Source organism: Erpetoichthys calabaricus, chromosome 17 (assembly GCF_900747795.2).
Source record: "Erpetoichthys calabaricus chromosome 17, fErpCal1.3, whole genome shotgun sequence".
NCBI lineage: Eukaryota > Metazoa > Chordata > Cladistia > Polypteriformes > Polypteridae > Erpetoichthys > Erpetoichthys calabaricus.
In genome coordinates, this window is record NC_041410.2 from 55,546 (window position 1) to 120,000 (window position 64,455).

At 42.9% G+C, this 64,455-nt stretch overlaps 2 protein-coding genes across 3 annotated transcripts in view; both read left to right on the forward strand.

Annotated features, from left to right (window-relative positions):
- Positions 1–7,585, forward strand: part of LOC114667951 (urokinase plasminogen activator surface receptor-like) — a 19,669-nt gene extending 12,084 nt beyond the window's left edge. The window contains exons 5-6 of the mRNA XM_051920393.1: positions 1,025–1,132; positions 7,095–7,585. Coding sequence (XP_051776353.1) covers positions 1,025–1,132; positions 7,095–7,294 — 308 coding nt within the window. The 3' untranslated portion in view covers positions 7,295–7,585. The remainder of the gene's footprint in view (positions 1–1,024; positions 1,133–7,094) is intronic.
- A 27,345-nt stretch (positions 7,586–34,930) lies between these two features.
- Positions 34,931–55,182, forward strand: LOC114667686 (keratin-associated protein 10-4-like). Of its 2 annotated transcripts, XM_028823082.2 has the most exons (13): positions 34,931–35,109; positions 38,172–38,291; positions 40,303–40,455; positions 42,047–42,145; positions 42,484–42,621; positions 45,473–45,601; positions 45,724–45,870; positions 46,367–46,459; positions 46,878–47,009; positions 48,951–49,055; positions 50,037–50,177; positions 52,405–52,512; positions 54,616–55,182. In XM_028823082.2, exons 1-13 carry the CDS (start codon positions 34,974–34,976, stop codon positions 54,828–54,830), a joined length of 1,716 nt encoding a protein of 571 aa, XP_028678915.2. In that variant the 5' UTR covers positions 34,931–34,973; the 3' UTR covers positions 54,831–55,182. The 2 variants fall into 2 exon arrangements, with proteins under 2 accessions (XP_028678915.2, XP_051776370.1); XM_051920410.1 differs by lacking the exon at positions 40,303–40,455.
- Positions 55,183–64,455: the final 9,273 nt, after the last annotated feature.

Here is a 64,455-nt window from a genome sequence, read left to right on the forward strand (position 1 = left end):
AATGTGTGAGTGCATACTTTAGATCCACCAAAGGATGAATTCTAAGGAAAATTTAATGAAATTGAATAGGAGACGGACAATGACCAAAATCAGGGGCACGGAGGACTAGAGCCAATCCCAGCAGTGCTGGGTACAAGGCTGAAAACAGCCTCAGCCAAGGTACCATTGAGTGCCCAGCCAAACTCCCATACTCACACACACACATACCCCATAGTGAACATGACAAATGGACCAGTTGGCCCTGCCAAGCTTCATTGACTACTGTACTTCGGCCTACAAATGAATTGGGTCCTGGTCTTTGTACAAACGAAAGGCGTATGCCACGCCAAGTCAGCTCTAGACATAACGTTCATCACATGTGCCAGACGCACTGGGCATTGCTGGTGAAGAGGAACAGTCCGATCCAATAATACAAAAAGAGCAAAGCGAAAAGAATGCAGACACTCATTCATTGAGGTTTTTTCTCTTTCTCTGACCCAAAGTGGCACACCATCTTTGCCAATTCCCTCACCTGACTCAATATCAAATATGAATTTTATATTGCGAGTAGATAAGGCTGTGGATGCCACCACCTACTTCTCTGTCTTATCATCTTTCTGAGAGCCTGAGCAGGCTGATCACATCAACTCCAAACCCCAGCAGCACTCTTCAGAAATGACCAGGTCATCCCATATTGGGGTTCAAGCCTCCCAAATCTGTTTCAGTCTGCTCCCAATGGGCCGTGTCCATCATCAAACCATTGTCAGTGACAGAGCTCCACAGCACTTCATTTAGACATTGTGACCCCAAACGGCATTCTGACTTCTTCAGTGACATCCTAGAGCACATGACCACATGTGACAGTAAGAACAGAAATGTCCACACGTGGGACTTTGATGAAGTCTTCAGGGGGCTAAATGATTTGGCCATTTTTCTGCCATTTGCTTTTTTGTCGTACAGTTTGGCACATTGGCAGAATTTGACTGCGGAAGGCTAGCGTGCTTCTTTATTGCATTTCTCTGATTTTGTCATTCTTATATTTTAGTGTCTCCACAAACTCTGAATTCTTTGACGTGCTATTTTGGAGTAAACGGCAACATCAAGGGGACTATCCAGTGCAAAGGAAGTGAAACCCTCTGCTTCACAATTGGACGTAAGTAGAGTATAATGTGTGGGTGGTGACCATGAATACTAACAACCACATGGGAAAGTCCACATGTCCATCACACGTTTATCACATGTGCTTCATTAACTAATCCTGTTTACATCGTTACAAGGAGAGAGTAGAAGTAAAAGCAAGGCAGAGCACATCGTCACAGTTTAGGGCAGCAAATAAAACAACTTGCCATTCAGGGTCGCTTAGGACAAGATGTGGACCATAGCAGACCTCTCCATGTCAAGGTGGAGGAGGTAGGTCTCTGAGTGTTGGACATGTCAACAGACGTCCAACTCTTGGAGACTCCGCACTACTTTATCCTCAAATACCCAAGGAGGAAAACCTTAAAGTGGATTTTTGAAAATTCTGGAGGCTGGCAAATGATATCCTATGTGAAAAAAAGCATGTTCAGCATGCCCAGTTTCTCAAGGATGACGTTAAGAATTACCTGCCACCATTTTTTAGACTGTTACTCATAATTCTTTTCTTAAATTAAATGAAGGCACCATCATGCTATTCTCTTATTGTGAGTCAGTTAGGATATTTCAGGTTAAGAGTTAGGGTGATGACAGGACATTGCCCTGACACAGCTTAGATTGTCACTCGTTATGATGTCATTAACGTGGCGCTTTATAAGCCAGAACCACCTGTGGAGTACTGTAACGGTTACTACATATTCTATGTGCTGTGTCTGTTTCTGCCCCTTGTTCTCTTTAGAATATATGTCCTTGGGATTAAGTGTTTTAAGGATATCTCTTTAAGGGAGCAGGGGGCCAAACCACGCCTGTGGGTCCTTGAATAAATGCAATGGTGAGTATTGCAAGAGGCTGGACCAACTTCAAAAAGAAAAGGAGGCGCATTTTGAAAAGGAGAGGAGAAGGAGCTGGGAGAGAGGAATAGAAAGAGAGTGATCTGAAAGGCATGAAATGCTCCTTATCTACATTAGTTTGGATACACGCAAAAATGAGTACTGGCTGACCAGGGGAGGACATTGGTGTGCATGGTGCTGCCTTTTATTTGTGACGCTTGCGTCTTCCATTGAGGGTCGTTAACACCATCACACCCGGGTGAGGCAGACTTTGGCATCCAGGATAATACTTGTCTCCAAGCCGGTGAGAATGCTCCTTTAAACCGTAGAGGGCAAAAGTGTCATTGGGATATTTTACCAGTGCACTGGATTTAACAGTGAAATACCCAGCCCAGTTGGATCCAAAGCCAAAAGGTACAATCTAAAAGGGACTGGGGAATGTGGATGGGGTGTATGTTTGATTTGTATTTGTATACTATCTATATGAATATATATGTACAGTATGTGCTGTGAATATTCTTGTGCTGTCTGTGAATAGTCATATTTCTTTTTTTTTTTTGTTTGTCTCATTTCCTTTTATGCTACACATTTTTCTGTGTAGTTCATTAATAAAGGGTTTGTTCAGGTGTGTGGTCATATTAATTAATATCTGGTTACTTTGTGGAGATCTCATACCCGGACATAGACAGGCAGACACAGAATGTCCCAAAACACAAACGTTTATTTTACAACTCCTTTTCCCAACACAACACACAGTGCATTAATCACCACTAAGAGTCCTTTAGACTTCCATCTCTCTCTTCTGCCACCTTCAACTCCTCACTCGCAAGCTCTGTCCTCTTCCACCCGACTCCGGCTTCCCGAATGGAGTGAGGCAGCCCTTTTTATAGCGCACCCGAAAGTACTTCATGTGCTCCAAAATTAACATCTCCCAGCACTTCCGGGTGTGGTGGAATTGCCGCCTGGGCATCCAGCTCCTCTTCTGGGTGTGGCGGAAGTGCTGTGGACCACAGTCCCAGAGCTGTCCAGGCACCCCATGGTGGTGGCCACGTCCCTCCATAGGGTTGAGCTTCCAAGCTCTGTGGCCCCCATGTAATCCAGGGAGGTCACCCTCTTGGGGTCCAGGAAAGATAGTGCCCTTTTCCCAGTCCTTCCCTTCTCCTGTTATTCCGGTGGGGCAAGGTTCCTGGACGTTTATTACAACTTGTTCAGTTTTCTTTTGTGTAGGATTTTCTAATGTGGAATATGTTTATAGTTCTGTTTGGGTTTTCAAAATATGTACTCTTTTTGTTTAATTGACTTAATTGGTCTGGTGGTTACTTCTGCAGATCATAAAGGACACCTCCATCAAAGGGGATCAAATTAAGGCTAATTAGTCTCTGACTAGGAGTAGGAGGTTCTCGTGTGTGTCGAGCTTTTCATATTGCGTTTGTAGGAACTCGATACAGTATGGTCCAAGTTTTTGAAAATACTCTCAGAAAGAAAGAAAGAAAGAAAGAAAGAAAGAAAGAAAGAAAGAAAGAAAGAAAGAAAGAAAGAAAGAAAGAGAAAGAAAGAAAGAAAGAGAGAGAGTATAAGTGTGAATTTCTCTCTCTCTGGCTGCAACATTACAATCTGTTCAAAACTGAAGACCTCCTTCTGGCAGCTGGGGGCTTTATAGACAAGGAACTAGAAGGGACGGAGTCAGTCGCCCTTACTGGCCACCAGTACTGGTTGGTACTGTGGAGGGAAGAAAAGAGGAGAATGTTAGCACGAGCGCCCCCTCTCAGCCTGTCTCAGATGGGCTTGGAGGGTGAATCACAGACGCACCTGTATGACAACAGGAAAACAACATGTACCTTGTTTCTGCTGAGGTTCCCACCTTACTCTTTAGGTTTACTAATTTGATTCTTGCTTTCCAGTTTGGACTCCTGTTGGTTTTTTGTGTATTTTACTTGGTCCTCTGATGTTGCTAGTTGCACCTTTGGCAGAAGAAATTAGGCAGAGCACAAATCAAGGGAGGCTCGTGAAAGCTGAGTGGCCTCCATTTTACAAAACGACAGAGGAATAGAAGTAACAAGCTGGCTAAGTGTATAGATGATACCAAGATAGGTGGATTAGCAGAGGACTTGGGCAGCAGACAGGCTTGGGCAGATTTGTGGCAGATTAATATTTAATGTCAGTAAACGTAAAGAATTACAGATAGGAAGTAAAAATGTGAGGTTTGAATACACAATAGGCGGTCAGAAAATCGCGAGTCCACCTAATGAGAAGGAAATAGGAGTCATAGTGGACTCTAAGCTACTGACTGCCAGACAGTGTTGAGAAGCCATTAAGAGGCAAACAGAATGTCAGGTTATATAGCGCCTTGATGTTTGGAGTACAAGTCACAGGAGGTTCTGCTCAAGCTTTATAACACACTGGTGAGGCCTCACCTGGAGTCCTGGGTGCAGTTTGGGTCTCCAGGCTACAAAAAAGGACAAAGTAGCACTAGACCCGGCTAATTAAGGGCTACTGCGGATGAATTGTGAGGAAAGATTAAAAGAGCTGAACCTTTACAGTTTAAGGAAAAGAAGATTAAGAGGAGACCTGACTGAAGTGTTTAAAATTATGAAGGGAATTAGTGCATTGGATCGAGACTGTTATTTTAAAATGAGTTCTTCAAGAACACGGGAACACAGTTGAAAACTTGTGGAAAGGAAATTTCGTACAAACATTAGGAAGTTTTTCTTTACACAAAGAACGATAGACACTTGGAATAAGCAACCAAGTAGTGTGGTAGACAGTAAGACTTTAGGGACTTTCAAAACTTGACTTCATGTTTTGTTAAGAGGGGACAGGACTGAAGTAATCCATTGGACCCCAGCTGTGATCCTAAAATGAGTTCTTCAACAGAAACACGTGGACACAGTTTGCAACTTCCATCCATCCATCCTCCAACCCGCTATATCCAAACTACAGGGTCACGGGGGTCTGCTGGAGCCAATCCCAGCCAACACAGGGTGCAAGGCAGGAAACAAATCCCGGGCAGGGCGCCAGCCCACCGCAGTCTTTGAAAATGCAAATCAATATAAATAGCCCTTAAGCTCAGCGTTCTGTGAAAAAAGCACAGGGGGAAAATAGAAGAATTTCAGCAAATATCAAGTGGTTTAAACAGTGATATAAACAACAAAAGGAAGTTGATCGAGTGATATAGAGTGTCAGAGAAACTCGAAAGCTCAAGTTCACAAAGTCGCACAGTGCTCCTAAATCAAAAAGAAGTGGTCAGATATCAAAGTCGCATTGAAAAAGTGAGTCGCAGCCCACCGTCTGAGTGTCATATGAAAGCTTATTAGGGTACAGAGAAAAAAAAATAGGCACACAGTGGGGAAAAAAGCTCGAAATGTCAACTTTAATCTCGAAATTTCCACTTTAATCACGTATTTTATTTTGTCATTAAAGTAGAACATCATAAACTTCATCTTAAAATCGTTTAATTTACTAGCTTCTCAAATCCCATTGTAACTAAAGTAGCACGTTAAATGCTTTGTTTTGTACTTGATCTTCTATGTGCTCTATGTGTGTGAATCACTTCGTGCTTCCGGGCTTTCTCTTCCTCTGACAGGACACAGAATCCATGACAATCGTGATATTACAGCTCTCTGAATAATTAAAATACTGAGATGTATACTTGATATCATTTTTATGATGATAAGAATTAAAACATTTATTAAACATGGGAACATGGTGGCTCAGTGATAGTGAGGAGCTGGCACCCCATCCAGACATTGTTCCTGCCTCATGCAAGATGCTTGCTGCACCATGCATGACCTTCGATGAAATACTTTATTGTAGCAGTACTGCCTATTTCAAACGTACTAACCTCCAATTCTTTTTCTTCCTTTTCTTTCTCCAAATACCCAATCGCCAAACAATCAGCTCTGTAATAGACATTAAGCCCTCTGCAAGCTTAGAACGCTGATTCTTCAGAACTTTTAAGGAACATTGAAATATCTTCGCAGTACATGTTTAATTATTCTATCCATCTATCCTTCCAGTGTCGCGTCAGCCACAGCAAGAATACAGCGCGAGGCAGGAACCTGAACTAGTTAGCACTGCAACACCGTGTCCTCACATGTTTAATTATTAACAATACAGATTATTTAAATGATGTTAACATTTTATCTGTATAATGTAATAAACATATTTTGCTGCATTTCATCTTTAAAATGATATTGTCATCATATGTAAATACGCACTTTATAAAGTGGCTCAGGTTGTGTAATATTATAACTATCGCAAGTTTACAGTGAGGTGATTGTACTTATAAGTACAGACAGTTGTACAAGGAGCACTTGATGGACTGATTGAGTATGTTTAGAGTTCTTGGGATGGAACTGTTTGTGAACCACGAGGTCCGTTCAGGATAGGCTTTGAAGCGTTTGCCATATGAGAGCAGTTCAATAGACAGCATGGCTGATGCAGCGTGTGCTTGATGCTGTATCCCAATATTTCTCTTTGTGATCAGCTGCTGTAGAGCTGTGATTCCCCACTCAGGATACAATGATATAAATACTCTGAGTGGTGCATTGTGAGGAACAACGCTTAAGCAGCTGTGAGATTTGGAATACTTTGGCCATTCCGTGAACCATTATATTGTTACAGGTTAATTACAATCTGATGCCTTAAACTAATAAACAATATGCGGTTCATTTCAGTGTATATGATAAAGCCACGTCAGGGATGTGGATCTAAAAAAGAAAGGGAAATGACACTGGAACAAAAGCACTGCTTTGATGCTGGGTACTGCCAGTTTGCAAAACCGAATGGAGAACTTGCGTACGGCAGGGTTTGAGCTGGCATGAAAATGTGCATGGCTTTACGGCAAGTTTAGGTTTTATACATCGTGATGTGAGCGTGGAAATGGGAGGATGCAACATTTTTGTGCGTACGCACCATTTATACATGAGGCCCTAGGACTTTCAGAACCTTCAAAATCTGATTCTGCTCTATGTTGAAGAAATGAGATGAATACGATCGGTGAGGGTTGCTGGTCTGACTGGCATCTTCTAGTCCAAATTGCTTGAATGGTTTTAATGGGGGCTTTAGTTCAAACAGTATGGTGAATATTCAAGAGAGGTTGGTAACATCACTAGTTTTCTTGGCTACATGACTCTTCTCCATCTTTTTCAGTGAAGAATGCAGGAACAGTCAGAGGATGCACTTCGCAGGGCGTCTGTGACAACTATGAAATAGTCATCAGCTTTTTTGGTGACACCCCAACAACAAAACCCATGTGCTGCAGTGGAAACTTATGCAATAGCAGCTGGAGGCCAAGATGGAGTCTCATTTTGTATCTGCTTGTGCTGACAGCGGTGACCTTCTTCTACTAAATTTCTGCAGACCTAAGATGGTCATGGAAGGCTGGCCTCTGTCACTTGGCACCCCATTGATTCTGCATGCTGTACTTTTTCCTTTGACTTGTCATGTGTAATTAATTGTTTTTAAAATTAGAGATTTTCTGTCCTTGAGTAGTCTGTAAAAGGCACTATGTTAAATAAACATTAACACTATATGCGGATTAAAAAACAAAAGGAAGCTGTGACTTGATTGGAAATCCTCTGGGGACTAACAGGCCATGTAATGTTAGTAGAAGATGGTGTGCGCATTACATGTGAGTGTGTCGTATGTGTGCCCTGATCAGGGCAAGAAGATTGCGGAGTAGATAACCTACAAGACACCGTTGCATCAGCTGAGATGGGAAGGCCTTTGTCCCTCAGTATCCATATGCTGGGCTTGGAATGTCCCTATCAGCCTCACTGTCACTGTATGGGCAGGATCAAACATCTTTGGCATCTTCTGGGCAGCTTGTTGTCAGCTAGCACAAGTCCGATAGCTCCTGAACACGAGAGAAGACCTTCTGGAATCTGCAACTACAGGAAGCACCACGTAATCTGCTTGAAGCAGCAGTCGGTCCCCAAATCAAGCTTCACCCCTTTCTGATTCCCAGAGCCTTTGGCTTTTTAGTGCTTCTGCTGCCATGAGTCTCTCATGTCATTTCAACTCTTTCTCAAGTTAGATAAGTTCTGAAAGGAACAGAATGTTGCTGACTCCACGTCAGTCCATCATTAGACTAAACTTTAAGAAGGTATCCATGGATTAAGTCTCATTCGGAGCCTTTAGAATGTCCTTCAGGTTCCTACTGGAGTAGTTTATTCCTTATGTAACCCCCTTGCAACACCCTTCCGTTATCGGTATGCAAGGTCCTGAGCTCTTTTATAATGGTGTCGCCACCTCTATGCTGGGAAGGTACACTATCACCCACCTTCACCCTTATAATCAATAATCAAATCAGTTACTCAAATATATAAACAAAACTCTCTTTACTAAATTGAAAGTGAAACAGTTTTTTTAAATTGATCATTTACAATATATACACTATACATAAAACACAAGCAGTAACTTATTTATAACCCGATATATATACAGTATATTGGTCCCGACACTATTGGTGAGCTCACCCGGACATATTTCCACAGTCAATGAATATTACTCAATCCGTTGGGGGCCCCAAACGTAGCTCGAGTGCGTAGTGGCCAAACAAACAACACAGAAACTGGCCCCTTCACTTGAAAATTTACTCAAGCCACTTTAAAACAAATAAACAAAAAAAAAAAACACCGACCTTGTTTTGTATATTCTCCCTTCTCCCTTTTTCTCAACCACTCTCTTTACTCACTGATCACCCTTTCTGCACTTGTGTCCTGCCTGCTGTCTTTCTCTTTATCCAACAACTCTTCTTTTTGTTTTATCCGCTTGCTACATTTAGTCCTTCTTTCTTTCTCTGTCTTGCATCGGCGTTTTGCTTCAACTGCGACTCTCTTTTCCTCTTTCTGTCCGTCTTGCTTCGGCGTGCTGCCTCAATTCCAACTTTCTCTTTCGTTCTGTCAGTCTTGCTTCGGCATTTTGCCTGAACAGTCACTCCTTCTCGTTCTTTCTCCGTCTTGCTTCGGCGTGCTGCCTAAAACTCTCTTTCTTCTGGTCTCGGCGTTTTGCCTGAAACTTTCTTTCTTCTGGCCTCGGCGTTTTGCCTGAAGCTCTCTCTTTCTTCTCGCTTCGGCGTTTTGCCTGAAACTCTCTCTTTCTTCTCGCTTCGGCGTTTTGCCTGAAGCTCTCTTTTCTTTTTCTTTCTCTCTCACCACTCCCGTTTTCTCCTCTTCATACCGCAACTCTTCCGAACTATCTTACATCTCTTGTTTAACTATCTTACATGGCGTCTCCCCCCCAACCAATCCGAGGACACCTACATAAATACTCAACTTCAATAAACTTTATTTACACAAAACTCGCAGTTATATATATTCCTTTTGAAACCTGACCCAGGTTACACCTCATACCACAACTCTTCCGAACTATCTTACATCTCTTGTTTAACTATCTTACATGGCGTCTCCCCCCCAACCAATCCGAGGACACCTACATAAATACTCAACTTCAATAAACTTTATTTACACAAAACTCGCAGTTATATATATTCCTTTTGAAACCTGACCCAGGTTACACTTATTCCCACGAATGTTCATGCGGTGAAGTGCTTTCTCATCTTAAATACACATACAGTTGACTCTGGCCATCACTGTAACCCTTAGCAGAGGTTTCCGGTGTCTTTGTGTTCATCTTAACCGTCTCCCACCCCAGTGAAGCCTAGCGAGATCCTCAGCCAAGCTAGAAATCAAAGAATTCATGCAACTTGGACTCAAAAATGTGGGTTTAAAGCCATAAACACTCAAAGGGAGATATCTTAAGTGAAACAAACAACACATGATTCACAGATTCAACAAAAGGCAATACGTTTTCCAATCATTCTGAAGAACATTAACAGTACAATGAAAATATTTCTCCAAATGCCAATTGATTATTTCAGTCTGTCCATTGGTTGCTGGATGATATCCAGAAGGGAGTTTCAAATTGCAGCCCAGTTTGTCACAGAAAAAAAAAGCCACGAACTTGACCTAAATGAAGATCCTCTATTAGAAAAGACAGAAGAAGGAAAGGCGCAAAAATTGAAAACTTCAGAAAATGAAAATAAACGTTAGGACATTGTATCAAAGGTAGGAAATGAGTGCACTTAGAGAAACAGTCCACAACCACCAAAATCATACTGCAGAGATGATGGACTGGCAGACGCCCATGGTCTCGAGGCAATAGGAGGACCCTGGAGCAGGCCTACAGGAAGACCCTGAGGAATTTTAGCATTGCAGCCTTAATTTAATTGTGCATATCTTCTAGTGTACCAACAAATCTACCCACATGTTCTGTTGTTTAAGAAACACCCAGATGTCCAAAAAGTTTACGATTATGGTTTAATCCAGGAATTCTAAATGGGAGCAACATGTAATCTTCCCTTGGAACGAACAAACAGTCCGGATAATCAGGACATGTTGTCATATTGGTGAATCCCAAAAATCTTTCTGGGGATGAATTTTTTCAGGTGTTCTTAGAGGTCCGTCTAGATTAAACATACACAAAAGAGCTTCAGCTTTTCCATTTTTATCCCCAGGTTTGTAGGAAACAACAAAATCAAACCTGATAATAAAATATATATAAAAAATACTTTTTAAAAACCACACTTATATTAAGTTAAAAAGTGTACTAAAAAGTAAAAAATAAGTCTCTCATACATCACTTGTAAAATAAAAGGTGCACGTTTTTTCTAAGATTTTATTGATAAAAAGCACCCACACTTTTATTTTTTTTTTACAAGTGATGTATGAGAGACTTATTTTTTACTTTTCAGTACACTTTTTAACTTAATATAAACGTTTTTAAAAGTATTTTTTAAATATATTATTTTCAACTTTTTAGTCTTGGGCTTGTTTTAGTATAATTTTGTAATCGATATTTTAACACTCCCTTTGATGTTTATATGCCACACATCTTCATACAAGATGCAAAAAGGGAAGACCCTATGGTCTATCAGTGGACACCATCTACTGGTGAAATCTTGAACAATTATTCATATGAAAATTTCATTTCTTAATTAACATGGATTAATTGATCAATTAGTTAAACTGATTATTGATTCATGTATTGTCATCGGAAGTGAGTAAGTGTGCAAAATTTCAAGTCATTTGGACAATAGGAAGTGAGTTAAATACCGATTACAAGATTTGTACCAGAAAACAAACAGGTGAAATTAATAGAAGCGTGGTAATAATAATAATACTAATAATCATAATAATAATAATAAAAATGAAGCCCAACCAATATGTCTGGAATTAAATTTCTTTGTCATCTTCAAAGACACTAAATTCATTTGATCCACAAAAATCATGAATTGACATTTTGTACATTCCAGGTGAATAAACATGCAGCTCTTCCCAGGCCAATCTAATGGATAACAATTTATGACATCAAATAATGTACTTTTGCTCCACTGAAGTTAATTTTCTCAAAAAAACATGAAAAGGATGGAATTTACAAAAATTTGGAATTTATTTTAAATAAAAGAGTTCCAACTCTAAAATTTAATGCTTCAATTTAGATTAAAAAATTATAGATTAGAATCTGGAAGTCAAAGTTTGGAAGCTTCGGTGAACAGGTTGATCAAATGCATTTCTTATTTGACTTTTTCTGGTTAAAGAAGGGTTAGGTGAAATAATGGAAAAGTTACAATGGACTATATAATAATAAATCAAATTTGTAATCTTCTTGAATGTATTCATCTAACCTCAACTTCTAGTTAGAAAACTGCAAACATTTTCCCTTTGGGTAATGGAAGCCCAGGCAGTAGGTCAATAACACAATTCTAATCTCAACATGGAGAAAATATGAATGCCTGTCGTTAACTTCATGGAGATGCGACAAAGTCTAAAAGACACAAACTGGGATAAGAGTTTAAGTATGGAGACAGTCAAGGAGCAATGGAACAGGTTTAACAATGTTATGCATTGTTAAACCTGTTCCATTGCTCCTTGACTGTCTCCATATTTAATGCAGGTTGATCTCGTCCGTTATAGGAGATGGACGTCTGAAGCAGAGCTCCACTAGCAGCGGCTTTATTTTCCCACGTATTTCATATTATTTAGAGGTATCCTGTATTTAATCCGACCAAGGAACTTCCACTACAATATGCAAGCATGAGTAACAAGAAGAAATGTCAGAAAGAACCGGAAAAGAAACTTAAAGCTTCATCAAAGTCTGGACAGACATCCGGCCCGAGTGTGAGGTATGGCTTCTCGGAGACTGACCTGGAACAGGCAGATGAATGCGCAGATTTCCTGGGACCCCGCTCCATTGTATCGTCTCCAGTCGAGAGTGAAAATGGGAGCGAAGGTGCAAGTAATACAGGTCGCGATGGAGCACCGATTTCTGAGGATCATCCGAGACTAGAGAAGGCCCTGCAGGATGTGCTCTCATCTACTCATCATGAGCCCGCAGCACCTGCTGTAACAGGAGCTGCATTTCCACTCGTGGAGCACAAAATCTGAAACGAACTGTCCGAACTGAAAACTGAAATGAAAGAGATGATCGCTACACTGGCCTCTGCCATGGCTACGGCTATAAATGAGCTTAAGAAGGATAACAAGAATGAGCTTAAGAAGGCGAACATTGAGCTTAAGAACGAGCTTAAGAAGGATAACAAAGACCGGGAAACGCGTGTATTTAAACGTTTTGACGTGAACTTTAAAGGCATGTTGGAGAAATTAGAGGAACACATCGAAGAAAATAGATCCAAACTGAAAATGCTTGCCGACCAGATTAATGACGTTACAGATCAGCTGGATGACGTTAAGCAGGCATTCACGGCTCGAGTTGAAACAGCGGAACAATTGGCGTCTAACGCCGATAAAAAAGCTACAGCTGCGAATTCCGAATGCAAAAAACTCGGAGACAGACTTGTGGCCCTGGAAGATGGGTGCAGAAGAAACAATATAAAAATTGAGGGTATACCTGAGAAACGATAAAGCCCAAACCCAGTGAAATTTGCAGTAGAATTACTTTCTAAAATAATTGGAGATGATTTTAAACTTGACATTGAGATAGCAGCTACTTATCTCATACTCAGATTAAACACCTTTAAACCTAGGTCTTTTATTGTCTGCTTCAAGCGATTACGATGTAAGCTTGATGTGATGGCACTTCTCAGACACAAGCAAGAAATTATATTTGAAAATAATCTTATTTGTATTTTCCACAACTTCTCACCATCAACAGCTGCAAAACGCGCAGCCTACTTTAACATTAAAAAGTTTCTACAGAAAGCCGATATCAAATACAGCCTCTTGTATCCCACCAAACTGAAAGTGGAAGTTCAAGACCAATATTATGTATTTCCAAGTAAGGAGGAAGCTAAAAAGGAACTAAAGAAACTGTTTCCGACACTTTTTTGAAAGTTAATAAGGAGCCATATTCTGTCAAGACATGGGAAGGACCTATCATCTGCTCTCGGATCCACTTTTAAAGAGACTGGTATTATAATTATACATCCTTTTCTTTACTTGGAAATTATATGTTTACGTCTTAATTATATTTATAGACGTGAGTGTGGAAGTGTGGAAGTAATTAAAGTAGGATTTGTTTTTTTTTTTCTTTTGTTTTTTACTACCTTAAAGTAGACTGTTTAACATCATACACTTGGTTTATTGCTATTTCTACTACTTCTACTATTACATTATACTATTACATTAGGATTTACTATGTTTATCCTACACTACTTTTTAAAATCATTCCCAAGGTTCTTTTTTTTATTATCTTAATATCTTAATATTTTAAAATTGCTGAAGATTATTTTAAGCTTAAAGACTGTTAATGATTATATTTTCGGCAGATAGTATTTAGAATTCAGCTGCAATAGATATCTCTTTGTTTTAATTCTCTAACGTCGCTGCGGGGTGGGGTTTGTTTTGTTTTGGACATGCTTTGTCTCTTCGTATGTCAGAGGACTGGGACATCGCGAAGTGGGGTCAAGCCTCATGTGGGGAGGCAAAATGGGGGGGATAAAGGGGATAGAGAAGGAAAGCAGGTTATATCTAATCTATTCTTCTAATCCTTATAACTATAAATATCAATGTAACAATAGGCTAAAATGCAATAAGTCATGGGGAATTTTGAAATTAAGATTAAAACTGGTAGTGACCAGTTAAGACTATAAAATGACATTAAAAACTCAGAATCAATGTCTCCATGATGGGACAGTTAACTTTGTGAGCTGGAATGTTAAAGGCCTGAATCAGAAATTAAAGAGAAAGAAAGTATTCACTCACCTAACAGGCTTAAACGCTAAAATAGTATTTCTACAGGAGACCCACTTACTAAGCAAGGATCAGTTCAGACTACACAAAGACTGGACTGGCCAAATGTTCCATTCTAGCTTTACAAAGAAAACTAGAGGGGTAGGAATTCTCATACACACAACAGTTCCATTTGTAGCATCAGAGGTAGTGTCGGACCCTGAAGGGAGATATGTGATGGTCATGGGCAACTTATTTAACAGTAAAATGATTTTGATAAATGTTTATGCACCCAATGTCGATGATAAGGAATTCATGCAAAATCTATTTGCATCCATTCCCAATGTGAACACTCATAAAATTATAATGGCTGGGGACTTTAATTGTGTGTTTAATCCACTCTTAGATAGGACTCCTGTGACAGGGGGGACAACATCTAACCCTGCAAAGACAATTACACAGTTTGTAACTGACCACAACTTATCAGACTCCTGGAGGTTTCTTAACCCAAACTCAAGAACATATTCGTTCTACTCACCAGTGCATTATAGCTACTCAAGAATTGATTATTTTTTTATAGATAATAATTCCCTGCCTACGATTAAATCGTGCAAATACGACACAATTGTTATCTCCGACCATGCCCCTCTAGTCTTGGAGCTAAAATCATTAAGCCCCTCACACTCACCTCGCAGATGGCGTCTTAACCCTCTTCTATTGGCAGACGAGAACTGCACATAATTTATATCCAAACAAATCATCTTCTTCCTAGAGACAAACACGCCCACAGAGGTTTCTGCAGGAACACTCTGGGAAACTCTAAAGGCCTTCTTAAGAGGACAGATTATTTCATATCTTTTCCACAGAAAAAAATTAGAAACCAAGAAAGTGTCAGAGCTAAGAAGTGAAATTACTAGAATAGACGAAGAACAAGCCAGGCATCCAAGTGAAGCTCTTCATAGGAAAAGGCAGGCCCTGCATACAGAACTTAACATCTTAACAACTAAAGAAACTGAACAACTTATTTATAAGTCAAGACATCATTACTATGAACACGGAGAAAAAGCTAATAAGCTTTTAGGTCAACAAATTCACAAACAAGAAGTTCGCAATGCAATACCAGTAATCACCAACACAAATGGAGAAGAAATCATTGACCATAAAAATATAATGCACGCATTTAGAGATTATTATAAATCCTTATATTCTACTGAGTTCAAAGAAGACAACACACAATCTAATGCATTTCTGGATACATTACAAACACCACAAATAGATGCTTTAAGTGCTGAGGAACTGGATAAAACTCTGACGCTAACAGAATTACTAGATGCTATAAAGTCACTACAAAGCAGGAAATCAGCAGGCCCTGATGGTTACCCTGTTGAATTTTATAAGAAATTCTCCACTCAGCTAGCTCCCCTCTTATTGGCAACATTTACAGAAGTTAGAGACAACCAAATGCTACCTCAAACATTTCATCAAGCATTAATTACTGTCTTTCCTAAACAAAATAAGGACTTGTTACAATGTACATCATACAGACCAATTTCACTCCTGAATAATGATGTTAAGATACTCTCAAAAATTCTAGCTAGAAGGATGGAGAAAGTGCTGCCCTCGGTAATATCACAGGATCAAACTGGATTTATTAAAGGCCGACACCTATCTTCCAATCTCCGATGCTTGTTTAATGTTATATATTCACCAGCAAAGTCAAACACCCCAGAGATATTACTATCATTAGACGCAGAAAAAGCATTTGATATGATTGAATGGAACTACCTTTTCACTGCATTGGAGAAATTTGGGTTTGGCCCGAATATTTGTGCATGGATCAAACTACTGTATACCAATCCAGAAACTTCAGTTTGTATTAACAACATTTGCTCAGACTACTTTAAGCTAGAACGTGGTACCAGACAATGATGTCCCTTGTCACCACTGTTGTTTGCAATCACCATTGAACCACTGGCGGTTCACTGCCGAAATTCTTATCAGATAAAGGGGATTGTCAAAGAAGGACTGGAACAGAAAATTTCTCTATATGCAGATGATATGGTTTTATATATATCAGACCCAGAAAACACTGTGCCTGCAGTTCTAACAGCACTAACAGAATTTCAAAAGATATCCAGTCTCAGAATTAATCTGAATAAAAGTATACTCTTTCCAGTGAATTCACAAGCATATAATATTAGATTGGACACTCTACCTTTTACCATAGCAGATCAGTTTAAATACCTAGGGGTAAATATCACAAGTAAACATAAAGCTCTTTATCAACAAAATTTTTTCGTCTGTATGGAAAAAATTAAGCAAGACCTGCATAGATGGTCAACCCTTCATCTCACTCTAGCCGGAAGAATTAACGTTGTTAAGATGAATATCCTTCCTAACACTTCTTTTTTTATTTCAAAACATTCCAATATATATCAATAAATCATTTTTTAAGCAATTAGATTCAACAATACCCTCATTTATTTGGAACTCAAAACATCCATGTATCCGAAGAGCGACTCTACAAAGACCTCAGGCAGAAGGTGGCATGGCTTTACCTAATTTTCAGTTTTATTACTGGGCAGCAAACATACAAGCCATAAAAACATGAACACAAAAATATGAACATACAGAGGCTTGGCCCGCAATAGAATTAAAATCCTGTAGTACCTCTTTATACTCCCTGCTCTGCGCTCCAATAAATTCAAGTTATCGCAAATATACTAATAACCCAATTGTGCTTTACTCACTCAGAATATGGAAACAACTTAGAAAGCATTTTAAGATGGAAAATCTTTTATCGGTGGCACCTCTTTCAACCCTCGCAAACATATCCAGTTTTTAATACCTGGAAAAGTTTTGGGATTAAAATGCTCAGAGATCTATATATAGACATTTCTTTCACTATCTTCAAATTAGAAATTTTGTTAAACAAAAACTGCCCGATTTTCCTCACCTCGTACCCTCCACCATGCTGGAAAAAATACTGCTCAATTTCGAGGAATTAAACACCATTTCCGCATTATATAAAATCTTATTAGAGTCCCTACCTTTCAAAGACCCAAGAGGACATTGGGAAAAAGATCTCTTAATCGATATATAAGAAAAGGAATGGAAGGTAGCAAAGCAGAGAATTCACTCGAGCTCCATATGCGCAAAGCATAGAATTATTTAACTAAAAATTTTATATCGAGGTCATCTGTCTCGCTTAAAACTGTCCAAAATGTTTCCAGGGCAAGATCCAACCTGCGAACGCTGCAACCAAGCTCCTGCCTCACTGGGCCACATGTTTTGGGCCTGCACCAAACTAACATCATTTTGGACCAAAATTTGTAAGTGCCTTTCAGACAGCCTTGGGGTCACAATCCCTCCCAACCCATTAACTGCTGTGTTCGGTGTTCTTCCAGACGGACTTGAAGTGGAGAAGGACAAGCAAACGGTGATTGCATTCACTACACTTTTGGCACGCAGACTTATTTTGTTAAATTGGAAGAATCCTAACTCTCCTCTGATAAGTCAGTGGGAAACCGATGTTTTATATTATTTGAAATTGGAAAAAATCAAATTCTCAGTTAGAGGATCTGTACGGAACTTTTTCAAAACCTGGCAGGATCTAATCAGTATTATTTTAGAATAAGAGAAATAACTATTACTGCATTTATTTTCCTTCTCCATTTTTTATATACCTGTACAGTGGAACCTCAGTTCACGACCATAATTCTTTCCAAAACTCTGGTCATAAACCGAATTGGTCGTGAACTGAAGCAATTTCCCCCATAGGATTGTATGTAAATAGAATTAATCCGTTCCAAACCGTACGAACTGTATGTAAATATACTTTTTAAAATATTTTTTAGCACAAATATAGTTAATTACACCATAGACTGCACAGTGTAATAGTAAACTAATGTAAAAACATTGAATAAGACTGACAAACACCCAGGCTCCCTGCTCAGCTGCACGTACAGGCTCGCTCTCAGCTCCATGCGCTCTCTCTCTCTAGCACGCAAGCCTGCCTGCTCTCTCTCTCTCTCTTTCTCTCTTACATTGCAGCAGTTCATGTCTGACCGAGAACAATGCAACACGTGCGGAAATCATCAGCGCGCACAAACCGAAAGGGAAACTGGCTTGTTCGTATACCGAGTGTGTGGTCGTGAACCGAGGCAAAAGTTTGGCAAACTTTTTGGTCGTAAACCGAGTTGTATGTGTACCGAGGCGTTTGTGCACCGAGGTTCCACTGTATATATTTCTACCTTTCTTTTGTTTATTGTTGCCTTATTAAAAAGCCCTAAGCAATTCTCCTTTGGCTAAGCTCTCCTTCTCAGGGGTGGGGTTTGATTTGTTTTCAATTTATTTTTTTTTTAGTTATAAATTGATCTATTTGTATGGAATGATTACAATAAAATTAATAAAAATTAAAAAAAAAAAAAAAAAAAAAAAAACAATGTTATGCAAAAAATGCAGGAGACATACATCCCAAAGTTTGGAATTAGTAGGAGATTTTAAATAAACTTCACAATGGAGTTAAAAAAAGAAGCTGCAAAGGAGAATACAGATGAGTAAGGTGAATAAGACCAATAAATCCAATGTGAATCGTAGGGAAAATATAAACATGATGGCAACTATTAAAAGCGACATAAGGGAGGTTAAAAGGGAGTTAGAGAGGAATACAGCAGATAAGGCGAAGGACGACCCAAAGAGTTTGTTTTAGTATTTTAGTAGTAAAGGAACAGTCAAGGAGGAGGTGAAGTGCATCGGGAATAGTAAAGGGGAATTACAAGATACAGACAGTGAAATAGCGGATTCCCTAAACTTGCATTTTTCTGAGGTCTTCACAAGTGAGGAAGCAGATAACCTCCCAGAAGTAACAGGGACTACTAAGGAGGTACTGAGGGATTTAGAAATTGCAGAGGGAGAACAGCTACTGAAATGAAATTGGCTGAAATCAAACAAATCCCTAGGACCAGATAATATTTATGCTTGAGTTCTTAAGGAGGCTAGCGAGTACAGATATAAACATTAGAACACTCTAGACGAGAGCAGGCCATTCAGCCCAACAAAGCTCGCCAGTCCTGTCCACTTATTTCTTCCAAAAAACCATCAAGTTGAGTTTTGATAGTCCCCAGTGTTTTACTGTCTACCACACTACTTGGTAGCTTATTCCAAGTGTCTATCGTTCTTTGTGTAAAGAAAAACTTCCTAATGTTTGTACGAAATTTACCCTTCACAAGTTTCCAACTGTGTCCCCATGTTCTTGATGAACTCATTTTAAAATAACCGTCTCGATCCACTGGACTAATTTCCTTCAAAATTTTAAACACTTCAATCATGTCACCTCTTAATCTTCTTTTGCTTAAACTGTAAAGGCTCAGCTCTTTTAATTTTTCATCATAACTCATCCCCTGCCTAGTTGCTCTTCTCTGGACATTTTCTAGTGCTGCTATGTCCTTTTTGTAGCCTGGAGACCAAAACTGCACCCAGGACTCCAGATGAGGCCTCACCAGTGTGTTATAAAGCTTGAGCAGAACCTCCTGTGACTTGTACTCCATACATCAGGGAGCTATATAACCTGACATTCTGTTAGCCTTCTTAATGGCTTCTGAACATACGGGAAGTCGATAGCTTAAGAGTCCACTATGACTTCTAAATCCTTCTCATAAGGTGGACTCTCGATTTTCCGACCTCCCATTGTGTATTCAAACCTTACATTTTTACTTCCTATGTGTAATTCTTTACATTTACTGACATTAAATTACACCTGCCACAAATCTGCCCAAGTCTGTCTGCTATCCAAGTCCTTCTGTGATGATAGAACGGATTACAAATTACCTGCTAATCCACTTATCTTGGTATCATCTGCAAACTTCACCAGCTTGTTACTGATATTCCTATCTAAATAATTTATATTTATTAAAAATAGCAGTGGCCCCTGCACTGACCCCTGCTGGTCACCACTCTTAACATTGGCCTAATCTGATGAGGTTCCTCACATCATCACCCTCTGCTTCCTGTGTCTGAGCCAATTCTGCACCCATCTAAAAACATCACCCTGCACTGCCACTTCTTTTAGTTTGATGCCCACCTCTCATGTGGCACCTTATCAAATGCTTTCTGAAAGTCCACATCAATAATATCATCTGCTCCACTTTGATCGTACCCTTTTGTTTCCTCCTCATAGAATTCCAGCATGTTAGTAAAACACAACCTACCTCTTCTGAACCTACGCTGACTGTTCAGTTAAACTCCTGTCCTTGCCAGGTGTTGCTCAATCTTATCCTTAATAATTCCTTTCATTAATTTTCCTGTGACGTTTCATGTTAAGCTTACTGGCCTGTAGTTGCTCTGATCTGCCCTGTTACCCTTTTTATATAATGGGATGATATTTGCTATTTTCCAGTCCTTCTCAATCTCTCCAGTGCGCAGTGACTTCCTAAAAATATGTGCCAAGGGTTTCTATCTGCACTTGCTAGCCTCCTTAAGAACTCGAGGGTCAGTATGATCTGCTCCTGGTGATTTGTTTGATTTCAGCCTATTTAATCTGAGCAGCTCTTCTGTCTCTTTACAATTTCCAAATCCCTCAGCACCTCCTTAGTAGTCCCTGTTACCTCTGGGAGGTTATCCACTTGCTCACTTGTGAACACCTCAGAAAAATGTAAGTTTAGGGCATCCGATATTTCACTGTCTGTATCTTTTAATTCCCCTTTACTATTCCTGATGCACTTCACCTACTCCTTGACTGTTCTTTTACTACTAAAATACTGAAAGAATCTCTTAGGGTCGTCTTTCGCCTTATCTGTTATATTCCTCTCCAACTGTCTTTTAGCCTCCTTGATATCCTTCTTGATGGTTGCCCTCATGTTCTCATACACGCTACAGTTCACTTTGCAGTCATTATTCTTATATGCCTTATAAAGCAGTTTTTTCCTTTGCAACTTCTTTTTTAAATCTTTATTAATCCATCATGGAGTTTTTTTAGTTTCCTATTAACTCCAAATTTAGGTCTGTATCTGTCCTGCATTACATTTTTAAATCTGTTCCACTGCTCCTCAGCTGTCTCCACACTTAAAAACTTATCCCAGTGTATCCTACTTAAACTTTGTCACATCTGCTCAAAATTAGCCCTACCAAACTTCAACTTAACAATTTTAGTCTTTGCATCTGCACTTTTACAAAATATATTATATTATGGTCACCTAGTGGTTCAATCACCTCTACACTCTCAATTCTATCCTGAATACCCTTGACTCACATTTTTAGGAAGTCACTGGGTACTGGGGAAATTCCAACTGGAGGACTGGAAAATGACAAATGTCATCACGTTACATAAAAAGGGTGACAGGGCAGATCCACACAACTATAGGCTAGTAAGCAATTATTAAAGAAAAGCTTCAGTAGCAAATATCAGGACCCATCGTTTTTTGTTTTTTTTTTTTTAATTTTATTTGTTAATTTTATTGTAATCATTCCATACAAATAGGTCAATTAATACAAAAAAGAACTGAAGACAAATCAAACCCCACCCTTAAGAAGGAGAGCATGGCCAAAGGAGAATTGCTTAGGGCTTTTTAATAGGGCAAAAATAAACAAAAAAAAGGAAAATATATATGTATATATATAAATATAAATAAATAAATGAAGAAGGAAAAGAAATGCGGAAATAATTATTTCTTCATATTCTAAAATATTATTGATTTGATCCTGCCAGGTTTTCAAAAAATTTTGTACAGATTCTCTAACGGAGAAACTGATTTTTTCGAATTTCAAATAATATAAAACATCGGTTTCCCACTGACTTATCAGAGGAGAGTTAGGATTCTTCCAATTTAACAATTTAAGTCTGCGTGCCAAAAATGTAGTGAATGCAATCACCGTTTGCTTGTCCTTCTCCATTTCAAGTCCTGTCTGGAAGAACACCGAACACAGCAGTTAATGGGTTAGGAGGGATTGTGACCTCAAGGCTGTCTGAAAGGCACTTACAAATTTTGGTCCAAAATGATGTTAGTTGGGTGCAGGCCCAGAACATGTGACCCAGTGAGGCAGGAGCTTGGTTGCAGCATTCGCAGGTTGGATCTTGCCCTGGAAACATTTTGGACAGTTTTAAGCGAGACAGATGAGCTCAATATATAATTTTTAGTTGAATAATTCTATGCTTTGCGCATATGGAGCTCGAGTGAATTCTCTGCTTTGCTACCTTCTACTCCTTTTCTGATATATTGATTAAGAGATCTTCTTCCCAATGTCCTCTTGGGTCTTTGAAAGGTAGGGACTCTAATAAAATTTTATATACAGTATTGCAAAAATGGTTTCTAGGTCCTCGAAATTGAGCAGTATTGTTTCCAGCTTGTTGGAGGGTACGAGATGAGGAAAATCAGGCAGTTTTTGTTTAACAAAGTTTCTAATTTGAAGATAGTGAAAGAAATGTGTAGCTGGGAGGTTGAATTTGGAACGTAATTGTTCAAAGGATGCAAAGATATTGTCTATATAAAGATCTCTGAGCAATTTAATCCCAAATCTTTTCCAGGTATTAAAAACTGGATATGTTTGCGAAGGTTGAAAGAGGTGGTTCTCCTGCAGGGGTGCCACAGATAAAAGATTTTCCATCTTAAAATGCTTTCTAAGTTGGTTCCATATTCTGAGTGAGTAAAGCACAATTAGGTTATTAGTATATTTGCGATAACTTTCATTTATTGGAGAGCAGAGCAGGGAATATAAAGAAGTACTACAGGATTTTACTTCTATTGCGGACCAAGCCTGCGTATGTTCATTTATTTGTATCCAGGTTTTTATGGCTTGTATGTTTGCTGCCCATTAATAAAACTGAAAATTAGGTAGAGCCATGCCACCTTCTGCCTGAGGTCTCTGTTGGGTCGCTCTTTGGAAACGCGAGTGTTATGAGTTCCAAATAAATGAGGTTATAGTTGAATCTAATTGCTTAAAAAATGATTTACAGTGGAACCTTGGTTCACGACCATAATTTGTTCCAAACCTCTGGTCGTAAACCGATTTTGTCGTGAACCGAAGCAATTTCCCCCATAGGATTGCATGTAAATACAATTAATCCGTTCCGGACCGTACAAACTGTATGTAAATATATTTTTTTAAAGATTTTTAAGCACAAATATAGTTAATTACATCATAGAATGCACAGTGTAATAGTAAACTAATGTAAAAACATTGAATAACACTGACACAAACACCCAGGCTCCCTGCTCAGCTGCATGTGCCCTTTCTCTCTCTCTCTCTCCCTGTAACATTTACAGGAGTTCACGCTATAGCCTTGCAACCCATCGCTGTATAAACACTTTTTTTTAATGAGTTTTAAGCACAGGGGAAAAAAAGGAACATTTGAAAAACGAGAAAAGTAGCACTGCAACAATTCACACTACAAACCGAAAAATGAACTTTTGAAAAATCCGTAATACAAAAACTAACCATAAACCACCAAGAAAACTAACCTTGCATGAGTCGAGGTCTGGCATGAAGTGAGGAGAAAATGGGTGGACAGGAGGTAACAGTTTTGAGGGAGAGTCTGGCTCTGCGATGGAGGGATATTTTCCTTCAGGTGTTTTCTCTCTTGTGATTTCTTGGGTTTCTGGTGTTTTTAGCTGTTTAGCTGGTGGGAGCGAAAGCCTTGTGCAGCCATTCCAAAAACAAAGTCCTTGTGACCCAACCCTTCGTGTTTGCCCTCCACATCACTGGCAGTCTGGCTTTGTTTACATTGTGCTGCTTGAAAGCACGAGGGTTCTCAAATTGATAAATGAGTAAACTGGTAAACAGTTTTTCCACCTCTTCCAGCACTTGAGGCCTCTGCCTGGTTAATGCTGTAAGTCCTTTTGCAACATCAGCTGCTTTAATAGATTCTTTCTGGTTTAGAATAGTCGAAATCGTAGGTTTTGATTTCTTGTACTCGGCGGCAAGATCAGTAACACGAACTCCACGCTCATACTTTTCAATAATTTCTTTCTTTACTTCGATTTCAATTTTCTGCAAATCTTTCTTCTCACCACACTTCACTTGCTTAGAAGCCATGGTTACAAACTGTGTAATTTTCTTTGCAGTGTTAGATCTGTGGCAGAGTGACAGGCACTCAGCAGGCTCCTATCAATTATGGAGAATCCACTGCATCCACTAAACAGGATCATCTCCAGACAGAGGAGCAGCTTCAGCGACAGACTGCTGTCACCGTCCTGCTCCACTGACACACTGAGGAGATCGTTCCTCCACCACACTATGCGACTCTTCAATTCCACCAGGATGTTTGATGTTTGAATAATTAACATTATTCAAAGTTATTGTCTGTTTTTACCTGCATTTTTATTACTCATTAAGTTAATATTGTTTTTGTATCAGTATGCTGCTGTTGGAGTATGTGAATTTTTTCTTGGGATTAATAAAGTATCTATCTATCTATCTATCTATCTATCTATCTATCTATCTATCTATCTATCTATCTATCTATCTATCTGTCTGTCTGTCTTATCTTGATTTTCAGAAAGCATTTGATAAGGTGGCGCATGAGAGATTGGGCATCAAACTAAAAAAAGTGGGAGTTCAGGGTGATTTTTTAGATGAGTGCAGAATTGGCTCAGACACAGGAAGCAGAGGCTGGTAGGGCAGGGAACCTTATCAGAATTGGCTGAGTTTAAGAATGGTGTCCAGCAGGGTTCAGTGCACTGCTATTTTTATTACATATAAATGATTTTGAAGGAAATGTAAAGAACAAGCTGGGTGAGTTTATAGATGATACCAAGACAGGTGGATTGCCAGATCATTGAGAATCTGTTGAATCATCACAGAGGGACTTTGACAACAGACAGGCTTGGGCAGATTTGTGGACAATGAAATTTAATGTCAGCAATGTAAAGTATGACATGTAGGAAGGTTGGAGGTTGGAATACACAATAGGAGGTCTGAAAATGAAAAGTACAGCTTATGAGAAGGACCTGGTAGGAGTGGTCACCATCCACATCCAGAAAGTGGACAGAAATGACCAAGAAGGCTAACAGGGTGTTTGGTTATATAACGCCCTGATGCGCTTAAGCTTTATAATACACAGCAAGGCCTCACCGGAAGTATTACACGCAATTTTGATCTCCACATTATAAAAGGACAAAGCAGTGCTAGAGAAGTTCAGCGGAGAGCAACTGGGCTGACGCAGGACATAAGAGGAATGAGCTATGAGGAGGGATTGAAGGAGTTGAGCCCTTTCTGCTTAAGCAAGTAGAGATTAGGAAGGGAAATGACTGAAGTGCTTGAAATCATGAAGGGAATTAGGATTGTGGCTGGAGCTGTCACCTTAAAATGAGATTTTCAAAAACAATACGGGAATACAGACGGAAAAGCTACAAAGTCATTTTTCACTCAGAGAACCAGAGATGCAATAGAAATGACCAAGTAGGGTGGGCAGCAGGACAGTGAGGAAATTCAGTTCAAAAATTGACTTTTTGAAGTTATTGAGTCAAATAGCCATTCCTTGTCTAAAATATTTGAATGCTCTTATCTTTTAAGCGTCATTCTTCACTAACACTTTGAGGTGTGCATGTGTGGTGCGCATTTGGCCAGCAAGATAAAGCACATGTTTTCATGGTGTGTGTCCCCTTTGCACATTAACTCACCACAGCCTCTCAGCTCCTTTAAAATATCGAAGACGAGAGTAAAGCTCATTTTCAGCAAACAGACATTTGCAAAGGGTTTATGGAGGAATGCAGAGAAGGAATCGCCTGATGTTGCCAAAGTTCCGCTTGTATTTCACACAGTCTCATGTGTGTCCGGCTCGTGATTGGCAGATCTTTCATTCCAAACACTTGTTGCCCTGCTGGCTCACATTCTTCTTGTTTCCAGTAACACTCGGTCCAACCAGATTCTTCAGCTTTCACTCACCTTCCTTGTGTCTCACCTTGGCCTGCAGGCATTCACATTCTCCATATGTGTCAGACTCTCTGGTGTGTTGAGTTAATCTCTTTATTATAAAGCATTAAATGGCCAAGGTCCGAACTTATCATGACTTACAAACCTGAGTGCACATTAAGATCTCAAGATGCCGGTCTGCCTAGGGTTCCAAGGATTAACAAAATAACAGTGGGAGGTCGAGCTTTTAGTTACAGGACCCCTAAACTGTGGAATGGTCTGCCTTCTACTATAAGAGATGCCCCTTCGGTCTCTGCTTTTAAATCCCGGCTGAAGACTCACTACTTCAGTTTAGCACACCCTGACTAGAGCTGCTGATTAACTGTAAAGACAGCATCTCTGTTGTTAGTCATTAGCACTAAAACATAAGTAACATGAGAGTTATAATTGGATACTAACCCTCACCTATTCTGTTTCTCTTCTCGGTACTCAAATGTGGCACTTGGTGCCACGGCCCACCTGCCAAGTTGTTTTGCCTGACTAAGGTAAAGTCATCCCTGATGGAGGATTGCAGGAATCATGGGATGGAGGGGTCCTTTCATTGGATTGGCTGGCCCAGCGCTGTTTCAGCCATGGAATGGCCAAATGGAGGAGGCAGCTTGATGGATGAGGTCTTCAGAACTCTAAACAAATCCACATCCTATTATGGGATATCATCTACTGTTGCATTCTGCTCCGTACTTCTAAAATTTTTATTTTCATACTGCATTGAGGATTTGTTCTGTTCTGTGTATTGTATTGTATTGACCCCCTTCTTTTTGACACCCACTGCACACCCAACCTACCTGGAAAGGGGTCTCTCTTTGAACTGCCTTTCCCGAGATTTCTTCCATTTTTCCCTACAAGGTGTTTTTTTGGGGAGTTTTTCCTTGTTTTCTTAGAGAGTCAAGGCTGGGGGGCTGTCAAGAGGCAGGGCTTGTTAAAGCCCATTGCGGCACTTCTTGTGTGATTTTGGGCTATACAAAAATAAATTGTATTGTATTGTATTGTATTGTTCTCTTAGGTTCCTTTTTCAACCCCTAACTTCACAATTTTCTTTTAATCTCTGGGCATGTGCTGGATAGTTGTCTCCAGTCCATTCCTAATTTTGACTTCACCCCTTAAGATCTAAGGTGCTCTCTTGTTCTCCAGACTGGAGTCATTCATTTTATATGTTGGGTTCCTGCCATTGATCTGTGCCCGCTTTTGTGTATCCCTTAGGCCATTGTCCAGTTTGTTGGTTTTGGGTGAATTAGATGGCATACAGGGCACAAGACGTGCCAGCTGCTCAGTACATTTTCTCAGGTCTTCTCTTATACCTTGTGAGATGAGCACTCCAAAGTTTCACCACTGACTCCAGTGTAATTTTGCTCTTGTTGAGATGTTCCCGTCCATGCAGTGATGACCCACAAGACAGACTTGGAAAGCATCCTTAGTGTTAAATAAGTAGATAGCAGCGATGACAAAAATGACAAGACAGGCAGCAGAGAACAAAATGGAAGAGCACTCAAGAAATTTGTAAGGAGGTGAGGGGAAATTTCACACAATCCTTGGAATGTTCTTCACGCAGAGAGCCATCGATGCCTGGGATCATGTGTCAAGAAATGTGGAGAGTAGGAATGTCCAGGGAACTTGAAATGTCAACTCCATGGCCTGCAATGAGCACAACTGCCCTTAAGTTTTTGTGCTCTGGTGCTTGCTGTGTTTCCTCCACTAGTTTATTGCTCTGCCTGACGCCTTGATGTTGCTTGTGTGTTAAAATGAACCACAATGGAGCCTGACTATCCCATGCCAGACGGTTTTGGTCACTATTGTTATAATATGTTTTGTTATTAAGTTTAATGTCACTGTTCTCTGTGCCCACTGTTATGGACTCATTCATACAGTCAGACCAAGTATGGTACACAGGGGCTCAGCATCAGCATTTAGAATTGCCGAGCCAAGCACAGGACTAGAGAGCCAAAGACAAGTGGAGAATTGAATAGTCAGCCTAAAGACAGACTAGTATATTTCTGTCCTCTGTCAGTACACCATCCTCTTTCCTTGTTGAGAGAATGAGAACTGCATGTAGGCATTGTGCTATTCCTGTATTTTTGAAGGTGGGGTTTGAGTCCTTTCCTGTCCTTGTTTGGATCCAGAGAAAGAGCCTGCACATGGAGCAACCAGAATATAAGGATGGACCTACGGCCAACACTTTGAAGCTGCCGGGCAGAAGATTATGTCTTCCATTCGGTGAAAATCCTTTCAGCGTGGCGACGAAAGATGGCAGACTGCGTAGGTCAAGACACCCACATGCTTGGTAGAGTCTGTCATAAGTTTCCCGTCTGTAATACCGCGTGAACCCGTCAGTAAAGTTAGCTAGATTATCCTTTATACTTCTTGTGTAATCTTGTTACCGTCATATTGCATGCTGGGTGGGGATAATACCTTTTTTTTATTTATAATTATTTAAATTCAGGTTAATTAAAACGCTGCAATTGAAAAGAACACATTTCCAGAGAGCAAATCGCCTCTTAAGGAAACAACTATCTCAAAGCTTCAAATTAAGATTTTGTCATTTTCAATCCACTTTGGAATGAGACTATGAAAGTAAAAGTGTGCCTTTGTGAACCCTAAATGAAACTTCGACACATTTTAGCTCCCTATGAAGGATGGACAGACATTTACTTTGAATAAAGTGCTATGGCTGAGTCAGTGGAGATGCCACACTACTGACTGGCAGGTGTGGGCAGGAGGCTCAACTGTTTGGTTCTCACTCAGATTATGGAAATGTAGGCTATGACTGGGAATTGTTGGAAAAGTCATGGAGCTTTACACCATCCTTTAATGGATGATGCCACTCACCATGCACTGGAAAAATGTGCCAAGATCATCGTCTCTTCCCTCTTATCTTGTATTTACCCAGCACAGCAATAACCAGTAGGACAATGAATGGAAAGTGCCAGAACTTAAAAAGATAAGTAAAGATTAGATGATAATAGGCCACTTGGCACAGCCCAGCCAGTCAGACCTTCCAACGTCAAGTTGAGGTCCTACAGCCAATCACATTGCTTGATGCTTTACTCCGTGTATGTCTGGTCCTCGGTGTGAAGACAAACCTTGTGCAGTCGGTCATTTAGTGTGTATCCTGGCATGTGAATTCCCCAGCTGCCTTCCTCATCATTTAACGCAAGTGAGGCTTTTCAAGTCCATGTGGTGAGTCATTACCACCAGCAAAGGAACATCTGGACCTGCACTGAAGACACGAAGGAAGTTGCACTGGAGTCAGGTGACACTTAAATCAAGTGTCGATAATCTGCAATGCTCACTTACAAGAAATAAAGATGTGACCAAAAAAAAAATGAGCAGCAGGCACTTTTGTCACCATGTACATACATCTTCTGAAAATGTACCCAAAACTAGCAATGTGAATCCTAAGGCAAACAAAACAACGGGCACACCGGCAGGAAGCCAACATATGGACAGAACGCCCCCCCATCTGGAAAAATGGAAAGCAATGAGAGAATTGAAGGGGTGAAGTCGGATGTCACAGTTAAAGAAAGAGTTCAGAGACCTGCTGGTGGCATCTGGCCACCTGAATAAAACAGGAAGGAGTGCCATCTGGACACAAATCTAACAACTGAAGCAAGTGCATCCCATCAGCACCTGCAGGCAGATATTTTACAATAGACATTGAGAAATGAGGAAGGCAAGTGCAAACTGGAAATACAGGACGGGCAGGATACTACAGGAAAAGAGAAGCAACTAGCAGTAAATGAGACAAGCCCGTCAGGGATCAAGTGTTTGTGATTGAACATGAGCTTGTGGGAAACAAGATAAGGAGTCTGGTGACTATGACCATTTTTTCCCCAGTGCACAGCATGATGGGAAAACTATGGAAACATTTTGAAGAATTATTTCATTTCATCTATTGAAGAATTCAGTGCTAACTTTGATGTTTCGTTTACATTTTCAGTTTCTTTAAAAGTAGCATCTCACTCATTCGCCTTATTGAAATGATTTTTTGGATATATTGAGTTTTCAGTGAATTCTTATTCTTGTGATAAATTATAAAAGATGAAAAGAAGACAGAAAAACAGATAGGAAGTCCCATTTAATATCTGATAGTGGAAACAAAAGAAGTGATCAAAAAATTAGGTGGACAGGAGGTCTACATAATGTGACAGTTTATGGGTCCCCGTGACCCCTTGAACCCTCAGACCAAACGTCAGACACCAGATAAAAATCCAAAATGTTATTTATTATAATAATAAATGTGCACAAAGCACCCTCCACTCCACAATACTTAATAAATCAATAATCACTAATCACAATCCTACACTCCCAGACACGTTGCCACCCTTCCACCCAGCTCAGCTCGTCCGTCTGGGATTTCCCAGAGTCCTTTATAGTCTGTGACCCGGAAGTGTTTCTGTCCCTCAGTCCATGTGACTTTCTATCACTTCTGGGTCAAGTAAAAACTTCTTTTCTTCATCACCCTGGAAGCACTTTATTTGTTTCAACCATGTGACTAGGATTTACTTGATTTACTTGACACTTGTCTGTGTCTCCCTGCAGCATCCCCTGGTGACCCTGATGTTATCCAGCAGGGCTGTGTATTAAAACTCCATAGTCCATGATGCCCTGCTGGAATTCGGGGCATCTCCACGTTGCAAGGAGGGCTCCATCTAGCGGCCTGGGGGTATTGGCCGGGATGAATGGCTGGCTATATCCCACAATAGATAATATGGCCTTCTGCTGTCACAAACCTCCTTCTCAATGTGGGTATCCATGTTCTTCAGAGACTTACTAGCTGGCATGGTTTTAAGTATGGGAGGAAAACGGAGAGGCGGAGCTACTGAGGTCATGACCGGATGTGATGTCACTTATCTTTGGGGTATTCTCCTCCATTCTGAAGGAAACAGAGACTGGGACAGTGCTGGCGTCCCATTCTTACCTCGCCTCCCCACATGTTTCCTCCCCACACCAATACCCCCCTGTTGTGTTATCAGTCTCGGGGATTTCCTTTGTCTCATTTAATGAACTGCAGAACAGGAAAGCCATCAGTAGTCAGCTGAGCCAGGCCAGTAGAACTGTTATTTTTTTGTAGTGTTACTTTTAACTATTCCTGTGTAAATAAAATACTTAAAAAATAAAACCCACTGTGCTGGAGCTGACAGGAGGAGATTGGCACTTTAAATCAGTCACTGTGCAAAGTCTTCAGTCTCCTACGCATCATCAGAGGACACAGAAGAAAGGACAGCAGGAAAATAAATGCAGGGATTGCCTCGAGAAGGCTGTGAATCAGAAGGGGCCATTTTTGGTCACATGGTGGCCGAGGGCTTCTGGTGCTGATAGACATGACACACCTCAGGGCTGTCCATTGTGCCATCACTGATGAAGTGTCCAAGTGCATCATTTTAAATACAATGAAATACAAAAAAGAAATGACCCTTCTTGTGTTAACCCAGAGGTCCGCTGAGGTTGCCCCACTTGTCCTTGCATTTCAGACTAGCAGTGTCTCCTTTCACTTCTCCATGTTGTATTTGATGAGCTCTCCAGGCTTTGGCTTTGCTGTGGACTCATGTGACAGCACCCTACCTCAGTAGTGAAGGTCCTGTCTGCCCCAAAGCCCCATGTAACCTTCTGATCTCCTTATTCTGGCCTGAGTAAGTGCAGACTTTGTTTCTCAAAAGGCAATCCTTCCATTTTGTCCTCTAAGTAGAGCTCTTCATTTGCAGGCTTGACTGTCTGTGCCCATTAAGTAAGAATGGAAAGTTACTCAACAGTCTGGGTGTGTTGTGTTTTTACACTTAAACCAACAGTATAATAGTAAGTTAATAAAGAAAGACACAAATACGGCAATTACCAAACTTCCACCATTTTATGTATATAAACAAGTTCCGGTTATAACGTGCACCTTAATACCAGGGTGCAGGCACATAACACATTCAATGCAATTATTTGAAACATTAAATAGAACTTATATTTAGTATTAAATTTTTACATATACATAACAGGGTGGCACGCTACCTGACGACTCCCAATATCCCCACTGCACAACTTTGCCTTAATGCCCCCCAATAGTAGTCAGCCCTCTAACTTTTCGACTCTTTTATTTCATCATGGGTTCAGCGGTGCCTGTCCTGCCAGTCCTGCCTATGAATTCACTAAGAGGAGACATGTCATGTCAAGGTGGCAGATGTCCAGTTTCAATTTAGCTTGTGGCCTATTTGATTTAAGCATTTTACCTTTGACAAGTGTTCATTTTCCTTTTTGGGCCAATGAGAGTGAAGTATGGATGTGAAGCTCAATCCCTGACTCAGTGTGGCGTGGAGCAGAGAGCTTTGTGCCATGAGTAAGACTCAAAGTGAAGTACACTACATGTCCCCTCATCTATCAGCCATCTGCTAAGCCCACTTATGTCAACTCAGGGCCACAGGGGACTGGAGCCTATGGTGACAACATCCTGGATATGGGTGACAGACAGCAGTGGGGCCAGGATTTGAACCCAGTCTACCAGAGTTAGGAGATGGCAGTGCTAACCACTGCGCCACCTTGCATCACAATGTTATATTCTTAGATCCACTTGATCCAAATGAGGGGGCCAGAGGGACTGGAATCCATCCCAGCAGAAGGGAGAATGTCGCTTACTGCTGCAATGGTGTGGCCATTTCACCCTGAAGCACAGTAGGTGGGTTTGTAAAACTAAAGACACTCACAGATCCCCTTAATGTTTCACTTTTTCAATTCCACCACCCTGACAATAAATAATGACAATGGTGCTTTGTGACAGGTGGCTTCTTGTGCTGCCGAATGTTGTACTTGTTCTTGAACCTTCATCACATGAAGAGATCTCTGTAGGTTTATTAAAGTACACTGAATTACGCTAAGTTGCTCCTGGTGTTAAATTCCTACCTAATGATTCTGTAAATGGAAATTTCTGAAATTTCTGAAATTCTGAGAAATGACAAAGAGCCAGAATTGTGACATTTCATCAGGTCACATTCTTCTGGAAACATGGAAGCGTGACAGTCTCGTTGGCATCATGCCATGGGCTCTGTGACAGGCTGCGTGCTGCGTTCCTGCTGCTTTCCTGGTGACACTGCTCCCTCAGTGTCCAACTGACGGTAATGATGGCATCTCTGAAGCTCGGTTTTTATAAAGGCAGTGCAGTGATTTGGCTCAGCCATCTGAGGCCATGAAGGAGGACAAACTGAATACATCATTCCATCTTTTAATGTGGATGCTGACAAGGCAAAAATGGCTGTGACAGTGTCGAGGAGATCAAACATGCAGATCACAAGCCATCTTTACCTTGGACTGGCACCGCATCCACAAGTGGCTCCAGCCTGGCTCCTGATGCTGCTGGGATAGGCTTCAGCCACCAGTGACTCTGAACTGGATTTAACACATAAGAAGACGTGTGTACAGATGGACCACTTTGAAGCCTCACTTTAAAAGCAGAGCTGTAGCAGAACACAGGGCACAAGGCCCAAGACATGGGTAACAAATGCAAACTGGGATTTACTTCAAGCCAAGCCAAGCTGCAGCTCCGCACCCAGAAAATACCAATGCCTTCTTGGCCTCTGCCAGACACCAGGAGATAGATAGATAGATAGATAGATAGATAGATAGATAGATAGATAGATAGATAGATAGATAGATAGATAGATAGATAGATAGATAGATAGATAGATACTTTATCTATATACTTTATATACTTTATACTTCATTTAGGAGTGAGAGACTGTACAAAACCAATCATATTCCCAGGGCAGGAGGGGCACTGCCAGTCCAGTAAAGAGAAACACTGGGCCCAAGGGTCTCACTGTCTTGTTGCTCGCCAACTTAGCCCCTGCTGCTGAGTTTTGTGCTTCTTCGGCACCACCTCTTGTTATCCTTGATGGTTGCCACTCCTTCTCCTCCACCCCGGCCTGACTACCTGCCCTCATGTCTTTCTCTCTGGCAGACAGCACAGGCCCTCCGGCCTCACTCTCACTGCGGGTTTAGATTTTGCCTTGAGGCAACTCTCAGTACTTACACGGTGTGTCCTCCATCAATGCTCTTTTGTTAATGTTTCCAATCTCATTTAAAGCTGATCCATCAAGCAGATAAATTGCTCAGTTCTCACTGCGTCTCCCAGGTCCAATGCCCTTGAGGAGTTAGCCGCTGCCAGGAAATGAATTATTATGTGCATTATTTGATGTTGTCTGCTGTAATACTACAGTGTCTCCTCGGGGTCAATGAAGTCTTTTTAATGTCTTTCATATTCATCTGTCGTTCACATTGATCCAATGTATGTAGTGCCTTTTCACAACTATCCCTTGTATAAAATGTTAAAATCCATTGTCATGATGCCAGCGAGTGGCGACACGTTGAGTGTTAGGTTGACCCGCGTGCCCACCTGCTGCTGTCAGGTGAGGTGAGTGTCATGGTGAGAGCTGTCACTGTGATGTTGGTCTTCTTTGTTTCCAGACAGTAAATCTCTGGAGTTCCACGTTCTGGAAATCCTTGGAGTGTTGATCTTTGTTTTGGCCGGCTGTACCTTTGAGGTGCCTGTCACATGAATATGTTTACATGTTGGGTGACATTTTGCTGAAATGCAAGACCAGAGCAGATCTGTGCTGCCCTTGGCCTCTCCTTCTCTGAACGATGCATTTGTTCTCATTTTGGGCGGCACTGCTCTTCTTGTTCATCACACCGTTGTCTGCACCAGTTCAGTAGACGTCCATACAAGACCACCACTCGGCTTCATTATCGGTGTTGCAGTGGATGGCATCTTCAGAAAATAAGTGTTTATGTGAACCTGTACTTTAAAAAAAATCCAGCCTTGGCACTCAGTGAAGGCCTCACCCCCTGCTGATCAGCAGCTGTGTGACGTTGGCTCTAATGTGAAACACTTTCATTTTAGGCCAGCAGAACTTGTGCTTCCACATCGGGAAAGTACAAATGAGGAGCTCCATAGATAGAAATGTGGTCACCTGACACGGCAGGCTTCGCCAATCAGGCAGTCAAAGCAGGAGAGCTCAGCTGTCATTGGGCAGAGGCGAGTGCCACCATGAAGATGAAGTGGAGCCTGCTGATTAAAGTCCTGTGTGTCATGACAGGTAGGGGAAACTGGGAGCACTGGGGGCCAGCAAACGTGGAATGAGCAGGGACAATTAAAGGAGTGAAAGGCACTATATAATGGGTATGATGTGATAAGTGTTTCATAAATAGATTTTAACAGATGGAGGGATGTGAAAGGCACTCTGTAACAGAGACTGAGATGCGAGTTATGACATATGTAGCTGTGTAATGGACGGATCGGACAAGAAGCAGGGCAGCCTCGTCCTTCAGTTCGGCTCATCAGGCGCCAGCCGTTCTCAGTCAGGGCGCTCAACCCAGAAACATCTCTTCAGGTCCATTTGTGGAGCCCAGGAGCACAAGCCTGTCAGCCTCTCAAAGTTTCTTTCCAGGTTATCTCTGAGAGGCACGTCATGTAGAAAGGCCATGAGCAGAAATAATCATAATAATAATAATAGTGAATGTGAGCAGTTAAAGCATTCACAGAATCGTTACGTGTAAAACTAAATAGGCATAAAAACGAATAAAGATAATAAATACAAATGTAAATCGGAGACACAGATGGGCACAGAAATGTTCAAAAGTCTTTCTTCTTTAGCAGAGTGAAAATCAAACTACTGACTTATGGAGGTGCTGCAGAAACCCTGAAAAGCTTTAGGAAGGCTCTGGGTGAGATGTTGGGACAGATGAGCTATTAGCTTGAGGGATGGAGTGGCCTCCTCTCATTTGTCAAATTTCTTATGTTCTTACGGTATAAATGTGACGCTTTCTGGCAAACGAGGAGAGTGGAAGTCACGCAGCTGTTTAGGAGCCAGTGGTCCATGACATGTCTGCTGCATTAATCTCCTGTACTTTGGCTCTCGGTTTTGCCTTTGTTCTTGGATTCCTTGGGTTTCCCACTTATGGTTTTCATCCCAGGGTGCTCTTATTTGCATTTTCACTTGGCACCATGGTTCTTTGCTGTCCATAATGTGTACTTCGTTTATACTTTGGTTACAACCTTTGGCTCTGTTTTTGGGTTTGCTTTTTGTTTCTTGTCTTATGGGTTTTGACAGTCCAGTAATGATCTTGGCACCACACCGCCTCATTGTGTCACAGGGCCTGACGTACAGCATACAGTATAATTATTATATATCTGGAGATATCCGTGAGTGGATTTGGTTCATATGTACAGCAGGTGGGGTGAAGTAGACGCTTCACTGAGTGTGACATTTCTGTATCAATCCAACACCCCACGAAGGTGATTCAAGCGGCAAATAGCAGATGTGCCCATGTCAATGCCATCCAACCAATGACAAGCCTGTGGTTACGCTGATGAAATGGTCTGTGGCTGAAAAGTCTGTGAGTTGTGTGCACGGGGAACAAAAAAACAAAAAATAAGGTCTATTTAGTGATTAATCTTGAAATTTCCACTTTAATTTCCTAGTTTATGTTGTCATTAAAGCAGAACGTCGTAACTAAAGTGGCGTGTTATTCCAGGTGCTCCCCAACCCATCCGTTAGTCACTTCAGGCTTCTTAAACAGACAGAAAGGCAGCCGCCATTTACATGACGAACTGCATTAAAGCGTTACATTTTACAGATGAATTGTTAACTTCATTTAAGTCATTTGCACTGTTTATAATTAACACTGCTGCCACGCGCTAAGGGGGTCCGATGCCTGGAGTTTGGTGAGCTGGCACCTCGCCCCTTGACTGTTCCTGCCTTGCACCCAATGCTTGCACACAAATACACTCGCGTCAATTTAGCATCACCAAATCCCTTAACCTGCATGTCTTTGGAAGGAAACCCACCAGGAAAACATGCAAACTCCAGGCAGGGGACGTGACCCCCTTACTGTTAGGCAGCAGCGCTACTACTACACCACTCTGCCCCTCATGTTTCATTAATAACAGTATACATTATTTAAACAAAGTTAACAATTTATCACTTCATCACGTAAATGACATCAAGCATAAATCTCAGCATCACAGAGCGAATGTATTCTGTGTGGCACTCGCCACCCGCGGGCACAAGAGGAAGCCCATTTAAGAAGCCCACAGCGAGTTGGGAACACTCAGAATACGAGGCATGTAACATGCTGCTTTAGTTACGATCGAGTTTGAGAAGCTGGAGTAACATTAATCATCGATTTTAAGATGATGTTTACGGAGTTCTACTTTAATGACAAAATAAACAACGAGATTAAAATTGAAATTTTGGCTTTTATCCTGAAGTAGACCTTTTTTTCTTCACTGTGTCCTTATTTTTTTAATCCTGTGGCCCTTATACGCTTCTGTAGAGAATACGTCAACTGCCAGTGCTGAAAGTAAACCAGAAGAGAAGCATTCTGGAAAAGCAGATCGCTCTCCGAATCTGGCATCGCTGATCAGTGTGCTGCCACCCGCTGAGTGTCGCTCATAGACTGAGAGAATCAACAGCTATGCTCTGAGAAAATGAACTCTAGAGTAAGCATTCATGCTAAATAGTGGGCCACAAACCCAGTTAAAAGGAAATAAAAAGCGACACAGGAGATGCCAACTGCTGTAACCACAGAAGGGACGGCACAGCATCCAAGTCCTGACTGCACACTAAAATGGAGAACTAAAATACAGTAAGTTGACATAACTGGCTTGACTGTAAAAGCCAAACTCGCCAACAAGATGCTGCTTTGCTTGTATTTTTATTGTGCCCTGAGCATTTGCAGGGCACAGACTTGAGGGTCCGGTTTTTACAAAGAAGCCCCTGTGAGCCGAGCCTTCTCCAGCAGCAGATTTCGCCATTAGTCACTAGCAGGAGACTTGTACCCAGACATTTACCCCTGTTCCAATAATCGCTCCTGTGGGTCTTGCTGCCTTTTGACAGCACGTCCATTTTAACTCCTGTAGACCATTTGCAGAGTGACGCTGATTAGAGATGTTAAATAATAATTCAATAAACTACTGGAGAGTCTTGCAGAGACCATTTCTTTATTCAGTTAGTTAAAATGGCACCCATCAAAGTGGTAAATAGGGAGCAGGACTACACACCGAGTCCAGTAGTCGAGCCAGTCCTTGTCGTGGGCTGCACTGCTGCAGTTTTCTGTCTCAATTGTGAGTCTTGTGTGTCTGCTTTTTCATTGCCAGGCTCAGCCTCCCCCTTGATGTGCTTCACGTGTCCCACATCTGAGCCGTGTTCTGTCAACCCTTTGGTCTGCTCAGATCCATCGATGAAGTGTGGAATCCTGGCTGCCCAAATTACTCTTGGTAAGAAGAGCAGGGAAAGCTCTGCAATTATTGGCCTCTCATACATGTTTTAAAACCAACCAGTCTGTTCTGGTCATGTTAGGTGGCAATGGGTACAACACAGAAATAGGAAGGAATGAGACAAGAGGTCAAAGTCATATGGAATACGTGCCAGCCATAGTGCCAGTTATGTTTGGTTTATGGGATGTCACCAGAGCCAGTATGGGAAGCCAACCATCTGGTACCTGAACTGTGGGTTCCAGCAGTCACTGCTGTGCTCTGCCACCCTAAATATCCTTTAGGAGACCATTTGAAGAGCTAAGTCACATGACGTATGACAAGCCAGAGATGTTTTTTACCACCCAAGTAAGTCTGTGTCCTAGGGTATGATGCTTGCTACTCCCCATATTCGTGCGATGCCAGGCCTCATCAGTGTGGACCCACTGCCATGCTAATTAACCAGTTACACTAACTAACCTGAATTCACTGAAACTCTGAATGGGAAGAAATGAACCCCAGAAAGTGGACAAGAGGATATTTTATGGTTGTAGTAGTTGGGTGTGTCGTCTTGGAGTTGCCATGATGATTTAATGCCAGGACTTGTGACATCTTGTATGATGAGGTGCAGCTGAACACAGCGCTTAGCACACAGCGCTGCATTTGATTGGCTGCTCCAAATCTGGCCATGTGGCTCAGGTGCCATTCAGGGTGCATTTCAGTGACCGTTAGTCCTGGTGCCCATCTGCTGTTTTTGGAGACACTTCCAGCAGAACTTGTCCCTTAATAAGACACCTTGACCCCATGATGAGGAATGCTGGGCAATGAACAGAAAGCAAGGTGGGTGGCATGGCTTCAAGGACCAGATGGACTATGGCCCAGAACATTTTGCTTTCTTATTTGTACTTAAAACATTTTATTCAGATTGTTAAATGAAGGTGAAACCACACACATGTGAAGAAGTTGATGCCCCCACTTTTGGCTTCAACAGATGCGTAAAAGAAGCCATTGAGACACAGCAGTCTTTCCAAAGAGGTGAGCTAAATGAATTTCTGAAAGCTACAAGACATGGCGTCTTTCTGAAGCTTCTATACAGTTAAAAACAGTTGTGGACATTTCTGGGATTTGTTGATTGTCTCGTATCCGAATTGTTAATGTGTGAACTTTCATTACGTGGTATCATCATTGTGATGGTATTTAAGATGGTGGCGTGCTACAGCAAGTGTCCCCGATTTTGTTTTATTTGAAAAGCCTTTTTGCAGTGTGTGCAGCCAATTTGACTTTCGACCTCGCAGACAGGAGTCTGTAAGTAGTCCATCTAATAAGTGACAGGGTGATTGTTGGGATTTCATGATAAAAATAACATCTTTTTAGGGTGAACCAGATAATGAAGGCACAAAAAAAAGGTCAAAGTCGGAACCAGGAAGTCAGGAAGCTTGAACATCAAAACTCACAGTCGAAAGATTCATTGGCCAGAAATCCTGCTTGCCTTAATGTCCTTTCCCTATATGGCTAATAACCTTCTCAAAAGGTCCAAAAACCTGAGCACCCACATTAGCGTGATGCCATCTTAATTAGCAGCAGTGATTTGTGATGTATAGCATCATTGAAGAGGACATCACTGCCCACAACAACATGTGCAAAGCTATGCAGCAATTGCAAAATGGTGCCACATGGATATTACTAGCCAAACAACACAATTACTGTAATTCCATTAAAATTAAATATGATCTACCACACGTATGGCTAAAGAGATTCACACCAGTGGCATGGCAGCTAATAAGAATGCGCCCCCTGGAGTGGCATTTTAGGGAGGCCTGATGTGGAGGACAGACCGTCTAGCAGTAGCAGTAGCGAGGTTCAGCCATCTTCATCTGATACGTCACGGCCCACAAGGCTATTGGCAGGCTACTTTGCAAAGAAGCAGGAATCTTGGTTTTCTTTGTCCCCCAAATCTACTTTGAGTAATAACGAGCAGACATCTTGACTCCAGACGTGGCTGTTCTCTGCTCAAGTCCATCTTATTCTTTTTCAGGTCCTTTCTCTACATCCACTTACAGATCTTCCTGCTTGGACTCTTCCTTGTGTAATCTACAACTTGACTCAAATGATGGACACCTGGGCGCCACTTTCATCTCACAATGCTGCAGTTCGGATCTGTGCAACAACAGGACATTTGCATTTGAAGGTACTAATGGGGCAAAGTGAAGGCCCATCCAGCTACAAAACCGTACAGGGTGGCCTGCTGGGTAAGGCTCCAGACTCGAAAGCAGAAGGTCGCCAGTTCAGTACCGTGACTCCATGCACGGTGTAGTCGGGAGCAGTTTGCTTCAGAAAGGTGCTCTGCACAGTCAGAGTTTTAGTGACGCAGTTACTGAGTAATGGCAGCTGAAGGGCAGAGAGTGGTCAGTGGGCATGGCCTTTGAGAAAATGCGGCTGCCTGTCGGTGACCCCACTGTCAGAGTTTGCTTGTCCAGGTGTGTTCTGCATCCAGCCGTGGGCACAGCCATATTAGGACCAACATTTGTTATTGATTTATTCGCCTTAGGAGGGTACAGTTGTCCTGCAGTTCTTAAGTGTGGTCTTTGATGGTTGTACACCCATTATCAGGGGAGTCAGAAGTATTGTCCTACACTGAAAAAAGTATAACCTCCTTTCAACTTAAAATAATTAAGGTAATGGTTCACACTTAATATTTTCAATCTGAACCAATATAATTCTTTTTATCTTATTGAACCCACAATTTTTAAGTTGAGGCAAATCATTTAGAGTGATTTGTGTAATTCACTTGTTTTATATTGAAGTAAATCTATTTTTTAAGTTGTTACAATTTAAAATGGTTTATTGACTGTAACCTGTTTTTATGCTATTAGAAATATTATGAACATAACACATTCCAATGCTGTACTTTTTACATTCATTTAAAAATCTAGTGCAAATACACAAGCATTTTGCAGTGTAAATCTTAAATATACAACAAAAAATTATTAAATGCTTCTACAGCTTTCTTGAAAGAATGTTTTATCACAAGTTCTTAAAATTAACAGTTGAGAAACAGGGTTACTTACCAGAAATCCTCCATTATAAACATCTGCTGCTGAAAATGACCAGACCTGTATGGCCACGTCCACTCCACTCGGGAAAGTCTTCTTCTTTTTAGGCAGCTGGAAAGCCAGCACACTGGAAAGTTCGACTGGAAGAAAATACAAACGGCCCTCGCACACAGCACACAAACAACCTAAAATATGAGGTTAACTCAAATAGGATTTCTACGTTTATTCCCTCCACCATAACTTATTTTGGTACAAACAAAATTTTTTACTTTGATTGAAACCTGAAACCAAATATTTCAAGCTACAACACTAAATAACTAATCTTAAGTTGCTTGAAAGAAACAATTTACGCTGAATGAACAACATCAATGTTATACTTTTTTCAGTGTAGGCACAGGCTGTCCACCAGGTGACTTATTCCCTAACGACAGTACTTGGTTCCCAAAATAGCCTTTCTGATAAGGTTACATTTCCTGCTGACCACCATTCTATATGCTGCCACTTTGTCACATTCAATGACTGGATATGCCTACCAAGGTTCCTTTTTTGTACCTGGCGCAGATTGTCACACATGCCTGATTCTTCTGCTTGTTGCCTCAGTCCTGGACTTGAGCCAGGAAAAGAGTCACAACAGCACCATGCCACTTGACTTAGCCTTTTTCACTTTTTCTGACCTACTAAATCATGAAACTTGTGCCAACTCCATTCCCTCTTTTTCAATTGCAGCAAATGCGACGGTTGTCAATGGCCTTCTCTGCTACAGTGGCATCAGTGAGCCTCCTTTACAGTGCAAAGGCATGGAAGACCACTGCTTCACTGCCAACAGTAAGTAAAGAGACATGAGACAGAAAGAGGCACTTGATAGGTGGGCACAGAGGGGACACAGAAGAGATGGAGAGACAGTAGGTGGGCAAAGACAGAACTTTTCAGAAAAGTTCACATCAAGCAAATGCAGCGGGTAGAACGTAGGCCTCAGCATCCCAAATGATCGAGAGATGGGCACAAGTATCAAAGTATGGTGGTGATGGTTTGGCTGCAAAAAAGACTTCCTGCAGTGTCTCACGTTGGATGATGGGGTCTCCGGGCTTAGGGGCCAGCTGATCACAGACTGGATGTCACCAGATGGCTGAGCTCTTCTTTCTTATTTCTCACATTTCTTGTAGCTGATGTCGGGGTGCTAAATGGATGTGCTTCCATAAACGCTTGTGACAGCTTTACAGCCATTGCAACTTACCTGAAAGCAACAGCGCCAAGCAGTGTCAGCTGCTGTCAAGGATCCATGTGCAACAGCCCACAAGCCGGTAGGAGAACTCAGTCCTTCTTTTTATTCAAATCCACTTTGTCTGATTTTGTATGGCACACGATACACATGGCACTGTATAGCACACTGGCGAGGCCACATCTGAGGTACACTGACCAGTTTTGTGTTCCAGTTTTAAAAATGAATTACGTCTTCAGTTCTTTTCACTTGGAGAGCCTTGTTGGCTTAGTGCTTTAGATGTTTTAAAGGGCGGTTAGGGGCTCTGAATTTATTTTTGACATTAGTTTAGAATTTCAGTTTTGATTTACAATAGGAACTAAAATCTTGTGTGCCTTTTTCTATCACTGCCAGCGTTGTTGTGGTAAATCGTCCAGAAGTGCATGGTGTGTGACGTCACCAATGTAACAGTATAAAGGGCAGCGCCGCACACCTCCCGGTTGTTCGAGGTTACTGAAGATGTAGCGCATGTGTTTCTTTGTGTAGATATTGCAAGGTGAAGATTTCTTTTGATTCATTTTTCTCAACAAAGGCTGCCGTTTAGATTTTTTGGCTCCATTATTTGTTCCTTCTGACCTTTTGGTCATGTAGTTTGGCCCATCATTTCACCATCTTTGTGTCACTAATCAGACTGAACTTATCTCTCTACAAATGGAGACAAAACATCCACACAACAAAAACTTAGACGAGCTTGGCATGGCGTAACATTCAGGTGCACTCAGCTAACGGATATGAAGGTTGGAGCATTGCACAATTCTTATCTTCTTCATCCATGAATCTGTTATTACATTTTGATTTATTAAATGAGCCAATGAGCCACTTTCTGTAGTAATGGCATTAAATCTGAGCTTTTTATCAGCACCTTACAATGGACTCACCCTAACAAAGAGGATTGTGGCGGCTCAATGACTTTCATACACAGCTGGCTGCACTTCAAGTGATGTGACGATGGCCTCGACTGATGTGTGCCAGTGCTGGAGGGTCTGTGCCTGACTGATCTTCAGCTTTTTTAAACAGAACATTTTTGAAAGTGCGCCCAGTAAAGTAGCATTCAGTAATTAGCAATTGAAAAATGACTATTAATAGCAAATGACCAATACTAGCATCAGATTAGCATGAATATCACATCGTGAAACGAGAAAAGCAACTGAAATGAGCTCCCCACTTAGCCATTAATATCAGTTAAAATGCAGGAATTCATTCAAAAGGGGGCATTGCCGTGTTGTTAATGAGTTCAGATGCCATTTATCTGCAGGTAGAGGACGTCGCTCCTTTACAGTACTAATCTGCAGATGATATTGTTCAGTCAGTTCACTCTTATATACACTTGTAGAACTGCATTCCCCATCCACTTCTTTCCAGTCGATTATTTAACTTATCTAAAGCACCAGGAGAGGGCGATACTGCGTGAGCTGTTAGCACGGGTGCCCGCTCTGACTGGCATCTGACTGACTTCCTTTGGGCATCTGAGTGGCTGTCAGATGAGTAAAAGTGGAAAATATGCAAATTCTACAAGTTCAAGCAACCGTGCTCAAGGTCAGATTCAGAGGGTACGCCAGTTTCTAGCTGAAGTCGCACAGAATGTTTCTCTGTTTTAAGGTGGATCGCCAATTTTGAAATGTAAAACTTCGTACAGCATGATCTATTTGAGGTATCTGACCTTCTCAAATTTCCTCAAAGAGCTAATGTGCCACATCTCAAAATAATTGGCCCATGGGTTCATGTGGACAGATAGAGAGTCAGGGGCTTTCGCAGTAGGCACTGGACACATTATATACAAACGCACCTTAAAATGATATCACAGCACTTGAGGAAGTCCAGAGGAGAGCAGCTTGGCTCATTCAAGACCAAGAAGAGCAAGCGAGGAGGGAAGACAAAAAAAGGTGATGGAGATTATGAAGTGATGTGATGGAAAAATTAGAAAGGGAATTAGTCCATTGGACCAAGACTTCTATTTTGAAATGAATTCCTCAACAAGAACACGCGGACACAGAAGGAAACTTGTTAAAGGGGAATTTGACACGAGTGGTGAAAGAGAACCAAAGACACATGGAATGGGTGACCAAATAGTGTTGTGGAGAGTGGCAATCTCAACTTGATTAGGATTGATGGACTAAATGGCCTGTGCTCTTCATTATGTAATGTTCTCGTGATGATGGAGGACACCACTTTATGTTCTTCTGGTTAGTTATGGAGTGAATCTCTGGACAGACACAAAGAGTAAGTGACAAGAAACCTGCTGTGGCCCAGGGGCACCACCCATCCTGACAGCCTTCCCATAATGCCCTCCACTTGTCTAAGCACTGATGTCTGTGCCCGTCAGCACCTTTGCTCTTCCAGCCGTGATGGGACATTCAATGGTCACTTGATCTCATGCTGTGTCGGACTTCTCTCTGTCATCCTTGCAGTGCCATTTTACAACTCAGCTTTTGAAAGTTTTGTTGTGCAGTGAGGCAGGTGTTGGGGTGGGAAGCCATCTTCTGTTTTAGGTCATTAATCACACATTTTGTCCATTATTAATAACTACCGGTAAGTAAATGATGGACGTCTGTCCTTGAGGCATTGGCCACATTCGTTGTGAGAATTCAGCAACAGCAGCCGTCCACGCCAGGAGGACAGGGGGTACTTGTGGCACAGTGGCAGCACTGCTGCTTGCAGTAAGGAAATTGTGGATTGGCTTCTCGGGTCCTCCCTGTATGGAGTGTGCATTGAGTAGTAAGAAAAGCGCTAGATAAATGTGAAGAATTATTATTGATTATTGCTTGGAACAGATGGGGTGTGTGCCAGTCCTTACCCATGATTCTTGGCAGTAAATGCACTAAACATTGGGTCACTTCAGAAGTCTTGAACTCACTCCCATATGTTGACTAATGTCTGCAGTTGCCCCTGACCAGGTCCAGCATCGTCCATCACATGCTACTTGTGCACCTCCGTGGATTCATGGACCTCCTGTACTGATGTGCCAACAAACTGCTCAGACGTGTCAATGGAGTGTGGAGCTGTGGCAGTCCAGGAGGCAACAGGTGAGTCTGGTGAGGTGTACTCACCGTGTGTGAGGAGTTGGTTTGTTGCCCAGAATTGGAGCAGAAGTCATCCTGAATGACCAAAGGTCAGTCTGTGTCCCACATGGTGTTCTCTTTTACAGCACAGTCCACCCAAACCAAGTATTCCCATGCGTGTCTGAACAGAGCCTTCTGCAATCTGACAGCGTCCATAAATGTTGGAATACAGCGGGGCGTCTTCACTTCCCAGTGCTGCAGCTCACCTTTATGCAATGGAAATGCAGTTCAAGGTACGTGACTTGGTCATTAAGATTGCGCTGTCCCCTGTGTTTGTAGAGGATTACAATCCTCCACCAGCAGCACCTGATTGACTCTTAATGCATAATGGAGTCGGCAGCCAAGCTACTCAAGTTGCTCATTTTCAGAATCCCTTAGGTTGCAGCAGAGCTAACGGTGTGGCATTGCTGAAGATCTTCGACAAGATGGCTCTTTAGCTCGCCTTCATTTCCCTCTTTAACATTATGAGAATTTTGGAATGATGCCCTCTGCTCTCATACCCTGTAAGGTTTAGTGGGCATTAGGGTTTGTTGCGCCATTGCATGTTAAGGGCTTCCCAATTATATGGAACAGAAAGACCTCAGCGCTGCACTTTTGGGGTTGTGATGTTTCCAATGTCACTTCCAAGATCTGACCTGGAAGTGACCCTGAGAGAGATGAATTTCGAGTGGTCTCTTAGTGCTCCGTCCTGCCACCCCAATCTCTGATTTGTATTTTTATTAACTGCAGTAAATGCAACTCCTGAAAATGGCCTGGAGTGCTACAGTGAATTCCAAAATGTACGGTGTCTTGGCATCGAGGACCGCTGTGTCAACATCAAAGGTAAGTCCAAGTTACAGGACACTGGGCAACATTCTTCAAAGAACACAGACACAGATGGTAGCTTAGATCAGCGATGGGTGCAATGGTCACCAGTCAGCTTCTGATGCTCCACATGGTGACATAACACTGAGATGGACAGATGTGAGGAGCACACAGCAGGCCACATGCTAGGATTGAGATGGGTTAGAAGAAGCCACAGCAGCACACCTCACGAGACAGGGGGACATCCTAAAGGAGAGCTGGGTGAAGAAGGGCCAGGATGAGTGAGGCCATACAAGCCGCAGGAGAGCAAATTCAGTTTGAGATGACAGTTGGCTGCACCTTGCAGGTCAGAGATGTCAAAAGTGGCCGAATATGGTGTCACTGGATCACACACACTCAATGCCACCCCATGTGACGATTGTTGCTTCTCTTGTAGTTCAGAACCTAACATTCAGTGGATGTGCTTCGAAGAGCGCTTGTGACAACGTGCAAAGCCTCGGAAGCTATCTTGGACTGGCAGCGGTTCAGGTGGCCACCTGCTGTGAAGGATCCATGTGCAACAGCCCTGGTAGGCCAACAATGACCCTTCTGTGTCCTCTAAGTGTGCTCATTCATTCTTCTTTGTTTAGCCTGCTGTGGAGTGACACAGCACAATGGTTCTTTGTTGCTCCAAGGACCAAGGCTCCATTTTGAGGGCTGTGTCCACTGTCCACCTCACCAGGTATCCTTCCTACATCTGATAGACAGACCTGGACACTGAAAGCTGGCTGAATGGGAGAGTGAGTTGTGATTTACGTGAATGGAGATCTGGTCTTCAGGAAATATGAGATGCAGGGGACGTCATATGTTGAGGGTTATGCTTGGGGGGTAAGACCCTCTAAGGCACAGCTGTCACTTCAGAGGAAAGGCAGGAGGCCCACACACTTCCTGCAGGTTAGCAGGACTCTGCGGGTGCACGGGTGCACTAGATGGAGCTCTAACTTGAGGTCATTCTGAGGCTTGGCCTACAACTACAAGCAGCCTCGAGTCGAGAGGGTGAAGGGGTCTAGCGGGGGGTCTAGTCGAGAGTTCAAGCCTGCATCAGAGAGGGTTATGTGTGTTGTGTGTTGTGCATCGCCTTGGTGTCTTCGCCAGGTCTCTTCACGTTAGCGCACTCTGACGATGCATCAGGTTTGGATTTTGTGGATGTCCAGCACTGCCCTGAGTCGTCACGGTTTATCCAGCCCTCTGTCCTCATCAGTCACCCAGCTAAAGTTACCGAGTGGCCTTATTGGTCAATGGAGACCCTGAGCATAACTCATTGTATGGTCTCAGTGTGTCCCACTGGCTGCTAGAGAAACCCTGGAAGCGCCACATCCTGCAGGATGAACATCTTTTTGAAACACTTGTGGTACGCACTGGAGACGAGTAACCTCCTTGGTGTGTAGCCGCAGAAAGTCTAGAGAAATGTGCAGGGTGTGGCACAGATGAGTCCAAATCCTGAGCCAGAACGCGTGGGCATGCCTGGCATGATGATGTCCCCCTGCCCGGCTACTACTGTGATATGCAAAGTAATCGATTTCTGAAATGTGAGCTCAGCACCACGAGTGTGTCCAGCAGGTCTGAGGTGGGATTATCAAAGTCCCCCTTTGTGGACATCGTCTTTACTTTATGGTGTTACCTGTGACAGAACGTTTGGACCATCTTACACTCATGTTTGCACCCTTTGTGTATGTGAAGTTTGTCTTCACACCTCTTGAATGATTTCACTGTGATTTTGGTAACACCTTTCGTGGTTCTTTTTTGGAAGTCTGCTGCTATTTTAGGTCAAATCTCTGAATGGCGCCAGCTGTGCCCATTGCTGATCATGTGACGTCATTCAAACCTGTCTCACCTAAAATGACAGACCACTGTGTTTTGATCCATTTCACCCTTCGGCTCCTTCCTTCAAGTTAGCGGACGCTGAAAGGCACTTTGAGAAGGTTTTGGTGTTTGGCCTCCTTTTGGTTCACTCAGCCTCTGTTTTTGGCTCCAGTTCTACTCTCTCCGTTTTGAGCTTCTGCCTCCTGGGCTCTGCTTTTCTGCTGGCCTCACAGATTATTCCCCACACTTTATAAGCCTGAGGTTCACTTTGTCATTTTCAGCCCAGAAGAGTGAATAATGTGACATGGACAAGTCACACCTCATGGTGCTCACGTGGCTCGTGTGACAAGTGGAACCGACTGTTGGTGTTGTTATCTGAGATGTCACGATGGCACATGTCACTGGAGCACATGCAGTCCTGCACAGTCTGATCTCGGAAATTCAGTTCAGTTCCCTGTCATGTAGCGCCCCTCACTGACTCGTCTTATTGAGCACCCTATGCTGAGGCTGAGGTGCTGACTGATGAGGTCCACAGCCACAATGGCAGTATTGGCTTTGTCTCTCATAAAGAGCCGTCAGTCCAGTGAGTGCAGGAGGCACCAAAGGATCTTCCTGCTGCTCATCCTGTCTCTAATGAAGTCTCCGTTTTCTTCTTTTTCATTCCCAGTTCCTTTTATCAGCTGTTTCTCCTGTAACGGACCCGACTTGTGCTCTCAGAATTGCATCTCGCCATTGATGACCTGTGGAATCACCGAAGCGCAGACTGTCCAGAGTAAGTCGAATGAGGCCCAGTGGCCTGAGATGACAAGGTGGCTCAGTGGTTAGGGCTGAGCATCACAACTTCCCAGCCCAGTCACACCATTGCAAGTCTGAATGTTCTCCTTGTGGCTTTTACTGCCCCACACGTGCAAGTTCAGGTGTTTGATGACATAGGAGAATGGCGATGAGAACATGCGCTACAACTGATTAAGAGGTATTGAAAGGGACTAGATAGTTCATGGACAGGAAAAACAGAAATGAAAAACACAAATTCATAGAAATAAATAATGGAATCATGTAGCAGATGCGAAAAGCACAATATAATGGATGTGGAGGGCACGATATACTAGACAGGAAAGACGCCATATTATAGACATAAACGCATTGCAGAACAGAGCGCTAGAAAGGCACTATATAGCAGATGGCTACTAGTGTCACTTGCAGAGTCCAGTGAAATTTGACTTGCCTGCAATACTTCCTGGGAAAGGCACTATAAAATCAAGAGGAGATTGAGAGGAGACACTGAGGGTTTAAAATGATGAAGGGGCTTTAAAATGAGTTCAACAAGAACACAGGGACACAGCTGGAAACTTGTTAAGGGGCCATTAGAAAGAGAGCCACAGAAACCCCTGGAATAAGTGGCCGAGTAGCCAGGGGGACTTTAGGGACCCCCAATACTCACTTGATGTTATTATGGAGGAGTTGAGTGGACAGGACTGGCGAGCTTTGTTAGGCTGAATGGCCTGTTCTCGTCTCTCTTTTATGTTCCAATGTTCTAATAACAGCTGGATTGGAAAGGCGCTATACCACAGAGGGGCAGACAGAGATCGTGGTGGCCCAGCATTGTCATGTGTGCAAAAGAGCACCAGTGCAGCATTTGTAAGGCACTGCATAATAGAAAACTAGCCTTGAAATTTATTCTATATAAGAGATGACTAGGAAAGGCGCTACATGCCAGACTGACAGCAGCTTTCTTCTTTCCCTCTTTCTGCAGATGGCCATTCTCAGAGTCGCTATGTGCAGAACTGTGCCAGTCCCCAGATCTGCAATGCCACCTTATCATTTCTCAATGGGACTGCCAGCACGACTTTCTCCTCCCAGTGCTGCTCCTCAGATCTTTGTAACACTGCCACAGGTAATGATGTCATCGATGATGGTAGCTTTTGGGGTCTCCTTTATTTCTCAATTGTTTACCCTTCCTTCAATGCTGATGTCTTTACAATTGAGTAAGTGGTGTCCATGTGCCCCCAGCATGTGGGCATAACTGGTCCTCACACAAAACTCTTGCTGCTGAGTTTCTCCATCACCCTCTTAGTCCAGATGAGACCCCAATGACTGGCCGCAGGAGGCCTCACAGTGACAACAAGGTGGTTGACGAGGCAGGCAGACGCTCAAAGGATCGCCCAGTGAAATGCCACACTGCCAGGTATCTGATGCTGAGATGTGACGACTCATTTGTCTGACTGCCGTTGGGCAGGCTGGCATCGTGTGAGATTCATGAGTCTGAGCTTCTGTTTTCCATTTTCTGGATGTCCCCACACTGTCAGATGCTGCCACCCTTGAAGCCAGGCCTCCTTTAGGTGTCTGCGGAGGCCTCTTAAATTCTTGTGTATAGACAGACAGGATTAGCGATGCTGGTTACTCTCCCGTTGTGAAGGTGCAGCTTCCTTTATATTCCCTGCTTTTCTTGACCATTCCGGGGTTTCTCTGATTTTCCCCAGTGTTGTTTACAGCCACCTTGAATGACGCCCCATCAGTTTCGCTTCTTCTTCTTGGTGACTTGTCATCCTGCTGCTTTTCTTTGATAATGTCCTCGGCTATCGTTATCAAATGTGTACACTGGACATCGGCCAGCAGCTTTGTTTTCAGCCTTTTAGCAGCTGAATTGTAAGTACAAGTGAGCCACAGCCTCTCTGTCTTGATAGTCTATTAGCGTATCCACGTCAAATACTGGCAGAACAGCGTCGGGTGCTATAAACGGTGCTGACCTGTGGGTTGCTAAACAGAAAGGGCGCCAAGCTAAACAAAGCTGGCAAACGAGTCCCAAATCTACAGATTACAATATCTGAGCGGGGCAGGTAGCTGTAATTCCAGCAGTGTCCTGTAGAGCTCTCTGTGAACTTGGTCCCCCAGGTTGTCGAGTGCTGCCAGGAATACACCATGGGGTGTAGGGGGCCCTTCAGAGTGGGCATTAAGGGCATCTGGAGCCCGGTGGTGAGCTTGGCCCTATCTTCTGCACTGTCTTTGTGCTTTTAAACTGCTGCATGTCACCAGGTGATGACACCACTCATCATGCTGCTGCCCTCTTGTCCTGAAGGCTTTAAGAAGCAACGTGTCTTTAAAGTCCATTTGTACCCCACCAGATTAACAAGGGAGATCTATGGGAGCACCAGGAACTGAAAAGAGTGGAGTGGGCAAGTGATGTGATATAGATGATTGAGAGAGGAGTTGAAAGGCACTATATAAAAGATAGACTGATAGATAAGCACAAAAAGTGCTATAAAAGAAACAGACAGATAAAGATGGGCACTAAAAAAATGAAAGCTAGATATGCAGAAGAAGCTCTGCATGGAAGACAGAAATACGCTATATAAAATAGGTCAAGCGGAGAGATCTGGAAGGTACAACATAACAGAAAGATGCATTGAGACCTTAAAGGCACTACAAAGGAGAGAGCTGGATATATGAAGAAGAAGAAGAAGAAGAGGAAGCACTGTATAATACACCATATAACAGATAAACACATAAAAGGCGCTATATAGGAGCAGATCTTAAGGATGCTAAATTAAAGAGATGATCAACAGAAAGATATAAAAGGACCAATGCTAGATATGGACAGACAGGTGGACTGGCATGGAAGGCGGCCTGCAGTGTAACATATGGAAATGTGCCTTATAAGACAGATGTGACAGGCAGTTCATGAAACATCGACGTGAAAGAACAGAAGACGGAGGTTTGAAAGATGATATGCAACATGACGACAGATGGATATGAAAGGAAAATGTAAATCTAATGTAATGTGAAATATAAAAGTAAATCTGAAAGATGCCACATAATAGAGAGCTAGAAAGACATAAAGGCACCATAGTGAATACAGACAACTGCGGAATGTAAATGGGTATGAAAGGCACTATATACGATTGACAGTCACTCCTAAGGAGCCTCAGTGAAACCCAAGGGCTCGCCGCAGCTCCTTCTCCTACACTTGCTATTTCTTTAGAACAATCACAGAAGACTGGCATTGGGTTTCTGCAGTTTCCACCCGGAATTCAATGCCCATCTGCCCCTATTAGGGGATGCCATACATGCCCAGTGTTAATGTCCATGTTTTATTTTTTTCTTATCTTTATTGTTTCTTTCAGTTACTCAGGCCAATATGAGCAGCCTCAAGTGCAAAACTGGAATACAAAATGACTGCATGGAGATTCTGCCATGTAAAGGCCATGAAAACCGTTGCTTCACCATTGGGCGTAAGTAAAGGCGCCGCTCGCTAAACCCGGTTGAGTCTGCTGCTCAGCTACATTAGCAGCTGCTGCCAGCCAAATATGTTTAAATAAAAAATAAAATCCAACTTTATGAAAATATGCCAGTATGCCAAGTGATGTACAGTGAGTTCAAGACAATGGGTGGCTGTATTATCGTAGTATTTCCCTCTACTTACCCTTTACCTGTTTTCTCAAGGGTAAATGTTCTCGTCAAATTCGTTATCGGGTTGGTCTACTGTTGCACTTTAAAATGAACACACACACACAGACCCTAACCAACAGGGCCCCATGAATGACACACACACACGCTGATTAACCCTTAACACTTTAAACCACACATCAGCCTGTCACTCAGCACTTCAAGAGACTTACTTATTATCGGCACAAACAACATACGATGTTTTAGTGATATCTCAGACCTAAATATTACTTTTGGTCTACAAGAATACATTTAAACACACAAAGACTCCGCACTCTTGACTATCGGCCATTTATCAGCCCAGAATACCTTCTTTTTATCGTACTGTCCCTCCTATTGAGTGGCGCCCTCACTCTCAGCCTTATAAACCTCGCAGCACAGATATAATGGCAAAAAATCTGGCTGTCACCAGGTGCTCAAAGAAATCTAACTTATTAATTCAGTCACTCTAGACATTAAGACAAAGCATAGAAAGTTAAAAGCAGCAGGGTATTTATTACAAGAATAATAATAATACCACTGGAACAAAGAATAATAGAAATAGGTACTGATAGGAAAGTCTGAATATATATATAGTCTTTAGAAAAAGCTTACGAAAAAGTTACAGATGACAAGGATGAATGTCCCAGGGAGGCGTTTGATTTAGCAATCGATGTTCATGATGCCTTTCTGACGACCAGTGCCGTCTTCGTCCGTTCCTCTTCTTCTCCTTCTGTACTTTCTTCTTCTTCTCCTTCTGCTCTTCTTCCTCTTTCAAACCAAGGCATATTTATTATGAAATGTCATGCCTTGGTTTCACAACACATGCACCTGATTGGCTGGCTGTCAATGTGATTGACGAATTTTACTCAAACTCTTTCCCAGATAATAAAGTTCTTTGATATTGCCTCAGTTTCCCAGGGCATAAACCCAATTGTTGTCCCAGATGTCCATCCATAAAGTAATCAATAGCCTGAGGTGTCGACTCAGTCTTCCTTTCCCAGGTTATAAAGTAATTGAAGCCACCAGAATGTCTTCCTTTCAATGTTGGAAACAGCTGTTTTAAAGGTGAGGTGTAAGAAAACCTGCTTTGATTTGTCTTAATTGTAGTTCATCTGTTGTTTTATCTTGACCAAAATATAATGGAAAATTAAACCAAAATGTACAGATTTCATACACCATAACAGTGGCATTACATGGAGACAGGGACACCTTCTACTCACTGTGTGTCTCTAAATGTCCGAGGCTTTGAATGGCCCCTTGCCACTAGGGGGAGCCCTGCTAGGACAACTCAGAGAAAATTCAGACTTGAACTAATTCAGCAAAACCAAAGGTCATGGAGTGTAAAGCTGAAGAGGGAGTGAGTGACTAACTGGCAGAGGTCAAGCGGAGAAACAGAGACATCTAAGCCTAACGGGATCTTGAGAAATTAGGTGAATTCTGGGGGTGCCGTGTGCTTCAGCATCTGTGACTAAAGTGGAGGGGAGCTGAGAAAGGGGGTCATAGGGTAGTCATTGACCTTCAACCAATCAGCTTAGTAAACCGAGTCTCTGATGTCATTAACCAGGAAGTGCAAAATCCAGTGAGTGTCATCATTCAAATTACTAACATGACCAAGGCTTTATATTTGAAAATGAAAAATTGTGTGCTTTATTTGTGATGTCAGGGGGCAAGTTTAAAGCTGGTTGGTTGAAAGTGAAAGTCGACAATAGCAGATCACAGCTCTTTTAGAAAGAGAAAGTGAACAGTCAAACAGAGAAAAGGAGAAGGGAGATGAACCGAAGGAGACACGGTAGGCGCGGGACATGTGGGTAAAGAAACAAGCCAGCTGCAGCCATCTTTGTTATTATGGTGTGCTTATGAAGGTCAGAGGTAGTAATACTGAATACTGGTGTCTTCGATTTTTTCAGTTCAGGACCTTGGAGTCGTCAGAGGCTGTGCTTCTAAAGCAACTTGTGACGGCATCACCAACCCAGCGGCCATCTTGTTTGGCTTGTTTAAGATGAGCACAACATCAGCCATCACTTGTTGTGAAGAAAATGAATGCAACAGCATCGGGAAGACCCTGGGTCCGAGTGCCGCCTCGACTTTACCGCTCCTGACAGTGCTGCTGTTCTTTTATTAAGGCAGACATCACATGTGTACAGGCCAGCTCCTGAAAGTCTCCTTTGATCCTTTGACCCTTGTCTCTCTGCTTTGTGCTCCACTTCCCCAAAGGTCAAATCTGCAGCTAAGGTTGTCAGCCTGGGCGGCTGCTATTCTGTCTTTGTATTTGGGGTGCTTTTTGGTCTCAAAGCAATGAGAAATTCAATAACGTCAAACAAGATATGCACTCACCACGTGGCCATTTGTGTCTCTGAGGCCTTTAATGCCATCTAAAACAGTCACATGACAGGCCACTCCAGATGGGTCAGTTTTGCCATTTTGTAATCTTTGTAATGGGTGAGACGTTTTACTTAGAACACAACATCAGTGTCACGGTCTCGATGATATGTCTGTGTCCTTGACTGAATTGTGTTTTCTTTTCAATAAAATATTATAAAAAAGAATTCAGTTACCTTTTAAATGTAAGCCTTTATCTCAAAAAATGACTTGAAAAACTCTGGGCCAAGATCATTTTAGAATGGCCGTTGGATGTGGATTTGATTCAAAATCCGGACAGCATACAGTATTGCACATCACTGACGTCGGCTACAAAAGTGGAAATGAGCGGGTGAGACCAACATCACCTCACGGGGTCACCAAGTCACCTGCTGTAGCTGAATCTCATTAACTCAGAGGGCATTGAATTATACAAAACACCGGAATGACCAGAGAAGCCCCAGGTGAAAGGGGCACAAAGTGCGGAGATCGAGCAGGTAGCGTACTGCCGAGAGGTACAAAGTGGCAGGCCACAAGAGCATATAGTGACAAATTAAGTGTGACATAACAAATGTGCCAAAGTCAGAACCACAAAATCAAACCTGACGCTCACTTAAACTTAAATGTATCCCAAAATTGAAGAAACACGGTTGTGAAATCATGCGCAATATCAGTGAAGCCAGAAACATGTGTGACTTTTTTGAGAGAGTATCCACAATCTTGGACAACAGGAGCTTCCAGCTTTGAAGTGATGTCATTAGCGTGACTTACAGGAGACGTCACCAGGGAAGTGAGGGGGTGTCGTTAGCCACGGGTGCACAAAATAGAATCTCAGTAGTTCCAAAAATGTCTTCAACGTCATGACCAGTTTTTATAATTGAAATAAAAATCCAATGTGTATAAAAAAGTCCATAAATTCTTATAGAAATTCATAATCCTAGACAAATATTAAACAGAGGCCCAATCGTGTGCCCTCCTGACTTATGATGAGCTCAGAACATGAAACACACGTCCATACTATGAGGCCCTGCTCAGGCTTTATAACACACTGGTGAGGCCTCATCTGGAGTCCTGTGAGCAGTTTGGGTCTCCATAAGGACATAGCAGCACAAGAGAAGGTCCATAGAAGAGCAACTAGGCTGAGTCCAGGTCTACAGGGGGTTCTGAGGAAAGATGAAAAGAGCTGAGCCATTACAGTTTAAGCCAAAGAAGATGAAGAGGAGACCTGACTGAAGTGTTTAAATTGATGAAGAGAATTAGTCCAGAGGATCGAGACGGTGACTTTAAAATGAGTTCATCAGGAACATGGGGACACAGCTGGAAACTTGTGAAGGGGAAATTTCACACAAACATTAGGAGGTGTTTCTTTACACTAAGAACGATTGACACTTGGAATAAGCAACCAAGTAGTGTGGTGGACAGTAAGACTTTAGGGACTTTCAAAACCTGACTTGATGTTTTTTAGAAGAAATACGTGGATAGGACTGGCGAGCTTTGTTGGGCTGAATGGCCTGTTCTCGTCCAGAGTGTTCTAATGTTCTAACATGGCGTCTCCAAGTTCAATGCGCCTTTGCACACTCCTGGCTCTTACCTTCCTTCTTTCTTCGAGGCGGCCGTTCTTCTTCACGGTTTACAGTCACTGGTTGCATTTTAATTCTATCCGAGTGCTCATTGGCTGTTAACTCTTACAGACAGACACAAGAGCCCGCCCCCTATGACTCGAGACTCACTATGAGGAAGTCAAAGCAGTTGGACAAAGAGGTGCCAAATGAGCCAAACAATTTAATGAAGGAAATGAGACTCATCACGGTTTCTGTTTATTGGACTATTTCATTAGCTCTGTCAGTTTTCATATCCTCTGATGTTATTTGACAACACATTTTTTCATTTTAATTCCTGGTAATTGTCTTTTTGTTGGGATTTCAGGAATGGGGTAGCATCATGAACCCAGAAACGTATGCACTCAGGCGGCTGAAAAGATACCGAATGTGGAAGGTGGACGTGTATTTCATTTCATTGTCCAACTATTCATGTCCTGAGGCCGCAGGGCAAGTCATGGCAGCATTGGGTTAATGGGTAACCCCAGACAGGGTGCCATCCCTGCGCAGACCCCTACCCAGTATCCAATTCAAGGGTCCAGTTAGCCTGCATGTCTTTGGGATAGAGAAGGACAGTTGGAGCATCTGAAGGAAACTCGCTCCAATGACATGGGAGAGCAGACCCCGGAGTGCAGATGTGCCATGCCAACTACTGTGCCACCATGTTGCCCCTTTGTGCTACTACAATGTGGGGTTTGAATGAGCTGAGGAAGGTCTGTACTATGCCAAATCTGCAGGCTTCTCCTTCATGACTCCACAACACGAAGTCCACCAGGCAAATCTGGGCACCCCCAGAGTGCCAGTCTGAGTCCAGGGATTAGCAGGTCCAGATGACACCTCAGTGTCACAACAGGTGGACTCAGATCATGGGACAAAAGCAGTGACACTCACCTGGCATCATGAACAGCAAACTGAAGACATCGAGTAAACACATAGAGATACAGGCACATGGGCACAGACCAAGAAGATGAATGAGCACCCAGAGATGGCGTCCATCGCATTTCAAGTGTTTGATGCACCCTGACATTCCTGATCCAGCGCGGGTTTCTGTTTTTCATCAAAGTGACTCAGCTTCTCTGAAGGAAGTAACCTTAAGTCAATATTTCCAAGCTTGTTTGTCGACACGCCACTCCACTCTGAATTCTTTAGCTCAGTGTTTGACTCCATGAATTCTATCTAATCTCAAGCCCTGTAAGTTACAAGGAAAACAACCACGTAATCTGGGAGCACCATGGAACTTGGTGGCCAGCCAAGAAGGTGCCAGCCTGTGGCCCATGCAGGGCACACCCTAGGGGGCCCACGATGCCCACCACATTGTGTTCTAACCCTGTTGTTCAAGCTGAGTCCATATGGCAGCCCTAATATGCCAGAGAAGATAGCAGGCCTCAGGCAGGCAGTGTGCTGCAGTGGTTAAGGCTGTGGACCTCAGACCCGGAGGTTGTGGGTTCAAATTCTGCCACTTTCACTGTCACTGTGTGACCCTGAGCAAGTCACTTCACCCACCTGTGCTCCAAAGAAAATGGAACCGATGGTCTCCCGAAAGTTGCCAGTCACCTTGGTAAGTGTAAATCATAAGAGCTAAAATGATGATGGCTGTCTAAAGAGCCTGGTCACAGAAAACGAGCAGACCACAAGATGCCATGTGCTCCTGCATGTCTGCTCCTTCGGCGGAGTGAAGCCTTCACAGAGTTTACTGAAGGACAACTCGACTGGGGACTATGGATATTCATAAGGCCTCTTCAGAGCACCAATAAGGGTCTATAATGGAGTGGGGTGGTCCTACTAAAAGGTGGGCTTAGCGGTGAAAGGAGCCATTTGAGGAAGACCTCTGGTGTTGGGCATCTCTGTGCACTCAGGGCCATGTGAGTCGAGTCAACCCATGACAGACACTCAGGACCCTCAGTGCAGGGCCATCTCACCCTCGATGGCCTGGAGCTTCAAGTGACCAGAAAAACAAGAAGGACAAACTGGAGCAGACTGACTTTTTATGGGACTCTGAGGAGGCGCTCATGACCTTCCCAAGATGATGTGGCTTGTAAAGTAAAGCCAAAGGTCAGGCTGGATTGAGGGGTGTAAAGGTGAATTTGTGAATCGAGGGCTGCCATGAACAGACAGGAGGAGGCCCGAAGTGCAGCACAGGCTCATTAGGGCCACTGAGACTTTGTGCTGTGATGCTGCATTGTTCTGGAGATATGGTGACGATAAGATGAAGGTGAAGGACACACCTCGCGAGGACTGACTACAACAGGACAGGTGGCTTTGATTTTTGTCCTTTTCCTGTCAACTTCTCCACAAGTGGTCCCTGTCCATGAAGCGTCTCAACACATTGCAGGTACGCAGGACACTCGATGTCATTTGAGCAGGTCAGTTAGATGCACAGAGAACATGCAGACTCCACCCAGGTATGGGATTTGAACCCCGGACGCGGGACGTGTGAGGCAGACTGCTGTGTCGATAAGTATACTCATATAGCGCCCTTCACTCGATACTGGCACAGAGTGCTCACAGAGATTACAAAAAAGTACAAAGGCTTTGAGGGTCTGCATGTTGAACACATCAGTGTTTTAATCTGAAATTTATGAATACATTCAGCGATTATCGTAATGAGTAAAAGGCCGATAAGCCCGAGGTGTGTGTGTGTGTGTGTTTGTCCACCTTTGTGTCCATCGCTTCCACACCGGCTCATCTTAGCCACCACTCAGTCATTTACCTGTCTGACTTCAGCGGGTGACCACCGTGGCACCTTTCACCCAGTAGTGATGGCCGCCCCGCTGCTGGTCACAAGTCAAATGGACTTTTAATGAGCTGCTTCTGTTTATTCTCAGGTTATCTCTGGCGTGTACCTTTAGGGAAGGTCCTCCTCCTCCTCCTCCTGTCACCATGGAGATGCTGATAGGCGCCCACCTGCCAGTGTATAAAGACAGTGGAGTCGATGAGTCGCCCGACCTTCTGCTCGACCGCCACTTCCTACTGGCCTCACAATGTACCGACTTCTGGGCTGCGCTCTCGTTTGTGTTGTTCTAGGTAAGTCTGACCATCATGCAGAGGCTTGGCTCCTTCACGGTGGTCCTAGTGTGCGTGTGTGTGTGTGTGTGTGTGTGTGTGTGTGTGGTGTGGGTGATACGACAAGTGAGAAGTGACTCATGGGTACCTAACGGGTCAATGGCCTTTCAGCTTGTCCATCACCAGTCAGCCTGAACACATGGAGCCACTTAAGGCCCCCAAGTGATGCACCTGCTCAGGTAACTGCGCCACTGACTCGTCACATGATGGTCATTCTGTCTGTCACATGAGGCATCACTGAAATTCCAAGAGACTCATCCGTCGTCCCCCGGGTCGCATGGTGTCTTGGTATGAAGATAAGCGGGGACATCTGAGCTTGTTGATGTGGGCACGTTACTGTGTGTCGATGAAGCGAATCAGGCCAGCGGATTGTGCTGGGTGGCTGACACCTCAAAGAAAATAAAAGTCTGGGGACCAAAGAACAACATCTTCAGCCACAGGGAACAGGGATGAGTCTGCTCAGATGTCAAACTTCCATCGAGACTCCGAGGTCAGCGCCTCCTCACAGCAGGAATGGCCACCTCAGGACCCTTGTGTTGTCTCCCAGCTGTCCCCAGATGGCAGGCCTCTGTCAGAAAGCGGTCAATGGACAGATTGGCGTAGCGATGCCGTGTGTGACCAATCTGTCCAGATCATGCTGTATTCACCTATACTGACGGGACACAGCCTCATGTCCAAGTGGGTCAGTGCCAGGCCAGCTCACGTCGTCTGTTGTGCCCTTAAGGGTCACCTTCCTGTCTTCCTTCCTCGTCTGTTTGTGCAGCTGAGTAATCGAGCGGCTTTGTTCCTGATGTCTTTCTGCTCAAACTGAGCAAAGATAACCTCAAAAATATAAAAATGTGTAAACAGAGCAGGCAAACACGGAGCTCGTGTGTCTGCCAACCATGGGGACACACTGACCTTTCACTGCCTCTGCCCGCTCTGCTGCCTTCCTGCCCGAGAGCCTGGGTGCAAATCCCTGCCCGCTTGCTGCACCCGTGTCTGGGTGTCCTTGACATCTCTACACCACCTGCTTTGGATGGGCCAGGAGTGGCTCCAGCTCCCTGTGACCCTCTGATATCTAAAGTGGGTTCAGAGAGTACAAGAATGAAGTGAACTTGAGACAGAAGTGTGTGTGACTTCCATCTTTAATTCTTCACGGTGTGAAACATTTAGTGGATCAAGAAAACCGAGAACAAAGTGATGAGAGCCGTGAGGAGGACTACCATCAGCAGTGAGAAGGATGAGATGAGAAGAGGCTGACGCTCCTTTAATAGTGCAAACCGACACGTCTGCTGTAACGCGCCTTCACAGTGTTTGACTTCATATTTACTACGACAGGAGCTGCTGGTGCTTCAATGTCCAGGTCTAGTTACCCACCTTCACTCTCATCACTTAAGTGGTAAAAATGAGTGGGCCTGTGCCTCGTGAGGCGGCGTCCATGAACCCGGGGCTGGCATGCTGTTTGCTTTTCTTCCCATGAACCTACTGCTAGGCCTTGATTGGCCAAACTGGGGTGGGTGGTGGCTTCTGTCAAAGTGATGAACAAAACTGACCATCCTGTAGAAGGACACACTGGCTGGCCAGGGGGTCCCTGATGACCCTCAGATTACGTTAAGGTGGCTTTGACAAGGATAGATGGTTAGATGTGTTATAAATGAGAAATGTTTGGGAAGAAGTACAGAAATAAACTCAGGCAAAGACAAAGGCTAAGCAGTCGGCTTATCAGGAGACAGTTGGGGTCAAGGCCTTGGGCAGAGGACAACCAGAGAGGATCTGAAGGAAGCCCTGAGTAAGTAGACACAGGAGTGGAGCTCCTTTTTCAGGAGTACAAGACCCCTTAATAATGAATTAGTGTGCACTCCGCCACGTAGCCCTGCAGTGTGAATGTTCAGATTAAGCAAAACTTCCATATTCACATTGAGGAAGACTGATGGCAGCACAGTACTTATATGGCCGCCCATTCAAGGGGAGGGCATGGGGGTCAGGCCAATAGACAACTGCCCATCTAATAATGGGTGGCAGGGCATCATCCCATTATGGGAATGGGTGACAGTTTTGGAAGGTGAAGGGTAGGGTGATCAGTTAGCTAAGGTAGGCCTTTTTGGGCTACAATGGGTTCATATTGCAGGGTGGTGTTCTCACCCTTTATGGTGTCACAGAGGAGCACAAGTGGAAGAGCGAGGGGGGCACTGTCAATCACTTAGGTGAGTCTCTGTGACCCACCTGGCACCCAACACTGGAATCAAGTGGCTCAAAATTGGGTCATGACCCAGCGGTTAAGAAACGCTCAAAGGGAACATCCTTTGTAAGGTATAAAAATATACTGGATGTACAAGTAAAATCCCACGTGCATGGTATGCAGTGACCACTAGAGGGCACACTTATTGAATGATGTGTTAGTGGCATGGAAACGTTTGGATGAATATGTTTATAGATAGATAGATAGATAGATAGATAGATAGATAGATAGATAGATACTTTATTAATCCCAATGGGAAATTCACAATGTTTATTGGGTCCTTTCTGTCCTGAGTTTGCTTATCAGCATGCATCATAGTGCCATGACTTGGGAGTTAGGGTTACCTGAACTTGAAACTTCTGTCCCCCTCACCTGAAGAATGAATAAATCAGAGGGACACAAAGGGGTGGTGACATGGCAGCTGGCTGGGCGGGGCTAAAAAGGTTAATAGGGTCCTTATTGTCCTGTGTCCAGTGAAATTCTTCTTTGCATGTGCTAATTGGCATGCCACACCTTGCCACCCTCTGGTGCCATCAATTACCTGACGTCAAAACATTTGCCTTTTCTTAAAACTCTCAGAGCACATTTTTAAAGACAGAGGGATATGTCTGAAAGGCACTATATAATGGACCTGAACCAACTTCATATATTTAAAAATGTCAAGTTTCTTTTGTGTGTTTGTGTCATGGCAGTCCTGACATTTTTTGAGCCTAGACAGAGAGCTGAGAGAGGCAGAGAATTGGCATCCACCATCTGTTACTCGCCCAGTGAGGCCGAAAGAAACTTTTAATGTCCAGTTTTCACAGAGAATGAAAAATCACAAAGTTGGTCAGGAATCCTGACAACTCTTTTGGTGACCCCGAAACTACACGCTGTTTCTGTTTTTTTAATTATGCTGACTTTAATTGTTGTGATATTTTTTGGGTTATTTTGTTTATTTACAGGCGTTGCCATGTTGTGTATCCTGTTGCTAGGAGAGTAAGCAGTGTGTGGGGGGGGGGGGCATGTTCTCAGAGGTCATGACCTCCTGGTAAGGGCACGCTATTTCAAAATGGTGTCTTTTTGCGCACACTTTTTCATCTAAATCTTCAGGTGACAGAAGCCTTTTGTTAAAACTCCTTTTGATTTGTGTTTTCCAGCTTTTGTTTAGTTTTTGACTGTAATCTTTGGCTCTCGTTTTGGTTTTTAGTTGCAATGTAAATGGATCTCCCAGTTTAGACATTCATGTCGGCTTTTTCTCCCAGTCACCCTATAAAACTGTCCTCCCTAGATAGCCTGGCATTCTGGGTGCTCCTCCACAGCAGCACTTCCCGCTAAGCTGACCGTCTGCATGTTCACGTTGAATCACCTCAGATCTGCACAAGTTCACCGTCCGCCTCGTCGAGGCTTCACTTGCTTGTCTTTAACTGGTAACCCTGCACCCCCCTCTCGGATATCACATGACACGCCATGGAGCTGGAACTGACTGGGACTCCTGACCAATAAAAGAGGAGGGAGGTGGGGCTTCTGCTGAAATGCTCAAGCTCATTGGTGCCCACGTTACTGCTGTATGTGACACAACTCGCCACAAACGTTTCATTTTGTGTTTGGGACATTGTGAGCGTACAACTAGATGACTGCCAAGTGGATGACATGCACAAGTCATTCCAGTTTTTCTTTTCCGTGTTGATTTGCTGTTCAGGTTGGGTCCTCATTCAAGCCCCTCGTACCAGGAACTTTGTGTATAAAAGTACAGAATGAAATGTGTTTCCCAGCCATGACAACAAACAACTTGAGACCAGGAAGAGAGCAAACTGACCATTTTTGGATGAAGTACTCACTTAAACAAGAAATCTCAGGCCGTGTCCTGCTGTGGCCCTGTCACTGTGAACTGTGACCTGTCAGGCAGGGACTTGTGGTGCGCAGTGCTGTTTGAAAGTGTCAGGAGCAGCAGGGGGCGCGCATGGCAGAGCCATCTCGGTGAGTCAGGCCACTCAGCTCCAGCATCCAGCTGGCCACAGCATCGGTCAGCTCACCCTCTCCTACCCGGGCAGGCCAGACAGTCAGCAGGCGCTCGGCTTGGGCGAATGTCTTTCTCCTGTTGTCGTTATTTGTGGACTTTTGGCCTCCTTCTTGAATTGAAGTCTGCTGTGCTGCTGATGAGGAGACACACAACCAGAGTAACAAACAGAAGCAGACAAAAGCTGGGGACGAAGTTGAGTACAACTGTGGCTAGTGTTTGTCATGGATATTTGTGCAAACAGTGAAAGATGTAAATGTGTGCACAAGTAACATGAGGAAACTGACAAGAACTAAAGATGAGAGCTGAGGCTGCAGCAAAGGCAGGGCCCCCAGATGAACGTGACCCCATTAAGACCCCATTAAGTGTGACTCAGACTCGGAATTCTACGTCAAGATGGTTACTCCTGAGTCCGACTCGGGGTGACGTGTAACGATCCGCTTTACAGGGCAGTAGTCTGCTGCCATCTGGTGGGTGACAAATAATCAGGACTATTACAGTGCATTTT

Bases quoted from the DNA above. Each gene is read 5' to 3' on its own strand.
- LOC114667686 (XM_028823082.2), top strand. From the start codon at position 34,974: ATGTGGTCACCTGACACGGCAGGCTTCGCCAATCAGGCAGTCAAAGCA. The intron at 40,456-42,046 runs GTACTAATGGGG...TTTCAATTGCAG, and splicing joins CAGGACATTTGCATTTGAAG to CAAATGCGACGGTTGTCAAT. The intron at 42,622-45,472 runs GTAGGAGAACTC...GCCCCTGACCAG, and splicing joins GTGCAACAGCCCACAAGCCG to GTCCAGCATCGTCCATCACA.